General features: G+C 46.8%; 6 non-coding genes across 6 annotated transcripts; all 6 read right to left on the bottom strand.

Annotated features, from left to right (window-relative positions):
- Positions 1–12443: 12443 nt before the first annotated feature.
- TRNAV-AAC (transfer RNA valine (anticodon AAC)) lies at positions 12444–12516 on the bottom strand. The gene has a single exon. It is a non-coding gene; the product is annotated as a tRNA-Val (tRNA).
- A 7129-nt stretch (positions 12517–19645) lies between these two features.
- TRNAV-AAC (transfer RNA valine (anticodon AAC)) lies at positions 19646–19718 on the bottom strand. Its single transcript has one exon. It is a non-coding gene; the product is annotated as a tRNA-Val (tRNA).
- Positions 19719–26847: 7129 nt separating this feature from the next.
- Positions 26848–26920, bottom strand: TRNAV-AAC (transfer RNA valine (anticodon AAC)). The gene has a single exon. It is a non-coding gene; the product is annotated as a tRNA-Val (tRNA).
- A 7128-nt stretch (positions 26921–34048) lies between these two features.
- On the bottom strand, positions 34049–34121 carry TRNAV-AAC (transfer RNA valine (anticodon AAC)). The gene has a single exon. It is a non-coding gene; the product is annotated as a tRNA-Val (tRNA).
- A 7129-nt stretch (positions 34122–41250) lies between these two features.
- On the bottom strand, positions 41251–41323 carry TRNAV-AAC (transfer RNA valine (anticodon AAC)). Its single transcript has one exon. It is a non-coding gene; the product is annotated as a tRNA-Val (tRNA).
- A 21461-nt stretch (positions 41324–62784) lies between these two features.
- Positions 62785–62857, bottom strand: TRNAV-AAC (transfer RNA valine (anticodon AAC)). The gene has a single exon. It is a non-coding gene; the product is annotated as a tRNA-Val (tRNA).
- Between the last annotated feature and the right edge of the window lie 4430 nt (positions 62858–67287).

The following is a 67287-nucleotide window of genomic DNA, read 5'->3' as shown; positions in this document are numbered from 1 at the left end:
ACAGCATATGGCATTTCCCAAAAAGTGAAGACAGATAATGTATCTCCATACGCTGGCCAAGACTTTGAGCGCTTCAGTGAATACATGGGGTTTCATCACCAGAAGATCATGCTGTTATGGCCTCAAGCAAACGGCATGATTGAGCGTTTCATGGCAAACCTCAAACAAGTGCTACAGGTGGCCCAGTAAACTGGACAACCCTACGAGCATGTCTTCCATCAACTGCTCAGGGACTATTGGAGCACTGCACACAGATCCACAGGAAAAGCCCAGCAGAGGTCCTGTTTGGGAGAAATGTTCGGTCCCGGCTGCCACAGCATGGCCCCCAAGACACCATGCGACCTGAGGATAGTGAAATGAGAGATCACGACCAGAACGCCAAGCAGAGAATAAAGGACTATGCAGACATTCGCAGGAAAGCCAAGGACTGCATGCTAGAAGTTGAAGAGGTAGTGACGATGAAGCAGCCACAAACCCACAAACACATGGCAATGTTCAAGGATGATCTCCTAGTGATTACTGCACGAAAGGGTTCAATGGTTACGGCCCAGGGCGACCGTGGGTCCACCACCTGCAACTCCTCACATTTCAAACGGTTTCCACTAGCCACCCCACGGCGGGCAAGGGGAAGAGGGGACATGTCTGATGAACACCATGAGGACGATTCATATCATGGAGACCGAGAAGACTCTGACACCTCTGGTGTGGAATACACTGGGGAGCCGGCAGGAAGAATGGTGCGAGAGACAGAGAACTCGAGACCCCAAAGAGCAAGAAACAAACTGCAATGTCTCATTGAAGAAATGGTCTGAGGCGCACCATCCCAGGCACATGTTGCACCCCCTTTGGGGTAATTGTTTAATTTGCGGGGATGTCCCATTGACAGTTGGGTTCTGGGGCATGAGGCGGGGGTAACAGGGGAACTGATGAAGGCTAAGCATGGGCAAGGCAGTGGCATGTAGGAGGTGTATGAATAAAGATGTGTTGCGTTTGACACCTGCCTCCCGTGTCTTTGTACTGTGCAGTGCCGGCACCAGGGCAGGAGGTCCCTCACCCCGGGCCCAACACAATGGCCTGTATGTGATGATGCCATGAGCGAGGCAATGGACAAGTCAGCCTGCGCTGCACGACACACACCTGATCAACATTATGTATGGAAAATGGTGCAGACCATAACAACGTGTAAGAACGGGTTATTTTGTATAGTGCAGAATTATGTATTGTCAGCTGGAAAATGTCCCGACAGTTTTCAGATATAAGCCAGCCACATGGTGGTTGGTATATGTGAATTTAGTATGTAATACGTTTTCAGGAACTGCTAAGAACCAGCCTAAATACCAATACCAGTAATTGTCACATAGAACAGACTTCAGACACTTACGTGGGCAACTACCACCAAGTAGGTAAGATACCACCTGTCCAGTGACAGATGCACCCTGGTGGATCCACCCTGGTGCACAAGGCATCCTAGTTCGAGAGAAGTGTGAGAGAATTCCTAGACTTCACTGTGAATGATCCTATGGTTAAGAGACCATAGTAACTACATTGAAAAATGTAATCTCCATAAAAGAAGCACTTGACTTCTGAAGTGAATTCATTTTCATAATCAATGACTCAGGCCATGTTCTTTCACTTTAAGTATCCTGGTTCTTCCCTTATCTGCTCAAGGCTCACCCCCTTCACTCACCTGGTCTCTATCTCTTTCCCCTCCACCTGTCTTTCTAGTCTCTACTCATTGGCTCTCATTTCCTCACTACCGTAAATGCCTCTTTTTTGCAACTTTTCCAATACACCTCTAGCAACTCTGTCCTTGTCTCACCTCTAGCCCTTCCAATCTGCTGATTATCCCCTATTCCGCCCTATTGCATCTTTCCCTTTGAATTATCCCATTCACTCTCACCTTCATGGCTGTCCTACTCTCACTTTTATCTATCTCTATCTATGGTTCCACGCCACTCATAGCTCAGGGTCTTTCTCCCACTGCAACCTCAATCCTTGTTTTGTTATCAACTTTATCTTTACCAATTCCACTCTGGCACCAATGCCAGACTCGCGTCTATGTCCTTTCATCTAAATAAGTTTCCCCATGTTAATTTTCATCAATAAAATTACATTGTGGCCTTTCATCGTTTTGTTAATATATAGGGGGTGTCACCCCATAGTCCACAATACCCCCAGCCCTATGCTTCCTTTCTTAATACATATGCATGCCTTGTCATCACCACCATGCAATGCTGTCAAAGTCAATTTCCACAAGGTAATTTATTTTGATGAAAGATGGCATATGTCAGACTATCACCTACATTCCTCCCAGTATCACACCTCCAACTCTCCTTGTTTCTTCCCTTCTTCTATCCTCTCATTCTCTCATGATATTCTCTTATTATCCCTATAATCTCCATCAGTTTGGTTTCCTCTCAACTACATCAAGTCTTCTTCCTCTTTTTCCTTCTACTATTTTGCTCTCATCTGTCAACCCAGCTCTCTCAGAGTCCTGGTGGCCTCTGGGCTCTGTGGGTTTTCCGGCGTGTGCCTCTCTGCTCCAGGAGCCGCCGCCATAGGTTGTTACCGTGGCAAGACCCAGTGGTCGGGTCTCTCCTCCGTTCCGTTCTGCCCTCAGAAACACCACTCAGTTCCTCGGGTGTCCTGGCTGGTGTATGCTGATCTCCCCAGTAGTTGGGGGACTGGTTGCTCCGCCTTCGCCTCCCGGGAGTGACGGGCTGCGATCCTCCATGCCACACAGAGGAGGAGCCGTTATGCCCGGGGCTCCCCCGGTGTGGTGAGCCGATCCGCAGCCTCCCTGCTGGCTCCCTCGATGTCCGGGAGTCGGGTAAGGCTCTTGCCAATTCCGCTTTGATGTTGCCCGCAAGGCAGTCTAGGCCATCTGGGGTGCTAGGTGCAGCTGAAGTCCCTGTCACAGGATCAGAGGCGCCTCTCCCTGCACTCCGCGCTACTGCGCACACAAAGGTGTCCTCTGTCGTTCTCAGCCCAGTTTAGGTTTAGGAACCTCAAGTCTCGCCAACAGGTGCCCAGTGTCTCAAATTTTCATAATCTGCACTTTGAGGTTGGCTTCAGAGTTGATGTGCGGCCGGATCTTGTACGGATGTTTCGGCTCGCGGCCATGTTGATTGGGCTCTCTAGTACCACCTCCAGGGTGTATTTTATTAAAATTTGAAATTAACAAAGATCACTTCGCAGTGTGTGCTGAAAACTGTACTCTATAAATTAATTGGGTAATCCTTGTTGTCCAGCTGACCACGACTTCTTAAGGAAGAGGGGTGTCTTTGTTTTTTAATCAGTCCAACCTTTTTATCCAGCTTCCCCAAAACAGGTATTTCTGCAAGGGGAGTCTGAAATCCAAAATTCCCCAAAGCATTCTAAGTTTTCTGTCTGACTTCCCAACATAGACCAAAGCGGGGGGAATGGTGGGGGGGTCTGAAAAATTAACCGATAAATCACCCTGTGTTTATTTTAAATCATAAGTGTGTGCGAAATCATCATTACCAATCTTGAAATCCTACTTCTATCCTTTTAAGCCTGCAGGAAAATCAAAATCGCACAAAAGTGCCTCCATTATTAATCAATATAATTATTTTGTGAAGTTAAATTTACAGAAAGTGAATAATTGCGATTGTGTCTTTTTAACTCACTTTTGTGATATATTTATGCTGAGAAAAGTTGAGCCACGGATAAAGTGGTTTTTAACATTTTCGTGCTCATTTCTATTACTTTTAATTTAAATAAATACCAATATATTTCCCCTACACTGGCCTGGTTCTTGGCTCATTGTCAGCTCATGGTAGAGGGATCCAAGGGGCATGATATGTGTCTGAGATAGGGCAAAAAAAAAAAGAATCTGTTAAATAGTTTGTTGCATAACCACGTGAGTGGGGAGAGAAGGAACTCCCCGTTTTGAGGGTGGCTTATCGACACTGTTACAACCCTCAGGAAGAGTATGTTATCAAACAAATTTGGACTTTGGAAAATCGGTCTGAGATTAGGCGCAGAGCCTCTAGGCATCAAGAATTGGGACTCAATCTGAAAGGCATTTGAATTTTCTCAAATAGGACTATTACAGGAATTATGCAAGGTAGAAGAAGTACCTATGAAGTGATTAGAAATAAGCATCTCAAGAACCATTGGGAATTTGTATAGTGAAGACGTTCTAACGCCCTGGTGAAGACCAGTGAGTAAGAGGTTGAAACACTCATTGACGATATTTTCAGGCTGAATGGACATTAAAGAATATCTATATGCATGACATAAAACTATTGTTGTTCGAATTCAACTTTTTTTAGTGTTATAATTGTTCATGTAAAATAGATGAATAGGTACATGGCGCATATGCCAGATACTGTGAACTTTAGTATTATGTCAGAAGAAGCTTCAAAACTGCTAAATAATCTTAAACTGATCGCTACAAATGGATGCAAGTTGTCCCGACCCCTTACAGCTACCATATTCCGAAGGAACAGATAAATACAATTTTAAGGGAGCATTGGTAAAGTTCATAAAAATGTCCCTCTATATGGACTAACAGTATACCACAAAAGAAAGGGACAAGACTTGATATGATTTATCAAGTGCAACAAGTCACCAGTGTGATCCCTCTAGAAGAAGTACGCTATGCCTATTTAAGCTTCACAAAGGTGGTTTAAAAAAGGCCACCCCAGTGTGGGTCACATTGGTGCAGGCCTGTTTTGTAATTTTGTGTTTATTTTTTTTTGGTCAATTCACATAATTATCTATGGACTGTAACTTTACTGTTTCTACCCCTTTTAGATAGGTGGCACACCACCGCTATCTATGGACATGAGCCTTTATTAGGGATCGTGTAGTTCTTCCAGGGGTATATATAGGTCGTGAACATGATGCAGCAACTCTATATAGCAATCTACGTTTAAGGGTAGCCCAAACTCTGATATCTGGATCCTCCCAATCTATCTATGAGTGCAGCCACTCTGGTACTTAATGCATATTTCCAGTTTTGATTTGATCATCCCTTTTGCTGTATATTGTATAGGCGTTCATAAAACTGTCCCATACTTTGGTCTATAAAGTCTGGTACACCCCTAATGTCTATATGTGGCAGTGCAGAGTATGCACATGGCTAGTCAGAATGTGAGATTCCTTGCACAGCACTAACCATATGTTGCCGCTACCGACTTTTTTAGCATGTCATCCACAAATGTTTGCACGTATGTGCAGTTTTTAATTAACAGAGTTCTAATTCGGTATGTGCCAGGAAAAAAAAAAGTGTTTCCGCCCGGTCTCGCGTGTTAGGCGAACGTGATAACCACTACACTACGGAAACTGCCATGTTAGCACTGAACAGTTTGACTTACTCTTCACACTCCTCCTTCTGTGATGTATGTTTTGGCCTGTTTTCAGCACTCAAAGCCTCCTTGTATTTCAGTTTCTCTTACTGTTGTTGGATAATTGTGTTGTAGCTTCACCAAAATCCTACCCCCATCAGGATAGTTTCTAAGAAGTTTGTGAAATATGGTGCCAAAGGAAAACTGTTACATGCACCCCTGCCCCAAATGTGTGCACGGCTCCCTTCCATGCCCCAAACTTCTCCCTATGCATAACCACCACATGGCACCACCCAATATCAATGGCCCCTCTTGCTTCAGGCACAAACATGATAGCATGTGTAGCTTCCATATCCACAGGCCCAAAGACGTAGGGTTTGCAAAATCCCCACCCAGATAAATACCTTGTCCCAGCCAGATCTGCGTTTACCCACCATACCCTGCAGTATATTATTAACCTGACCCATACATCTCAACCTCTTCGAGTTGCCCTGGCAAATTAAATCAGATTTAGCCAGAGAGAGTCCACTGAAATCAATGGGCTGGTGGGCGGGCTAGCCATATTTATGAACTGACTCCATAGTAAGTGACACCCCACGAAATGTGTTAATTGAGTGGTAGGCCTCACTTTTCTGTTAGGAATGGATGATGGCCCTCACGTTGATAGTTGGGTTCCCGGGGCACGGAGCGGGATAGGGTGGGGGGCGGCGGGAAAAGGGGAAGTGACAAGGCTAAGCACGGGCAAGGCAGTTGCAGGTAGGAGGTGTATGAATAACAACATGTTGCGTGTGACACCTGCCTCCTGTGTCTTTGTACTGCCCAGTGCTGGCCCTGGGGTAGAAGGTCCCTCACCCCGGGTCCACCCAGTGGCAACGAAGGAGAGACATCCTATGCGTGGGAGGCTACAGCGCCGGGAAGGCGAAGCGCATGGCAACGGAGGCCCAGGAGAGGGAGAACTACTGGTGGCCGTGGCAGTGAGGGCGTTGCCCTGCCTATGTATCGGAAGATGCAGGAGGCTGGATTGTGCCCGGGGGTCCGCAGCAGTGATTGCCAGTAGCAGTGGTGAGTGAGGGAAGGGAGCAGGGAACCAACGGTGCTTGTGCCTCGCTGCAGCTGTTAGAAGAAGCCCCTCCCTCCCACATCTCATAACCCCACGGTGCTGGTACCTCACATAGGTTCCAAGGGTGAAAGTGAGTGTGAGTTCTGTCCCGTCATCCGAGAAGCGGAGACCGACCGGAACCTTCTGTAGTGAATCGCTACTTCTGATATCTTATTCAAGAAGCCATGCCCAAGGGCATCGACCCCGCTACCCTCGCACAGGAAACAAGAGATGGATCCAGCATGCCTCATCGTCAGTGAAGGACTCAGATCAGGGCGGTGGAGATGGGCCAAAGAAAGAGGTCGCCTTGAATCGGAAGACGTCCATAGAGAAATAGACAGGCTTTTACTGGTGAAGGAGGAACTGGCCTTGTCTGAGGACAACCTACTACTAAAAGGACACAATATGGTGATCCCAGCTTCACTCCGAAGGAAAGTAGTGGAACTAGCACATGAGGGGCACCGAGGAATAGTGTCTACGAAACACATGTTGAGACAGAAGGTCTGGTTCCCCCAACTAGATGCGCTTTTGGGGGAGGTCTTGAAAGAGTGTCCGACCTGTTGCCTCATTACACCCAACAGACATCCAGAGCGTTATCGGATGTCTGCGTTACCGGAGGGGGTGTGGGAAGCAGTGGCGGCTGACTTCTTTGGTCTCATCGAAGGGAGAAAATACATCCTAGCCATAATGGACAAGTACCCCAGCTATTTAGAGGCGCAGAGAGTCTCCACGGCAGCTCACTATGTCATCCGAGTCCTGGACCACATTTTCACAGCATATGGCATTTCCCAAAAAGTGAAGACAGATAATGTATCTCCATACGCTGGCCAAGACTTTGAGCGCTTCAGTGAATACATGGGGTTTCATCACCAGAAGATCATGCTGTTATGGCCTCAAGCAAACGGCATGATTGAGCGTTTCATGGCAAACCTCAAACAAGTGCTACAGGTGGCCCAGTAAACTGGACAACCCTACGAGCATGTCTTCCATCAACTGCTCAGGGACTATTGGAGCACTGCACACAGATCCACAGGAAAAGCCCAGCAGAGGTCCTGTTTGGGAGAAATGTTCGGTCCCGGCTGCCACAGCATGGCCCCCAAGACACCATGCGACCTGAGGATAGTGAAATGAGAGATCACGACCAGAACGCCAAGCAGAGAATAAAGGACTATGCAGACATTCGCAGGAAAGCCAAGGACTGCATGCTAGAAGTTGAAGAGGTAGTGACGATGAAGCAGCCACAAACCCACAAACACATGGCAATGTTCAAGGATGATCTCCTAGTGATTACTGCACGAAAGGGTTCAATGGTTACGGCCCAGGGCGACCGTGGGTCCACCACCTGCAACTCCTCACATTTCAAACGGTTTCCACTAGCCACCCCACGGCGGGCAAGGGGAAGAGGGGACATGTCTGATGAACACCATGAGGACGATTCATATCATGGAGACCGAGAAGACTCTGACACCTCTGGTGTGGAATACACTGGGGAGCCGGCAGGAAGAATGGTGCGAGAGACAGAGAACTCGAGACCCCAAAGAGCAAGAAACAAACTGCAATGTCTCATTGAAGAAATGGTCTGAGGCGCACCATCCCAGGCACATGTTGCACCCCCTTTGGGGTAATTGTTTAATTTGCGGGGATGTCCCATTGACAGTTGGGTTCTGGGGCATGAGGCGGGGGTAACAGGGGAACTGATGAAGGCTAAGCATGGGCAAGGCAGTGGCATGTAGGAGGTGTATGAATAAAGATGTGTTGCGTTTGACACCTGCCTCCCGTGTCTTTGTACTGTGCAGTGCCGGCACCAGGGCAGGAGGTCCCTCACCCCGGGCCCAACACAATGGCCTGTATGTGATGATGCCATGAGCGAGGCAATGGACAAGTCAGCCTGCGCTGCACGACACACACCTGATCAACATTATGTATGGAAAATGGTGCAGACCATAACAACGTGTAAGAACGGGTTATTTTGTATAGTGCAGAATTATGTATTGTCAGCTGGAAAATGTCCCGACAGTTTTCAGATATAAGCCAGCCACATGGTGGTTGGTATATGTGAATTTAGTATGTAATACGTTTTCAGGAACTGCTAAGAACCAGCCTAAATACCAATACCAGTAATTGTCACATAGAACAGACTTCAGACACTTACGTGGGCAACTACCACCAAGTAGGTAAGATACCACCTGTCCAGTGACAGATGCACCCTGGTGGATCCACCCTGGTGCACAAGGCATCCTAGTTCGAGAGAAGTGTGAGAGAATTCCTAGACTTCACTGTGAATGATCCTATGGTTAAGAGACCATAGTAACTACATTGAAAAATGTAATCTCCATAAAAGAAGCACTTGACTTCTGAAGTGAATTCATTTTCATAATCAATGACTCAGGCCATGTTCTTTCACTTTAAGTATCCTGGTTCTTCCCTTATCTGCTCAAGGCTCACCCCCTTCACTCACCTGGTCTCTATCTCTTTCCCCTCCACCTGTCTTTCTAGTCTCTACTCATTGGCTCTCATTTCCTCACTACCGTAAATGCCTCTTTTTTGCAACTTTTCCAATACACCTCTAGCAACTCTGTCCTTGTCTCACCTCTAGCCCTTCCAATCTGCTGATTATCCCCTATTCCGCCCTATTGCATCTTTCCCTTTGAATTATCCCATTCACTCTCACCTTCATGGCTGTCCTACTCTCACTTTTATCTATCTCTATCTATGGTTCCACGCCACTCATAGCTCAGGGTCTTTCTCCCACTGCAACCTCAATCCTTGTTTTGTTATCAACTTTATCTTTACCAATTCCACTCTGGCACCAATGCCAGACTCGCGTCTATGTCCTTTCATCTAAATAAGTTTCCCCATGTTAATTTTCATCAATAAAATTACATTGTGGCCTTTCATCGTTTTGTTAATATATAGGGGGTGTCACCCCATAGTCCACAATACCCCCAGCCCTATGCTTCCTTTCTTAATACATATGCATGCCTTGTCATCACCACCATGCAATGCTGTCAAAGTCAATTTCCACAAGGTAATTTATTTTGATGAAAGATGGCATATGTCAGACTATCACCTACATTCCTCCCAGTATCACACCTCCAACTCTCCTTGTTTCTTCCCTTCTTCTATCCTCTCATTCTCTCATGATATTCTCTTATTATCCCTATAATCTCCATCAGTTTGGTTTCCTCTCAACTACATCAAGTCTTCTTCCTCTTTTTCCTTCTACTATTTTGCTCTCATCTGTCAACCCAGCTCTCTCAGAGTCCTGGTGGCCTCTGGGCTCTGTGGGTTTTCCGGCGTGTGCCTCTCTGCTCCAGGAGCCGCCGCCATAGGTTGTTACCGTGGCAAGACCCAGTGGTCGGGTCTCTCCTCCGTTCCGTTCTGCCCTCAGAAACACCACTCAGTTCCTCGGGTGTCCTGGCTGGTGTATGCTGATCTCCCCAGTAGTTGGGGGACTGGTTGCTCCGCCTTCGCCTCCCGGGAGTGACGGGCTGCGATCCTCCATGCCACACAGAGGAGGAGCCGTTATGCCCGGGGCTCCCCCGGTGTGGTGAGCCGATCCGCAGCCTCCCTGCTGGCTCCCTCGATGTCCGGGAGTCGGGTAAGGCTCTTGCCAATTCCGCTTTGATGTTGCCCGCAAGGCAGTCTAGGCCATCTGGGGTGCTAGGTGCAGCTGAAGTCCCTGTCACAGGATCAGAGGCGCCTCTCCCTGCACTCCGCGCTACTGCGCACACAAAGGTGTCCTCTGTCGTTCTCAGCCCAGTTTAGGTTTAGGAACCTCAAGTCTCGCCAACAGGTGCCCAGTGTCTCAAATTTTCATAATCTGCACTTTGAGGTTGGCTTCAGAGTTGATGTGCGGCCGGATCTTGTACGGATGTTTCGGCTCGCGGCCATGTTGATTGGGCTCTCTAGTACCACCTCCAGGGTGTATTTTATTAAAATTTGAAATTAACAAAGATCACTTCGCAGTGTGTGCTGAAAACTGTACTCTATAAATTAATTGGGTAATCCTTGTTGTCCAGCTGACCACGACTTCTTAAGGAAGAGGGGTGTCTTTGTTTTTTAATCAGTCCAACCTTTTTATCCAGCTTCCCCAAAACAGGTATTTCTGCAAGGGGAGTCTGAAATCCAAAATTCCCCAAAGCATTCTAAGTTTTCTGTCTGACTTCCCAACATAGACCAAAGCGGGGGGAGTGGTGGGGGGGTCTGAAAAATTAACCGATAAATCACCCTGTGTTTATTTTAAATCATAAGTGTGTGCGAAATCATCATTACCAATCTTGAAATCCTACTTCTATCCTTTTAAGCCTGCAGGAAAATCAAAATCGCACAAAAGTGCCTCCATTATTAATCAATATAATTATTTTGTGAAGTTAAATTTACAGAAAGTGAATAATTGCGATTGTGTCTTTTTAACTCACTTTTGTGATATATTTATGCTGAGAAAAGTTGAGCCACGGATAAAGTGGTTTTTAACATTTTCGTGCTCATTTCTATTACTTTTAATTTAAATAAATACCAATATATTTCCCCTACACTGGCCTGGTTCTTGGCTCATTGTCAGCTCATGGTAGAGGGATCCAAGGGGCATGATATGTGTCTGAGATAGGGCAAAAAAAAAAAGAATCTGTTAAATAGTTTGTTGCATAACCACGTGAGTGGGGAGAGAAGGAACTCCCCGTTTTGAGGGTGGCTTATCGACACTGTTACAACCCTCAGGAAGAGTATGTTATCAAACAAATTTGGACTTTGGAAAATCGGTCTGAGATTAGGCGCAGAGCCTCTAGGCATCAAGAATTGGGACTCAATCTGAAAGGCATTTGAATTTTCTCAAATAGGACTATTACAGGAATTATGCAAGGTAGAAGAAGTACCTATGAAGTGATTAGAAATAAGCATCTCAAGAACCATTGGGAATTTGTATAGTGAAGACGTTCTAACGCCCTGGTGAAGACCAGTGAGTAAGAGGTTGAAACACTCATTGACGATATTTTCAGGCTGAATGGACATTAAAGAATATCTATATGCATGACATAAAACTATTGTTGTTCGAATTCAACTTTTTTTAGTGTTATAATTGTTCATGTAAAATAGATGAATAGGTACATGGCGCATATGCCAGATACTGTGAACTTTAGTATTATGTCAGAAGAAGCTTCAAAACTGCTAAATAATCTTAAACTGATCGCTACAAATGGATGCAAGTTGTCCCGACCCCTTACAGCTACCATATTCCGAAGGAACAGATAAATACAATTTTAAGGGAGCATTGGTAAAGTTCATAAAAATGTCCCTCTATTTGGACTAACAGTATACCACAAAAGAAAGGGACAAGACTTGATATGATTTATCAAGTGCAACAAGTCACCAGTGTGATCCCTCTAGAAGAAGTACGCTATGCCTATTTAAGCTTCACAAAGGTGGTTTAAAAAAGGCCACCCCAGTGTGGGTCACATTGGTGCAGGCCTGTTTTGTAATTTTGTGTTTATTTTTTTTTGGTCAATTCACATAATTATCTATGGACTGTAACTTTACTGTTTCTACCCCTTTTAGATAGGTGGCACACCACCGCTATCTATGGACATGAGCCTTTATTAGGGATCGTGTAGTTCTTCCAGGGGTATATATAGGTCGTGAACATGATGCAGCAACTCTATATAGCAATCTACGTTTAAGGGTAGCCCAAACTCTGATATCTGGATCCTCCCAATCTATCTATGAGTGCAGCCACTCTGGTACTTAATGCATATTTCCAGTTTTGATTTGATCATCCCTTTTGCTGTATATTGTATAGGCGTTCATAAAACTGTCCCATACTTTGGTCTATAAAGTCTGGTACACCCCTAATGTCTATATGTGGCAGTGCAGAGTATGCACATGGCTAGTCAGAATGTGAGATTCCTTGCACAGCACTAACCATATGTTGCCGCTACCGACTTTTTTAGCATGTCATCCACAAATGTTTGCACGTATGTGCAGTTTTTAATTAACAGAGTTCTAATTCGGTATGTGCCAGGAAAAAAAAAAAGTGTTTCCGCCCGGTCTCGAACCGGGGACCTTTCGCGTGTTAGGCGAACGTGATAACCACTACACTACGGAAACTGCCATGTTAGCACTGAACAGTTTGACTTACTCTTCACACTCCTCCTTCTGTGATGTATGTTTTGGCCTGTTTTCAGCACTCAAAGCCTCCTTGTATTTCAGTTTCTCTTACTGTTGTTGGATAATTGTGTTGTAGCTTCACCAAAATCCTACCCCCATCAGGATAGTTTCTAAGAAGTTTGTGAAATATGGTGCCAAAGGAAAACTGTTACATGCACCCCTGCCCCAAATGTGTGCACGGCTCCCTTCCATGCCCCAAACTTCTCCCTATGCATAACCACCACATGGCACCACCCAATATCAATGGCCCCTCTTGCTTCAGGCACAAACATGACAGCATGTGTAGCTTCCATATCCACAGGCCCAAAGACGTAGGGTTTGCAAAATCCCCACCCAGATAAATACCTTGTCCCAGCCAGATCTGCGTTTACCCACCATACCCTGCAGTATATTATTAACCTGACCCATACATCTCAACCTCTTCGAGTTGCCCTGGCAAATTAAATCAGATTTAGCCAGAGAGAGTCCACTGAAATCAATGGGCTGGTGGGCGGGCTAGCCATATTTATGAACTGACTCCATAGTAAGTGACACCCCACGAAATGTGTTAATTGAGTGGTAGGCCTCACTTTTCTGTTAGGAATGGATGATGGCCCTCACGTTGATAGTTGGGTTCCCGGGGCACGGAGCGGGATAGGGTGGGGGGCGGCGGGAAAAGGGGAAGTGACAAGGCTAAGCACGGGCAAGGCAGTTGCAGGTAGGAGGTGTATGAATAACAACATGTTGCGTGTGACACCTGCCTCCTGTGTCTTTGTACTGCCCAGTGCTGGCCCTGGGGTAGAAGGTCCCTCACCCCGGGTCCACCCAGTGGCAACGAAGGAGAGACATCCTATGCGTGGGAGGCTACAGCGCCGGGAAGGCGAAGCGCATGGCAACGGAGGCCCAGGAGAGGGAGAACTACTGGTGGCCGTGGCAGTGAGGGCGTTGCCCTGCCTATGTATCGGAAGATGCAGGAGGCTGGATTGTGCCCGGGGGTCCGCAGCAGTGATTGCCAGTAGCAGTGGTGAGTGAGGGAAGGGAGCAGGGAACCAACGGTGCTTGTGCCTCGCTGCAGCTGTTAGAAGAAGCCCCTCCCTCCCACATCTCATAACCCCACGGTGCTGGTACCTCACATAGGTTCCAAGGGTGAAAGTGAGTGTGAGTTCTGTCCCGTCATCCGAGAAGCGGAGACCGACCGGAACCTTCTGTAGTGAATCGCTACTTCTGATATCTTATTCAAGAAGCCATGCCCAAGGGCATCGACCCCGCTACCCTCGCACAGGAAACAAGAGATGGATCCAGCATGCCTCATCGTCAGTGAAGGACTCAGATCAGGGCGGTGGAGATGGGCCAAAGAAAGAGGTCGCCTTGAATCGGAAGACGTCCATAGAGAAATAGACAGGCTTTTACTGGTGAAGGAGGAACTGGCCTTGTCTGAGGACAACCTACTACTAAAAGGACACAATATGGTGATCCCAGCTTCACTCCGAAGGAAAGTAGTGGAACTAGCACATGAGGGGCACCGAGGAATAGTGTCTACGAAACACATGTTGAGACAGAAGGTCTGGTTCCCCCAACTAGATGCGCTTTTGGGGGAGGTCTTGAAAGAGTGTCCGACCTGTTGCCTCATTACACCCAACAGACATCCAGAGCGTTATCGGATGTCTGCGTTACCGGAGGGGGTGTGGGAAGCAGTGGCGGCTGACTTCTTTGGTCTCATCGAAGGGAGAAAATACATCCTAGCCATAATGGACAAGTACCCCAGCTATTTAGAGGCGCAGAGAGTCTCCACGGCAGCTCACTATGTCATCCGAGTCCTGGACCACATTTTCACAGCATATGGCATTTCCCAAAAAGTGAAGACAGATAATGTATCTCCATACGCTGGCCAAGACTTTGAGCGCTTCAGTGAATACATGGGGTTTCATCACCAGAAGATCATGCTGTTATGGCCTCAAGCAAACGGCATGATTGAGCGTTTCATGGCAAACCTCAAACAAGTGCTACAGGTGGCCCAGTAAACTGGACAACCCTGCGAGCATGTCTTCCATCAACTGCTCAGGGACTATTGGAGCACTGCACACAGCTCCACAGGAAAAGCCCAGCAGAGGTCCTGTTTGGGAGAAATGTTCGGTCCCGGCTGCCACAGCATGGCCCCCAAGACACCATGCGACCTGAGGATAGTGAAATGAGAGATCACGACCAGAACGCCAAGCAGAGAATAAAGGACTATGCAGACATTCGCAGGAAAGCCAAGGACTGCATGCTAGAAGTTGAAGAGGTAGTGACGATGAAGCAGCCACAAACCCACAAACACATGGCAATGTTCAAGGATGATCTCCTAGTGATTACTGCACGAAAGGGTTCAATGGTTACGGCCCAGGGCGACCGTGGGTCCACCACCTGCAACTCCTCACATTTCAAACGGTTTCCACTAGCCACCCCACGGCGGGCAAGGGGAAGAGGGGACATGTCTGATGAACACCATGAGGACGATTCATATCATGGAGACCGAGAAGACTCTGACACCTCTGGTGTGGAATACACTGGGGAGCCGGCAGGAAGAATGGTGCGAGAGACAGAGAACTCGAGACCCCAAAGAGCAAGAAACAAACTGCAATGTCTCATTGAAGAAATGGTCTGAGGCGCACCATCCCAGGCACATGTTGCACCCCCTTTGGGGTAATTGTTTAATTTGCGGGGATGTCCCATTGACAGTTGGGTTCTGGGGCATGGGGCGGGGGTAACAGGGGAACTGATGAAGGCTAAGCATGGGCAAGGCAGTGGCATGTAGGAGGTGTATGAATAAAGATGTGTTGCGTTTGACACCTGCCTCCCGTGTCTTTGTACTGTGCAGTGCCGGCACCAGGGCAGGAGGTCCCTCACCCCGGGCCCAACACAATGGCCTGTATGTGATGATGCCATGAGCGAGGCAATGGACAAGTCAGCCTGCGCTGCACGACACACACCTGATCAACATTATGTATGGAAAATGGTGCAGACCATAACAACGTGTAAGAACGGGTTATTTTGTATAGTGCAGAATTATGTATTGTCAGCTGGAAAATGTCCCGACAGTTTTCAGATATAAGCCAGCCACATGGTGGTTGGTATATGTGAATTTAGTATGTAATACGTTTTCAGGAACTGCTAAGAACCAGCCTAAATACCAATACCAGTAATTGTCACATAGAACAGACTTCAGACACTTACGTGGGCAACTACCACCAAGTAGGTAAGATACCACCTGTCCAGTGACAGATGCACCCTGGTGGATCCACCCTGGTGCACAAGGCATCCTAGTTCGAGAGAAGTGTGAGAGAATTCCTAGACTTCACTGTGAATGATCCTATGGTTAAGAGACCATAGTAACTACATTGAAAAATGTAATCTCCATAAAAGAAGCACTTGACTTCTGAAGTGAATTCATTTTCATAATCAATGACTCAGGCCATGTTCTTTCACTTTAAGTATCCTGGTTCTTCCCTTATCTGCTCAAGGCTCACCCCCTTCACTCACCTGGTCTCTATCTCTTTCCCCTCCACCTGTCTTTCTAGTCTCTACTCATTGGCTCTCATTTCCTCACTACCGTAAATGCCTCTTTTTTGCAACTTTTCCAATACACCTCTAGCAACTCTGTCCTTGTCTCACCTCTAGCCCTTCCAATCTGCTGATTATCCCCTATTCCGCCCTATTGCATCTTTCCCTTTGAATTATCCCATTCACTCTCACCTTCATGGCTGTCCTACTCTCACTTTTATCTATCTCTATCTATGGTTCCACGCCACTCATAGCTCAGGGTCTTTCTCCCACTGCAACCTCAATCCTTGTTTTGTTATCAACTTTATCTTTACCAATTCCACTCTGGCACCAATGCCAGACTCGCGTCTATGTCCTTTCATCTAAATAAGTTTCCCCATGTTAATTTTCATCAATAAAATTACATTGTGGCCTTTCATCGTTTTGTTAATATATAGGGGGTGTCACCCCATAGTCCACAATACCCCCAGCCCTATGCTTCCTTTCTTAATACATATGCATGCCTTGTCATCACCACCATGCAATGCTGTCAAAGTCAATTTCCACAAGGTAATTTATTTTGATGAAAGATGGCATATGTCAGACTATCACCTACATTCCTCCCAGTATCACACCTCCAACTCTCCTTGTTTCTTCCCTTCTTCTATCCTCTCATTCTCTCATGATATTCTCTTATTATCCCTATAATCTCCATCAGTTTGGTTTCCTCTCAACTACATCAAGTCTTCTTCCTCTTTTTCCTTCTACTATTTTGCTCTCATCTGTCAACCCAGCTCTCTCAGAGTCCTGGTGGCCTCTGGGCTCTGTGGGTTTTCCGGCGTGTGCCTCTCTGCTCCAGGAGCCGCCGCCATAGGTTGTTACCGTGGCAAGACCCAGTGGTCGGGTCTCTCCTCCGTTCCGTTCTGCCCTCAGAAACACCACTCAGTTCCTCGGGTGTCCTGGCTGGTGTATGCTGATCTCCCCAGTAGTTGGGGGACTGGTTGCTCCGCCTTCGCCTCCCGGGAGTGACGGGCTGCGATCCTCCATGCCACACAGAGGAGGAGCCGTTATGCCCGGGGCTCCCCCGGTGTGGTGAGCCGATCCGCAGCCTCCCTGCTGGCTCCCTCGATGTCCGGGAGTCGGGTAAGGCTCTTGCCAATTCCGCTTTGATGTTGCCCGCAAGGCAGTCTAGGCCATCTGGGGTGCTAGGTGCAGCTGAAGTCCCTGTCACAGGATCAGAGGCGCCTCTCCCTGCACTCCGCGCTACTGCGCACACAAAGGTGTCCTCTGTCGTTCTCAGCCCAGTTTAGGTTTAGGAACCTCAAGTCTCGCCAACAGGTGCCCAGTGTCTCAAATTTTCATAATCTGCACTTTGAGGTTGGCTTCAGAGTTGATGTGCGGCCGGATCTTGTACGGATGTTTCGGCTCGCGGCCATGTTGATTGGGCTCTCTAGTACCACCTCCAGGGTGTATTTTATTAAAATTTGAAATTAACAAAGATCACTTCGCAGTGTGTGCTGAAAACTGTACTCTATAAATTAATTGGGTAATCCTTGTTGTCCAGCTGACCACGACTTCTTAAGGAAGAGGGGTGTCTTTGTTTTTTAATCAGTCCAACCTTTTTATCCAGCTTCCCCAAAACAGGTATTTCTGCAAGGGGAGTCTGAAATCCAAAATTCCCCAAAGCATTCTAAGTTTTCTGTCTGACTTCCCAACATAGACCAAAGCGGGGGGAGTGGTGGGGGGGTCTGAAAAATTAACCGATAAATCACCCTGTGTTTATTTTAAATCATAAGTGTGTGCGAAATCATCATTACCAATCTTGAAATCCTACTTCTATCCTTTTAAGCCTGCAGGAAAATCAAAATCGCACAAAAGTGCCTCCATTATTAATCAATATAATTATTTTGTGAAGTTAAATTTACAGAAAGTGAATAATTGCGATTGTGTCTTTTTAACTCACTTTTGTGATATATTTATGCTGAGAAAAGTTGAGCCACGGATAAAGTGGTTTTTAACATTTTCGTGCTCATTTCTATTACTTTTAATTTAAATAAATACCAATATATTTCCCCTACACTGGCCTGGTTCTTGGCTCATTGTCAGCTCATGGTAGAGGGATCCAAGGGGCATGATATGTGTCTGAGATAGGGCAAAAAAAAAAAGAATCTGTTAAATAGTTTGTTGCATAACCACGTGAGTGGGGAGAGAAGGAACTCCCCGTTTTGAGGGTGGCTTATCGACACTGTTACAACCCTCAGGAAGAGTATGTTATCAAACAAATTTGGACTTTGGAAAATCGGTCTGAGATTAGGCGCAGAGCCTCTAGGCATCAAGAATTGGGACTCAATCTGAAAGGCATTTGAATTTTCTCAAATAGGACTATTACAGGAATTATGCAAGGTAGAAGAAGTACCTATGAAGTGATTAGAAATAAGCATCTCAAGAACCATTGGGAATTTGTATAGTGAAGACGTTCTAACGCCCTGGTGAAGACCAGTGAGTAAGAGGTTGAAACACTCATTGACGATATTTTCAGGCTGAATGGACATTAAAGAATATCTATATGCATGACATAAAACTATTGTTGTTCGAATTCAACTTTTTTTAGTGTTATAATTGTTCATGTAAAATAGATGAATAGGTACATGGCGCATATGCCAGATACTGTGAACTTTAGTATTATGTCAGAAGAAGCTTCAAAACTGCTAAATAATCTTAAACTGATCGCTACAAATGGATGCAAGTTGTCCCGACCCCTTACAGCTACCATATTCCGAAGGAACAGATAAATACAATTTTAAGGGAGCATTGGTAAAGTTCATAAAAATGTCCCTCTATTTGGACTAACAGTATACCACAAAAGAAAGGGACAAGACTTGATATGATTTATCAAGTGCAACAAGTCACCAGTGTGATCCCTCTAGAAGAAGTACGCTATGCCTATTTAAGCTTCACAAAGGTGGTTTAAAAAAGGCCACCCCAGTGTGGGTCACATTGGTGCAGGCCTGTTTTGTAATTTTGTGTTTATTTTTTTTTGGTCAATTCACATAATTATCTATGGACTGTAACTTTACTGTTTCTACCCCTTTTAGATAGGTGGCACACCACCGCTATCTATGGACATGAGCCTTTATTAGGGATCGTGTAGTTCTTCCAGGGGTATATATAGGTCGTGAACATGATGCAGCAACTCTATATAGCAATCTACGTTTAAGGGTAGCCCAAACTCTGATATCTGGATCCTCCCAATCTATCTATGAGTGCAGCCACTCTGGTACTTAATGCATATTTCCAGTTTTGATTTGATCATCCCTTTTGCTGTATATTGTATAGGCGTTCATAAAACTGTCCCATACTTTGGTCTATAAAGTCTGGTACACCCCTAATGTCTATATGTGGCAGTGCAGAGTATGCACATGGCTAGTCAGAATGTGAGATTCCTTGCACAGCACTAACCATATGTTGCCGCTACCGACTTTTTTAGCATGTCATCCACAAATGTTTGCACGTATGTGCAGTTTTTAATTAACAGAGTTCTAATTCGGTATGTGCCAGGAAAAAAAAAAAGTGTTTCCGCCCGGTCTCGAACCGGGGACCTTTCGCGTGTTAGGCGAACGTGATAACCACTACACTACGGAAACTGCCATGTTAGCACTGAACAGTTTGACTTACTCTTCACACTCCTCCTTCTGTGATGTATGTTTTGGCCTGTTTTCAGCACTCAAAGCCTCCTTGTATTTCAGTTTCTCTTACTGTTGTTGGATAATTGTGTTGTAGCTTCACCAAAATCCTACCCCCATCAGGATAGTTTCTAAGAAGTTTGTGAAATATGGTGCCAAAGGAAAACTGTTACATGCACCCCTGCCCCAAATGTGTGCACGGCTCCCTTCCATGCCCCAAACTTCTCCCTATGCATAACCACCACATGGCACCACCCAATATCAATGGCCCCTCTTGCTTCAGGCACAAACATGACAGCATGTGTAGCTTCCATATCCACAGGCCCAAAGACGTAGGGTTTGCAAAATCCCCACCCAGATAAATACCTTGTCCCAGCCAGATCTGCATTTACCCACCATACCCTGCAGTATATTATTAACCTGACCCATACATCTCAACCTCTTCGAGTTGCCCTGGCAAATTAAATCAGATTTAGCCAGAGAGAGTCCACTGAAATCAATGGGCTGGTGGGCGGGCTAGCCATATTTATGAACTGACTCCATAGTAAGTGACACCCCACGAAATGTGTTAATTGAGTGGTAGGCCTCACTTTTCTGTTAGGAATGGATGATGGCCCTCACGTTGATAGTTGGGTTCCCGGGGCACGGAGCGGGATAGGGTGGGGGGCGGCGGGAAAAGGGGAAGTGACAAGGCTAAGCACGGGCAAGGCAGTTGCAGGTAGGAGGTGTATGAATAACAACATGTTGCGTGTGACACCTGCCTCCTGTGTCTTTGTACTGCCCAGTGCTGGCCCTGGGGTAGAAGGTCCCTCACCCCGGGTCCACCCAGTGGCAACGAAGGAGAGACATCCTATGCGTGGGAGGCTACAGCGCCGGGAAGGCGAAGCGCATGGCAACGGAGGCCCAGGAGAGGGAGAACTACTGGTGGCCGTGGCAGTGAGGGCGTTGCCCTGCCTATGTATCGGAAGATGCAGGAGGCTGGATTGTGCCCGGGGGTCCGCAGCAGTGATTGCCAGTAGCAGTGGTGAGTGAGGGAAGGGAGCAGGGAACCAACGGTGCTTGTGCCTCGCTGCAGCTGTTAGAAGAAGCCCCTCCCTCCCACATCTCATAACCCCACGGTGCTGGTACCTCACATAGGTTCCAAGGGTGAAAGTGAGTGTGAGTTCTGTCCCGTCATCCGAGAAGCGGAGACCGACCGGAACCTTCTGTAGTGAATCGCTACTTCTGATATCTTATTCAAGAAGCCATGCCCAAGGGCATCGACCCCGCTACCCTCGCACAGGAAACAAGAGATGGATCCAGCATGCCTCATCGTCAGTGAAGGACTCAGATCAGGGCGGTGGAGATGGGCCAAAGAAAGAGGTCGCCTTGAATCGGAAGACGTCCATAGAGAAATAGACAGGCTTTTACTGGTGAAGGAGGAACTGGCCTTGTCTGAGGACAACCTACTACTAAAAGGACACAATATGGTGATCCCAGCTTCACTCCGAAGGAAAGTAGTGGAACTAGCACATGAGGGGCACCGAGGAATAGTGTCTACGAAACACATGTTGAGACAGAAGGTCTGGTTCCCCCAACTAGATGCGCTTTTGGGGGAGGTCTTGAAAGAGTGTCCGACCTGTTGCCTCATTACACCCAACAGACATCCAGAGCGTTATCGGATGTCTGCGTTACCGGAGGGGGTGTGGGAAGCAGTGGCGGCTGACTTCTTTGGTCTCATCGAAGGGAGAAAATACATCCTAGCCATAATGGACAAGTACCCCAGCTATTTAGAGGCGCAGAGAGTCTCCACGGCAGCTCACTATGTCATCCGAGTCCTGGACCACATTTTCACAGCATATGGCATTTCCCAAAAAGTGAAGACAGATAATGTATCTCCATACGCTGGCCAAGACTTTGAGCGCTTCAGTGAATACATGGGGTTTCATCACCAGAAGATCATGCTGTTATGGCCTCAAGCAAACGGCATGATTGAGCGTTTCATGGCAAACCTCAAACAAGTGCTACAGGTGGCCCAGTAAACTGGACAACCCTACGAGCATGTCTTCCATCAACTGCTCAGGGACTATTGGAGCACTGCACACAGCTCCACAGGAAAAGCCCAGCAGAGGTCCTGTTTGGGAGAAATGTTCGGTCCCGGCTGCCACAGCATGGCCCCCAAGACACCATGCGACCTGAGGATAGTGAAATGAGAGATCACGACCAGAACGCCAAGCAGAGAATAAAGGACTATGCAGACATTCGCAGGAAAGCCAAGGACTGCATGCTAGAAGTTGAAGAGGTAGTGACGATGAAGCAGCCACAAACCCACAAACACATGGCAATGTTCAAGGATGATCTCCTAGTGATTACTGCACGAAAGGGTTCAATGGTTACGGCCCAGGGCGACCGTGGGTCCACCACCTGCAACTCCTCACATTTCAAACGGTTTCCACTAGCCACCCCACGGCGGGCAAGGGGAAGAGGGGACATGTCTGATGAACACCATGAGGACGATTCATATCATGGAGACCGAGAAGACTCTGACACCTCTGGTGTGGAATACACTGGGGAGCCGGCAGGAAGAATGGTGCGAGAGACAGAGAACTCGAGACCCCAAAGAGCAAGAAACAAACTGCAATGTCTCATTGAAGAAATGGTCTGAGGCGCACCATCCCAGGCACATGTTGCACCCCCTTTGGGGTAATTGTTTAATTTGCGGGGATGTCCCATTGACAGTTGGGTTCTGGGGCATGGGGCGGGGGTAACAGGGGAACTGATGAAGGCTAAGCATGGGCAAGGCAGTGGCATGTAGGAGGTGTATGAATAAAGATGTGTTGCGTTTGACACCTGCCTCCCGTGTCTTTGTACTGTGCAGTGCCGGCACCAGGGCAGGAGGTCCCTCACCCCGGGCCCAACACAATGGCCTGTATGTGATGATGCCATGAGCGAGGCAATGGACAAGTCAGCCTGCGCTGCACGACACACACCTGATCAACATTATGTATGGAAAATGGTGCAGACCATAACAACGTGTAAGAACGGGTTATTTTGTATAGTGCAGAATTATGTATTGTCAGCTGGAAAATGTCCCGACAGTTTTCAGATATAAGCCAGCCACATGGTGGTTGGTATATGTGAATTTAGTATGTAATACGTTTTCAGGAACTGCTAAGAACCAGCCTAAATACCAATACCAGTAATTGTCACATAGAACAGACTTCAGACACTTACGTGGGCAACTACCACCAAGTAGGTAAGATACCACCTGTCCAGTGACAGATGCACCCTGGTGGATCCACCCTGGTGCACAAGGCATCCTAGTTCGAGAGAAGTGTGAGAGAATTCCTAGACTTCACTGTGAATGATCCTATGGTTAAGAGACCATAGTAACTACATTGAAAAATGTAATCTCCATAAAAGAAGCACTTGACTTCTGAAGTGAATTCATTTTCATAATCAATGACTCAGGCCATGTTCTTTCACTTTAAGTATCCTGGTTCTTCCCTTATCTGCTCAAGGCTCACCCCCTTCACTCACCTGGTCTCTATCTCTTTCCCCTCCACCTGTCTTTCTAGTCTCTACTCATTGGCTCTCATTTCCTCACTACCGTAAATGCCTCTTTTTTGCAACTTTTCCAATACACCTCTAGCAACTCTGTCCTTGTCTCACCTCTAGCCCTTCCAATCTGCTGATTATCCCCTATTCCGCCCTATTGCATCTTTCCCTTTGAATTATCCCATTCACTCTCACCTTCATGGCTGTCCTACTCTCACTTTTATCTATCTCTATCTATGGTTCCACGCCACTCATAGCTCAGGGTCTTTCTCCCACTGCAACCTCAATCCTTGTTTTGTTATCAACTTTATCTTTACCAATTCCACTCTGGCACCAATGCCAGACTCGCGTCTATGTCCTTTCATCTAAATAAGTTTCCCCATGTTAATTTTCATCAATAAAATTACATTGTGGCCTTTCATCGTTTTGTTAATATATAGGGGGTGTCACCCCATAGTCCACAATACCCCCAGCCCTATGCTTCCTTTCTTAATACATATGCATGCCTTGTCATCACCACCATGCAATGCTGTCAAAGTCAATTTCCACAAGGTAATTTATTTTGATGAAAGATGGCATATGTCAGACTATCACCTACATTCCTCCCAGTATCACACCTCCAACTCTCCTTGTTTCTTCCCTTCTTCTATCCTCTCATTCTCTCATGATATTCTCTTATTATCCCTATAATCTCCATCAGTTTGGTTTCCTCTCAACTACATCAAGTCTTCTTCCTCTTTTTCCTTCTACTATTTTGCTCTCATCTGTCAACCCAGCTCTCTCAGAGTCCTGGTGGCCTCTGGGCTCTGTGGGTTTTCCGGCGTGTGCCTCTCTGCTCCAGGAGCCGCCGCCATAGGTTGTTACCGTGGCAAGACCCAGTGGTCGGGTCTCTCCTCCGTTCCGTTCTGCCCTCAGAAACACCACTCAGTTCCTCGGGTGTCCTGGCTGGTGTATGCTGATCTCCCCAGTAGTTGGGGGACTGGTTGCTCCGCCTTCGCCTCCCGGGAGTGACGGGCTGCGATCCTCCATGCCACACAGAGGAGGAGCCGTTATGCCCGGGGCTCCCCCGGTGTGGTGAGCCGATCCGCAGCCTCCCTGCTGGCTCCCTCGATGTCCGGGAGTCGGGTAAGGCTCTTGCCAATTCCGCTTTGATGTTGCCTGCAAGGCAGTCTAGGCCATCTGGGGTGCTAGGTGCAGCTGAAGTCCCTGTCACAGGATCAGAGGCGCCTCTCCCTGCACTCCGCGCTACTGCGCACACAAAGGTGTCCTCTGTCGTTCTCAGCCCAGTTTAGGTTTAGGAACCTCAAGTCTCGCCAACAGGTGCCCAGTGTCTCAAATTTTCATAATCTGCACTTTGAGGTTGGCTTCAGAGTTGATGTGCGGCCGGATCTTGTACGGATGTTTCGGCTCGCGGCCATGTTGATTGGGCTCTCTAGTACCACCTCCAGGGTGTATTTTATTAAAATTTGAAATTAACAAAGATCACTTCGCAGTGTGTGCTGAAAACTGTACTCTATAAATTAATTGGGTAATCCTTGTTGTCCAGCTGACCACGACTTCTTAAGGAAGAGGGGTGTCTTTGTTTTTTAATCAGTCCAACCTTTTTATCCAGCTTCCCCAAAACAGGTATTTCTGCAAGGGGAGTCTGAAATCCAAAATTCCCCAAAGCATTCTAAGTTTTCTGTCTGACTTCCCAACATAGACCAAAGCGGGGGGAGTGGTGGGGGGGTCTGAAAAATTAACCGATAAATCACCCTGTGTTTATTTTAAATCATAAGTGTGTGCGAAATCATCATTACCAATCTTGAAATCCTACTTCTATCCTTTTAAGCCTGCAGGAAAATCAAAATCGCACAAAAGTGCCTCCATTATTAATCAATATAATTATTTTGTGAAGTTAAATTTACAGAAAGTGAATAATTGCGATTGTGTCTTTTTAACTCACTTTTGTGATATATTTATGCTGAGAAAAGTTGAGCCACGGATAAAGTGGTTTTTAACATTTTCGTGCTCATTTCTATTACTTTTAATTTAAATAAATACCAATATATTTCCCCTACACTGGCCTGGTTCTTGGCTCATTGTCAGCTCATGGTAGAGGGATCCAAGGGGCATGATATGTGTCTGAGATAGGGCAAAAAAAAAAAGAATCTGTTAAATAGTTTGTTGCATAACCACGTGAGTGGGGAGAGAAGGAACTCCCCGTTTTGAGGGTGGCTTATCGACACTGTTACAACCCTCAGGAAGAGTATGTTATCAAACAAATTTGGACTTTGGAAAATCGGTCTGAGATTAGGCGCAGAGCCTCTAGGCATCAAGAATTGGGACTCAATCTGAAAGGCATTTGAATTTTCTCAAATAGGACTATTACAGGAATTATGCAAGGTAGAAGAAGTACCTATGAAGTGATTAGAAATAAGCATCTCAAGAACCATTGGGAATTTGTATAGTGAAGACGTTCTAACGCCCTGGTGAAGACCAGTGAGTAAGAGGTTGAAACACTCATTGACGATATTTTCAGGCTGAATGGACATTAAAGAATATCTATATGCATGACATAAAACTATTGTTGTTCGAATTCAACTTTTTTTAGTGTTATAATTGTTCATGTAAAATAGATGAATAGGTACATGGCGCATATGCCAGATACTGTGAACTTTAGTATTATGTCAGAAGAAGCTTCAAAACTGCTAAATAATCTTAAACTGATCGCTACAAATGGATGCAAGTTGTCCCGACCCCTTACAGCTACCATATTCCGAAGGAACAGATAAATACAATTTTAAGGGAGCATTGGTAAAGTTCATAAAAATGTCCCTCTATTTGGACTAACAGTATACCACAAAAGAAAGGGACAAGACTTGATATGATTTATCAAGTGCAACAAGTCACCAGTGTGATCCCTCTAGAAGAAGTACGCTATGCCTATTTAAGCTTCACAAAGGTGGTTTAAAAAAGGCCACCCCAGTGTGGGTCACATTGGTGCAGGCCTGTTTTGTAATTTTGTGTTTATTTTTTTTTGGTCAATTCACATAATTATCTATGGACTGTAACTTTACTGTTTCTACCCCTTTTAGATAGGTGGCACACCACCGCTATCTATGGACATGAGCCTTTATTAGGGATCGTGTAGTTCTTCCAGGGGTATATATAGGTCGTGAACATGATGCAGCAACTCTATATAGCAATCTACGTTTAAGGGTAGCCCAAACTCTGATATCTGGATCCTCCCAATCTATCTATGAGTGCAGCCACTCTGGTACTTAATGCATATTTCCAGTTTTGATTTGATCATCCCTTTTGCTGTATATTGTATAGGCGTTCATAAAACTGTCCCATACTTTGGTCTATAAAGTCTGGTACACCCCTAATGTCTATATGTGGCAGTGCAGAGTATGCACATGGCTAGTCAGAATGTGAGATTCCTTGCACAGCACTAACCATATGTTGCCGCTACCGACTTTTTTAGCATGTCATCCACAAATGTTTGCACGTATGTGCAGTTTTTAATTAACAGAGTTCTAATTCGGTATGTGCCAGGAAAAAAAAAAAGTGTTTCCGCCCGGTCTCGAACCGGGGACCTTTCGCGTGTTAGGCGAACGTGATAACCACTACACTACGGAAACTGCCATGTTGGCACTGAACAGTTTGACTTACTCTTCACACTCCTCCTTCTGTGATGTATGTTTTGGCCTGTTTTCAGCACTCAAAGCCTCCTTGTATTTCAGTTTCTCTTACTGTTGTTGGATAATTGTGTTGTAGCTTCACCAAAATCCTACCCCCATCAGGATAGTTTCTAAGAAGTTTGTGAAATATGGTGCCAAAGGAAAACTGTTACATGCACCCCTGCCCCAAATGTGTGCACGGCTCCCTTCCATGCCCCAAACTTCTCCCTATGCATAACCACCACATGGCACCACCCAATATCAATGGCCCCTCTTGCTTCAGGCACAAACATGACAGCATGTGTAGCTTCCATATCCACAGGCCCAAAGACGTAGGGTTTGCAAAATCCCCACCCAGATAAATACCTTGTCCCAGCCAGATCTGCGTTTACCCACCATACCCTGCATTATATTATTAACCTGACCCATACATCTCAACCTCTTCGAGTTGCCCTGGCAAATTAAATCAGATTTAGCCAGAGAGAGTCCACTGAAATCAATGGGCTGGTGGGCGGGCTAGCCATATTTATGAACTGACTCCATAGTAAGTGACACCCCACGAAATGTGTTAATTGAGTGGTAGGCCTCACTTTTCTGTTAGGAATGGATGATGGCCCTCACGTTGATAGTTGGGTTCCCGGGGCACGGAGCGGGATAGGGTGGGGGGCGGCGGGAAAAGGGGAAGTGACAAGGCTAAGCACGGGCAAGGCAGTTGCAGGTAGGAGGTGTATGAATAACAACATGTTGCGTGTGACACCTGCCTCCTGTGTCTTTGTACTGCCCAGTGCTGGCCCTGGGGTAGAAGGTCCCTCACCCCGGGTCCACCCAGTGGCAACGAAGGAGAGACATCCTATGCGTGGGAGGCTACAGCGCCGGGAAGGCGAAGCGCATGGCAACGGAGGCCCAGGAGAGGGAGAACTACTGGTGGCCGTGGCAGTGAGGGCGTTGCCCTGCCTATGTATCGGAAGATGCAGGAGGCTGGATTGTGCCCGGGGGTCCGCAGCAGTGATTGCCAGTAGCAGTGGTGAGTGAGGGAAGGGAGCAGGGAACCAACAGTGCTTGTGCCTCGCTGCAGCTGTTAGAAGAAGCCCCTCCCTCCCACATCTCATAACCCCACGGTGCTGGTACCTCACATAGGTTCCAAGGGTGAAAGTGAGTGTGAGTTCTGTCCCGTCATCCGAGAAGCGGAGACCGACCGGAACCTTCTGTAGTGAATCGCTACTTCTGATATCTTATTCAAGAAGCCATGCCCAAGGGCATCGACCCCGCTACCCTCGCACAGGAAACAAGAGATGGATCCAGCATGCCTCATCGTCAGTGAAGGACTCAGATCAGGGCGGTGGAGATGGGCCAAAGAAAGAGGTCGCCTTGAATCGGAAGACGTCCATAGAGAAATAGACAGGCTTTTACTGGTGAAGGAGGAACTGGCCTTGTCTGAGGACAACCTACTACTAAAAGGACACAATATGGTGATCCCAGCTTCACTCCGAAGGAAAGTAGTGGAACTAGCACATGAGGGGCACCGAGGAATAGTGTCTACGAAACACATGTTGAGACAGAAGGTCTGGTTCCCCCAACTAGATGCGCTTTTGGGGGAGGTCTTGAAAGAGTGTCCGACCTGTTGCCTCATTACACCCAACAGACATCCAGAGCGTTATCGGATGTCTGCGTTACCGGAGGGGGTGTGGGAAGCAGTGGCGGCTGACTTCTTTGGTCTCATCGAAGGGAGAAAATACATCCTAGCCATAATGGACAAGTACCCCAGCTATTTAGAGGCGCAGAGAGTCTCCACGGCAGCTCACTATGTCATCCGAGTCCTGGACCACATTTTCACAGCATATGGCATTTCCCAAAAAGTGAAGACAGATAATGTATCTCCATACGCTGGCCAAGACTTTGAGCGCTTCAGTGAATACATGGGGTTTCATCACCAGAAGATCATGCTGTTATGGCCTCAAGCAAACGGCATGATTGAGCGTTTCATGGCAAACCTCAAACAAGTGCTACAGGTGGCCCAGTAAACTGGACAACCCTACGAGCATGTCTTCCATCAACTGCTCAGGGACTATTGGAGCACTGCACACAGATCCATAGGAAAAGCCCAGCAGAGGTCCTGTTTGGGAGAAATGTTCGGTCCCGGCTGCCACAGCATGGCCCCCAAGACACCATGCGACCTGAGGATAGTGAAATGAGAGATCACGACCAGAACGCCAAGCAGAGAATAAAGGACTATGCAGACATTCGCAGGAAAGCCAAGGACTGCATGCTAGAAGTTGAAGAGGTAGTGACGATGAAGCAACCACAAACCCACAAACACATGGCAATGTTCAAGGATGATCTCCTAGTGATTACTGCACGAAAGGGTTCAATGGTTACGGCCCAGGGCGACCGTGGGTCCACCACCTGCAACTCCTCACATTTCAAACGGTTTCCACTAGCCACCCCACGGCGGGCAAGGGGAAGAGGGGACATGTCTGATGAACACCATGAGGACGATTCATATCATGGAGACCGAGAAGACTCTGACACCTCTGGTGTGGAATACACTGGGGAGCCGGCAGGAAGAATGGTGCGAGAGACAGAGAACTCGAGACCCCAAAGAGCAAGAAACAAACTGCAATGTCTCATTGAAGAAATGGTCTGAGGCGCACCATCCCAGGCACATGTTGCACCCCCTTTGGGGTAATTGTTTAATTTGCGGGGATGTCCCATTGACAGTTGGGTTCTGGGGCATGGGGCGGGGGTAACAGGGGAACTGATGAAGGCTAAGCATGGGCAAGGCAGTGGCATGTAGGAGGTGTATGAATAAAGATGTGTTGCGTTTGACACCTGCCTCCCGTGTCTTTGTAGTGTGCAGTGCCGGCACCAGGGCAGGAGGTCCCTCACCCCGGGCCCAACACAATGGCCTGTATGTGATGATGCCATGAGCGAGGCAATGGACAAGTCAGCCTGCGCTGCACGACACACACCTGATCAACATTATGTATGGAAAATGGTGCAGACCATAACAACGTGTAAGAACGGGTTATTTTGTATAGTGCAGAATTATGTATTGTCAGCTGGAAAATGTCCCGACAGTTTTCAGATATAAGCCAGCCACATGGTGGTTGGTATATGTGAATTTAGTATGTAATACGTTTTCAGGAACTGCTAAGAACCAGCCTAAATACAAATACCAGTAATTGTCACATAGAACAGACTTCAGACACTTACGTGGGCAACTACCACCAAGTAGGTAAGATACCACCTGTCCAGTGACAGATGCACCCTGGTGGATCCACCCTGGTGCACAAGGCATCCTAGTTCGAGAGAAGTGTGAGAGAATTCCTAGACTTCACTGTGAATGATCCTATGGTTAAGAGACCATAGTAACTACATTGAAAAATGTAATCTCCATAAAAGAAGCACTTGACTTCTGAAGTGAATTCATTTTCATAATCAATGACTCAGGCCATGTTCTTTCACTTTAAGTATCCTGGTTCTTCCCTTATCTGCTCAAGGCTCACCCCCTTCACTCACCTGGTCTCTATCTCTTTCCCCTCCACCTGTCTTTCTAGTCTCTACTCATTGGCTCTCATTTCCTCACTACCGTAAATGCCTCTTTTTTGCAACTTTTCCAATACACCTCTAGCAACTCTGTCCTTGTCTCACCTCTAGCCCTTCCAATCTGCTGATTATCCCCTATTCCGCCCTATTGCATCTTTCCCTTTGAATTATCCCATTCACTCTCACCTTCATGGCTGTCCTACTCTCACTTTTATCTATCTCTATCTATGGTTCCACGCCACTCATAGCTCAGGGTCTTTCTCCCACTGCAACCTCAATCCTTGTTTTGTTATCAACTTTATCTTTACCAATTCCACTCTGGCACCAATGCCAGACTCGCGTCTATGTCCTTTCATCTAAATAAGTTTCCCCATGTTAATTTTCATCAATAAAATTACATTGTGGCCTTTCATCGTTTTGTTAATATATAGGGGGTGTCACCCCATAGTCCACAATACCCCCAGCCCTATGCTTCCTTTCTTAATACATATGCATGCCTTGTCATCACCACCATGCAATGCTGTCAAAGTCAATTTCCACAAGGTAATTTATTTTGATGAAAGATGGCATATGTCAGACTATCACCTACATTCCTCCCAGTATCACACCTCCAACTCTCCTTGTTTCTTCCCTTCTTCTATCCTCTCATTCTCTCATGATATTCTCTTATTATCCCTATAATCTCCATCAGTTTGGTTTCCTCTCAACTACATCAAGTCTTCTTCCTCTTTTTCCTTCTACTATTTTGCTCTCATCTGTCAACCCAGCTCTCTCAGAGTCCTGGTGGCCTCTGGGCTCTGTGGGTTTTCCGGCGTGTGCCTCTCTGCTCCAGGAGCCGCCGCCATAGGTTGTTACCGTGGCAAGACCCAGTGGTCGGGTCTCTCCTCCGTTCCGTTCTGCCCTCAGAAACACCACTCAGTTCCTCGGGTGTCCTGGCTGGTGTATGCTGATCTCCCCAGTAGTTGGGGGACTGGTTGCTCCGCCTTCGCCTCCCGGGAGTGACGGGCTGCGATCCTCCATGCCACACAGAGGAGGAGCCGTTATGCCCGGGGCTCCCCCGGTGTGGTGAGCCGATCCGCAGCCTCCCTGCTGGCTCCCTCGATGTCCGGGAGTCGGGTAAGGCTCTTGCCAATTCCGCTTTGATGTTGCCCGCAAGGCAGTCTAGGCCATCTGGGGTGCTAGGTGCAGCTGAAGTCCCTGTCACAGGATCAGAGGCGCCTCTCCCTGCACTCCGCGCTACTGCGCACACAAAGGTGTCCTCTGTCGTTCTCAGCCCAGTTTAGGTTTAGGAACCTCAAGTCTCGCCAACAGGTGCCCAGTGTCTCAAATTTTCATAATCTGCACTTTGAGGTTGGCTTCAGAGTTGATGTGCGGCCGGATCTTGTACGGATGTTTCGGCTCGCGGCCATGTTGATTGGGCTCTCTAGTACCACCTCCAGGGTGTATTTTATTAAAATTTGAAATTAACAAAGATCACTTCGCAGTGTGTGCTGAAAACTGTACTCTATAAATTAATTGGGTAATCCTTGTTGTCCAGCTGACCACGACTTCTTAAGGAAGAGGGGTGTCTTTGTTTTTTAATCAGTCCAACCTTTTTATCCAGCTTCCCCAAAACAGGTATTTCTGCAAGGGGAGTCTGAAATCCAAAATTCCCCAAAGCATTCTAAGTTTTCTGTCTGACTTCCCAACATAGACCAAAGCGGGGGGAGTGGTGGGGGGGTCTGAAAAATTAACCGATAAATCACCCTGTGTTTATTTTAAATCATAAGTGTGTGCGAAATCATCATTACCAATCTTGAAATCCTACTTCTATCCTTTTAAGCCTGCAGGAAAATCAAAATCGCACAAAAGTGCCTCCATTATTAATCAATATAATTATTTTGTGAAGTTAAATTTACAGAAAGTGAATAATTGCGATTGTGTCTTTTTAACTCACTTTTGTGATATATTTATGCTGAGAAAAGTTGAGCCACGGATAAAGTGGTTTTTAACATTTTCGTGCTCATTTCTATTACTTTTAATTTAAATAAATACCAATATATTTCCCCTACACTGGCCTGGTTCTTGGCTCATTGTCAGCTCATGGTAGAGGGATCCAAGGGGCATGATATGTGTCTGAGATAGGGCAAAAAAAAAAAGAATCTGTTAAATAGTTTGTTGCATAACCACGTGAGTGGGGAGAGAAGGAACTCCCCGTTTTGAGGGTGGCTTATCGACACTGTTACAACCCTCAGGAAGAGTATGTTATCAAACAAATTTGGACTTTGGAAAATCGGTCTGAGATTAGGCGCAGAGCCTCTAGGCATCAAGAATTGGGACTCAATCTGAAAGGCATTTGAATTTTCTCAAATAGGACTATTACAGGAATTATGCAAGGTAGAAGAAGTACCTATGAAGTGATTAGAAATAAGCATCTCAAGAACCATTGGGAATTTGTATAGTGAAGACGTTCTAACGCCCTGGTGAAGACCAGTGAGTAAGAGGTTGAAACACTCATTGACGATATTTTCAGGCTGAATGGACATTAAAGAATATCTATATGCATGACATAAAACTATTGTTGTTCGAATTCAACTTTTTTTAGTGTTATAATTGTTCATGTAAAATAGATGAATAGGTACATGGCGCATATGCCAGATACTGTGAACTTTAGTATTATGTCAGAAGAAGCTTCAAAACTGCTAAATAATCTTAAACTGATCGCTACAAATGGATGCAAGTTGTCCCGACCCCTTACAGCTACCATATTCCGAAGGAACAGATAAATACAATTTTAAGGGAGCATTGGTAAAGTTCATAAAAATGTCACTCTATTTGGACTAACAGTATACCACAAAAGAAAGGGACAAGACTTGATATGATTTATCAAGTGCAACAAGTCACCAGTGTGATCCCTCTAGAAGAAGTACGCTATGCCTATTTAAGCTTCACAAAGGTGGTTTAAAAAAGGCCACCCCAGTGTGGGTCACATTGGTGCAGGCCTGTTTTGTAATTTTGTGTTTATTTTTTTTTGGTCAATTCACATAATTATCTATGGACTGTAACTTTACTGTTTCTACCCCTTTTAGATAGGTGGCACACCACCGCTATCTATGGACATGAGCCTTTATTAGGGATCGTGTAGTTCTTCCAGGGGTATATATAGGTCGTGAACATGATGCAGCAACTCTATATAGCAATCTACGTTTAAGGGTAGCCCAAACTCTGATATCTGGATCCTCCCAATCTATCTATGAGTGCAGCCACTCTGGTACTTAATGCATATTTCCAGTTTTGATTTGATCATCCCTTTTGCTGCATATTGTATAGGCGTTCATAAAACTGTCCCATACTTTGGTCTATAAAGTCTGGTACACCCCTAATTTCTATATGTGGCAGTGCAGAGTATGCACATGGCTAGTCAGAATGTGAGATTCCTTGCACAGCACTAACCATATGTTGCCGCTACCGACTTTTTTAGCATGTCATCCACAAATGTTTGCACGTATGTGCAGTTTTTAATTAACAGAGTTCTAATTCGGTATGTGCCAGGAAAAAAAAAAGTGTTTCCGCCCGGTCTCGAACCGGGGACCTTTCGCGTGTTAGGCGAACGTGATAACCACTACACTACGGAAACTGCCATGTTAGCACTGAACAGTTTGACTTACTCTTCACACTCCTCCTTCTGTGATGTATGTTTTGGCCTGTTTTCAGCACTCAAAGCCTCCTTGTATTTCAGTTTCTCTTACTGTTGTTGGATAATTGTGTTGTAGCTTCACCAAAATCCTACCCCCATCAGGATAGTTTCTAAGAAGTTTGTGAAATATGGTGCCAAAGGAAAACTGTTACATGCACCCCTGCCCCAAATGTGTGCACGGCTCCCTTCCATGCCCCAAACTTCTCCCTATGCATAACCACCACATGGCACCACCCAATATCAATGGCCCCTCTTGCTTCAGGCACAAACATGACAGCATGTGTAGCTTCCATATCCACAGGCCCAAAGACGTAGGGTTTGCAAAATCCCCACCCAGATAAATACCTTGTCCCAGCCAGATCTGCGTTTACCCACCATACCCTGCAGTATATTATTAACCTGACCCATACATCTCAACCTCTTCGAGTTGCCCTGGCAAATTAAATCAGATTTAGCCAGAGAGAGTCCACTGAAATCAATGGGCTGGTGGGCGGGCTAGCCATATTTATGAACTGACTCCATAGTAAGTGACACCCCACGAAATGTGTTAATTGAGTGGTAGGCCTCACTTTTCTGTTAGGAATGGATGATGGCCCTCACGTTGATAGTTGGGTTCCCGGGGCACGGAGCGGGATAGGGTGGGGGGCGGCGGGAAAAGGGGAAGTGACAAGGCTAAGCACGGGCAAGGCAGTTGCAGGTAGGAGGTGTATGAATAACAACATGTTGCGTGTGACACCTGCCTCCTGTGTCTTTGTACTGCCCAGTGCTGGCCCTGGGGTAGAAGGTCCCTCACCCAGGGTCCACCCAGTGGCAACGAAGGAGAGACATCCTATGCGTGGGAGGCTACAGCGCCGGGAAGGCGAAGCGCATGGCAACGGAGGCCCAGGAGAGGGAGAACTACTGGTGGCCGTGGCAGTGAGGGCGTTGCCCTGCCTATGTATCGGAAGATGCAGGAGGCTGGATTGTGCCCGGGGGTCCGCAGCAGTGATTGCCAGTAGCAGTGGTGAGTGAGGGAAGGGAGCAGGGAACCAACAGTGCTTGTGCCTCGCTGCAGCTGTTAGAAGAAGCCCCTCCCTCCCACATCTCATAACCCCACGGTGCTGGTACCTCACATAGGTTCCAAGGGTGAAAGTGAGTGTGAGTTCTGTCCCGTCATCCGAGAAGCGGAGACCGACCGGAACCTTCTGTAGTGAATCGCTACTTCTGATATCTTATTCAAGAAGCCATGCCCAAGGGCATCGACCCCGCTACCCTCGCACAGGAAACAAGAGATGGATCCAGCATGCCTCATCGTCAGTGAAGGACTCAGATCAGGGCGGTGGAGATGGGCCAAAGAAAGAGGTCGCCTTGAATCGGAAGACGTCCATAGAGAAATAGACAGGCTTTTACTGGTGAAGGAGGAACTGGCCTTGTCTGAGGACAACCTACTACTAAAAGGACACAATATGGTGATCCCAGCTTCACTCCGAAGGAAAGTAGTGGAACTAGCACATGAGGGGCACCGAGGAATAGTGTCTACGAAACACATGTTGAGACAGAAGGTCTGGTTCCCCCAACTAGATGCGCTTTTGGGGGAGGTCTTGAAAGAGTGTCCGACCTGTTGCCTCATTACACCCAACAGACATCCAGAGCGTTATCGGATGTCTGCGTTACCGGAGGGGGTGTGGGAAGCAGTGGCGGCTGACTTCTTTGGTCTCATCGAAGGGAGAAAATACATCCTAGCCATAATGGACAAGTACCCCAGGTATTTAGAGGCGCAGAGAGTCTCCACGGCAGCTCACTATGTCATCCGAGTCCTGGACCACATTTTCACAGCATATGGCATTTCCCAAAAAGTGAAGACAGATAATGTATCTCCATACGCTGGCCAAGACTTTGAGCGCTTCAGTGAATACATGGGGTTTCATCACCAGAAGATCATGCTGTTATGGCCTCAAGCAAACGGCATGATTGAGCGTTTCATGGCAAACCTCAAACAAGTGCTACAGGTGGCCCAGTAAACTGGACAACCCTACGAGCATGTCTTCCATCAACTGCTCAGGGACTATTGGAGCACTGCACACAGCTCCACAGGAAAAGCCCAGCAGAGGTCCTGTTTGGGAGAAATGTTCGGTCCCGGCTGCCACAGCATGGCCCCCAAGACACCATGCGACCTGAGGATAGTGAAATGAGAGATCACGACCAGAACGCCAAGCAGAGAATAAAGGACTATGCAGACATTCGCAGGAAAGCCAAGGACTGCATGCTAGAAGTTGAAGAGGTAGTGACGATGAAGCAGCCACAAACCCACAAACACATGGCAATGTTCAAGGATGATCTCCTAGTGATTACTGCACGAAAGGGTTCAATGGTTACGGCCCAGGGCGACCGTGGGTCCACCACCTGCAACTCCTCACATTTCAAACGGTTTCCACTAGCCACCCCACGGCGGGCAAGGGGAAGAGGGGACATGTCTGATGAACACCATGAGGACGATTCATATCATGGAGACCGAGAAGACTCTGACACCTCTGGTGTGGAATACACTGGGGAGCCGGCAGGAAGAATGGTGCGAGAGACAGAGAACTCGAGACCCCAAAGAGCAAGAAACAAACTGCAATGTCTCATTGAAGAAATGGTCTGAGGCGCACCATCCCAGGCACATGTTGCACCCCCTTTGGGGTAATTGTTTAATTTGCGGGGATGTCCCATTGACAGTTGGGTTCTGGGGCATGGGGCGGGGGTAACAGGGGAACTGATGAAGGCTAAGCATGGGCAAGGCAGTGGCATGTAGGAGGTGTATGAATAAAGATGTGTTGCGTTTGACACCTGCCTCCCGTGTCTTTGTACTGTGCAGTGCCGGCACCAGGGCAGGAGGTCCCTCACCCCGGGCCCAACACAATGGCCTGTATGTGATGATGCCATGAGCGAGGCAATGGACAAGTCAGCCTGCGCTGCACGACACACACCTGATCAACATTATGTATGGAAAATGGTGCAGACCATAACAACGTGTAAGAACGGGTTATTTTGTATAGTGCAGAATTATGTATTGTCAGCTGGAAAATGTCCCGACAGTTTTCAGATATAAGCCAGCCACATGGTGGTTGGTATATGTGAATTTAGTATGTAATACGTTTTCAGGAACTGCTAAGAACCAGCCTAAATACCAATACCAGTAATTGTCACATAGAACAGACTTCAGACACTTACGTGGGCAACTACCACCAAGTAGGTAAGATACCACCTGTCCAGTGACAGATGCACCCTGGTGGATCCACCCTGGTGCACAAGGCATCCTAGTTCGAGAGAAGTGTGAGAGAATTCCTAGACTTCACTGTGAATGATCCTATGGTTAAGAGACCATAGTAACTACATTGAAAAATGTAATCTCCATAAAAGAAGCACTTGACTTCTGAAGTGAATTCATTTTCATAATCAATGACTCAGGCCATGTTCTTTCACTTTAAGTATCCTGGTTCTTCCCTTATCTGCTCAAGGCTCACCCCCTTCACTCACCTGGTCTCTATCTCTTTCCCCTCCACCTGTCTTTCTAGTCTCTACTCGTTGGCTCTCATTTCCTCACTACCGTAAATGCCTCTTTTTTGCAACTTTTCCAATACACCTCTAGCAACTCTGTCCTTGTCTCACCTCTAGCCCTTCCAATCTGCTGATTATCCCCTATTCCGCCCTATTGCATCTTTCCCTTTGAATTATCCCATTCACTCTCACCTTCATGGCTGTCCTACTCTCACTTTTATCTATCTCTATCTATGGTTCCACGCCACTCATAGCTCAGGGTCTTTCTCCCACTGCAACCTCAATCCTTGTTTTGTTATCAACTTTATCTTTACCAATTCCACTCTGGCACCAATGCCAGACTCGCGTCTATGTCCTTTCATCTAAATAAGTTTCCCCATGTTAATTTTCATCAATAAAATTACATTGTGGCCTTTCATCGTTTTGTTAATATATAGGGGGTGTCACCCCATAGTCCACAATACCCCCAGCCCTATGCTTCCTTTCTTAATACATATGCATGCCTTGTCATCACCACCATGCAATGCTGTCAAAGTCAATTTCCACAAGGTAATTTATTTTGATGAAAGATGGCATATGTCAGACTATCACCTACATTCCTCCCAGTATCACACCTCCAACTCTCCTTGTTTCTTCCCTTCTTCTATCCTCTCATTCTCTCATGATATTCTCTTATTATCCCTATAATCTCCATCAGTTTGGTTTCCTCTCAACTACATCAAGTCTTCTTCCTCTTTTTCCTTCTACTATTTTGCTCTCATCTGTCAACCCAGCTCTCTCAGAGTCCTGGTGGCCTCTGGGCTCTGTGGGTTTTCCGGCGTGTGCCTCTCTGCTCCAGGAGCCGCCGCCATAGGTTGTTACCGTGGCAAGACCCAGTGGTCGGGTCTCTCCTCCGTTCCGTTCTGCCCTCAGAAACACCACTCAGTTCCTCGGGTGTCCTGGCTGGTGTATGCTGATCTCCCCAGTAGTTGGGGGACTGGTTGCTCCGCCTTCGCCTCCCGGGAGTGACGGGCTGCGATCCTCCATGCCACACAGAGGAGGAGCCGTTATGCCCGGGGCTCCCCCGGTGTGGTGAGCCGATCCGCAGCCTCCCTGCTGGCTCCCTCGATGTCCGGGAGTCGGGTAAGGCTCTTGCCAATTCCGCTTTGATGTTGCCCGCAAGGCAGTCTAGGCCATCTGGGGTGCTAGGTGCAGCTGAAGTCCCTGTCACAGGATCAGAGGCGCCTCTCCCTGCACTCCGCGCTACTGCGCACACAAAGGTGTCCTCTGTCGTTCTCAGCCCAGTTTAGGTTTAGGAACCTCAAGTCTCGCCAACAGGTGCCCAGTGTCTCAAATTTTCATAATCTGCACTTTGAGGTTGGCTTCAGAGTTGATGTGCGGCCGGATCTTGTACGGATGTTTCGGCTCGCGGCCATGTTGATTGGGCTCTCTAGTACCACCTCCAGGGTGTATTTTATTAAAATTTGAAATTAACAAAGATCACTTCGCAGTGTGTGCTGAAAACTGTACTCTATAAATTAATTGGGTAATCCTTGTTGTCCAGCTGACCACGACTTCTTAAGGAAGAGGGGTGTCTTTGTTTTTTAATCAGTCCAACCTTTTTATCCAGCTTCCCCAAAACAGGTATTTCTGCAAGGGGAGTCTGAAATCCAAAATTCCCCAAAGCATTCTAAGTTTTCTGTCTGACTTCCCAACATAGACCAAAGCGGGGGGAGTGGTGGGGGGGTCTGAAAAATTAACCGATAAATCACCCTGTGTTTATTTTAAATCATAAGTGTGTGCGAAATCATCATTACCAATCTTGAAATCCTACTTCTATCCTTTTAAGCCTGCAGGAAAATCAAAATCGCACAAAAGTGCCTCCATTATTAATCAATATAATTATTTTGTGAAGTTAAATTTACAGAAAGTGAATAATTGCGATTGTGTCTTTTTAACTCACTTTTGTGATATATTTATGCTGAGAAAAGTTGAGCCACGGATAAAGTGGTTTTTAACATTTTCGTGCTCATTTCTATTACTTTTAATTTAAATAAATACCAATATATTTCCCCTACACTGGCCTGGTTCTTGGCTCATTGTCAGCTCATGGTAGAGGGATCCAAGGGGCATGATATGTGTCTGAGATAGGGCAAAAAAAAAAAGAATCTGTTAAATATTTTGTTGCATAACCACGTGAGTGGGGAGAGAAGGAACTCCCCGTTTTGAGGGTGGCTTATCGACACTGTTACAACCCTCAGGAAGAGTATGTTATCAAACAAATTTGGACTTTGGAAAATCGGTCTGAGATTAGGCGCAGAGCCTCTAGGCATCAAGAATTGGGACTCAATCTGAAAGGCATTTGAATTTTCTCAAATAGGACTATTACAGGAATTATGCAAGGTAGAAGAAGTACCTATGAAGTGATTAGAAATAAGCATCTCAAGAACCATTGGGAATTTGTATAGTGAAGACGTTCTAACGCCCTGGTGAAGACCAGTGAGTAAGAGGTTGAAACACTCATTGACGATATTTTCAGGCTGAATGGACATTAAAGAATATCTATATGCATGACATAAAACTATTGTTGTTCGAATTCAACTTTTTTTAGTGTTATAATTGTTCATGTAAAATAGATGAATAGGTACATGGCGCATATGCCAGATACTGTGAACTTTAGTATTATGTCAGAAGAAGCTTCAAAACTGCTAAATAATCTTAAACTGATCGCTACAAATGGATGCAAGTTGTCCCGACCCCTTACAGCTACCATATTCCGAAGGAACAGATAAATACAATTTTAAGGGAGCATTGGTAAAGTTCATAAAAATGTCCCTCTATTTGGACTAACAGTATACCACAAAAGAAAGGGACAAGACTTGATATGATTTATCAAGTGCAACAAGTCACCAGTGTGATCCCTCTAGAAGAAGTACGCTATGCCTATTTAAGCTTCACAAAGGTGGTTTAAAAAAGGCCACCCCAGTGTGGGTCACATTGGTGCAGGCCTGTTTTGTAATTTTGTGTTTATTTTTTTTTGGTCAATTCACATAATTATCTATGGACTGTAACTTTACTGTTTCTACCCCTTTTAGATAGGTGGCACACCACCGCTATCTATGGACATGAGCCTTTATTAGGGATCGTGTAGTTCTTCCAGGGGTATATATAGGTCGTGAACATGATGCAGCAACTCTATATAGCAATCTACGTTTAAGGGTAGCCCAAACTCTGATATCTGGATCCTCCCAATCTATCTATGAGTGCAGCCACTCTGGTACTTAATGCATATTTCCAGTTTTGATTTGATCATCCCTTTTGCTGTATATTGTATAGGCGTTCATAAAACTGTCCCATACTTTGGTCTATAAAGTCTGGTACACCCCTAATTTCTATATGTGGCAGTGCAGAGTATGCACATGGCTAGTCAGAATGTGAGATTCCTTGCACAGCACTAACCATATGTTGCCGCTACCGACTTTTTTAGCATGTCATCCACAAATGTTTGCACGTATGTGCAGTTTTTAATTAACAGAGTTCTAATTCGGTATGTGCCAGGAAAAAAAAAAAGTGTTTCCGCCCGGTCTCGAACCGGGGACCTTTCGCGTGTTAGGCGAACGTGATAACCACTACACTACGGAAACTGCCATGTTGGCACCGAACAGTTTGACTTACTCTTCACACTCCTCCTTCTGTGATGTATGTTTTGGCCTGTTTTCAGCACTCAAAGCCTCCTTGTATTTCAGTTTCTCTTACTGTTGTTGGATAATTGTGTTGTAGCTTCACCAAAATCCTACCCCCATCAGGATAGTTTCTAAGAAGTTTGTGAAATATGGTGCCAAAGGAAAACTGTTACATGCACCCCTGCCCCAAATGTGTGCACGGCTCCCTTCCATGCCCCAAACTTCTCCCTATGCATAACCACCACATGGCACCACCCAATATCAATGGCCCCTCTTGCTTCAGGCACAAACATGACAGCATGTGTAGCTTCCATATCCACAGGCCCAAAGACGTAGGGTTTGCAAAATCCCCACCCAGATAAATACCTTGTCCCAGCCAGATCTGCGTTTACCCACCATACCCTGCAGTATATTATTAACCTGACCCATACATCTCAACCTCTTCGAGTTGCCCTGGCAAATTAAATCAGATTTAGCCAGAGAGAGTCCACTGAAATCAATGGGCTGGTGGGCGGGCTAGCCATATTTATGAACTGACTCCATAGTAAGTGACACCCCACGAAATGTGTTAATTGAGTGGTAGGCCTCACTTTTCTGTTAGGAATGGATGATGGCCCTCACGTTGATAGTTGGGTTCCCGGGGCACGGAGCGGGATAGGGTGGGGGGCGGCGGGAAAAGGGGAAGTGACAAGGCTAAGCACGGGCAAGGCAGTTGCAGGTAGGAGGTGTATGAATAACAACATGTTGCGTGTGACACCTGCCTCCTGTGTCTTTGTACTGCCCAGTGCTGGCCCTGGGGTAGAAGGTCCCTCACCCCGGGTCCACCCAGTGGCAACGAAGGAGAGACATCCTATGCGTGGGAGGCTACAGCGCCGGGAAGGCGAAGCGCATGGCAACGGAGGCCCAGGAGAGGGAGAACTACTGGTGGCCGTGGCAGTGAGGGCGTTGCCCTGCCTATGTATCGGAAGATGCAGGAGGCTGGATTGTGCCCGGGGGTCCGCAGCAGTGATTGCCAGTAGCAGTGGTGAGTGAGGGAAGGGAGCAGGGAACCAACGGTGCTTGTGCCTCGCTGCAGCTGTTAGAAGAAGCCCCTCCCTCCCACATCTCATAACCCCACGGTGCTGGTACCTCACATAGGTTCCAAGGGTGAAAGTGAGTGTGAGTTCTGTCCCGTCATCCGAGAAGCGGAGACCGACCGGAACCTTCTGTAGTGAATCGCTACTTCTGATATCTTATTCAAGAAGCCATGCCCAAGGGCATCGACCCCGCTACCCTCGCACAGGAAACAAGAGATGGATCCAGCATGCCTCATCGTCAGTGAAGGACTCAGATCAGGGCGGTGGAGATGGGCCAAAGAAAGAGGTCGCCTTGAATCGGAAGACGTCCATAGAGAAATAGACAGGCTTTTACTGGTGAAGGAGGAACTGGCCTTGTCTGAGGACAACCTACTACTAAAAGGACACAATATGGTGATCCCAGCTTCACTCCGAAGGAAAGTAGTGGAACTAGCACATGAGGGGCACCGAGGAATAGTGTCTACGAAACACATGTTGAGACAGAAGGTCTGGTTCCCCCAACTAGATGCGCTTTTGGGGGAGGTCTTGAAAGAGTGTCCGACCTGTTGCCTCATTACACCCAACAGACATCCAGAGCGTTATCGGATGTCTGCGTTACCGGAGGGGGTGTGGGAAGCAGTGGCGGCTGACTTCTTTGGTCTCATCGAAGGGAGAAAATACATCCTAGCCATAATGGACAAGTACCCCAGGTATTTAGAGGCGCAGAGAGTCTCCACGGCAGCTCACTATGTCATCTGAGTCCTGGACCACATTTTCACAGCATATGGCATTTCCCAAAAAGTGAAGACAGGTAATGTATCTCCATACGCTGGCCAAGACTTTGAGCGCTTCAGTGAATACATGGGGTTTCATCACCAGAAGATCATGCTGTTATGGCCTCAAGCAAACGGCATGATTGAGAGTTTCATGGCAAACCTCAAACAAGTGCTACAGGTGGCCCAGTAAACTGGACAACCCTACGAGCATGTCTTCCATCAACTGCTCAGGGACTATTGGAGCACTGCACACAGCTCCACAGGAAAAGCCCAGCAGAGGTCCTGTTTGGGAGAAATGTTCGGTCCCGGCTGCCACAGCATGGCCCCCAAGACACCATGCGACCTGAGGATAGTGAAATGAGAGATCACGACCAGAACGCCAAGCAGAGAATAAAGGACTATGCAGACATTCGCAGGAAAGCCAAGGACTGCATGCTAGAAGTTGAAGAGGTAGTGACGATGAAGCAGCCACAAACCCACAAACACATGGCAATGTTCAAGGATGATCTCTTAGTGATTACTGCATGAAAGGGTTCAATGGTTACGGCCCAGGGCGACCGTGGGTCCACCACCTGCAACTCCTCACATTTCAAACGGTTTCCACTAGCCACCCCACGGCGGGCAAGGGGAAGAGGGGACATGTCTGATGAACACCATGAGGACGATTCATATCATGGAGACCGAGAAGACTCTGACACCTCTGGTGTGGAATACACTGGGGAGCCGGCAGGAAGAATGGTGCGAGAGACAGAGAACTCGAGACCCCAAAGAGCAAGAAACAAACTGCAATGTCTCATTGAAGAAATGGTCTGAGGCGCACCATCCCAGGCACATGTTGCACCCCCTTTGGGGTAATTGTTTAATTTGCGGGGATGTCCCATTGACAGTTGGGTTCTGGGGCATGGGGCGGGGGTAACAGGGGAACTGATGAAGGCTAAGCATGGGCAAGGCAGTGGCATGTAGGAGGTGTATGAATAAAGATGTGTTGCGTTTGACACCTGCCTCCCGTGTCTTTGTACTGTGCAGTGCCGGCACCAGGGCAGGAGGTCCCTCACCCCGGGCCCAACACAATGGCCTGCATGTGATGATGCCATGAGCGAGGCAATGGACAAGTCAGCCTGCGCTGCACGACACACACCTGATCAACATTATGTATGGAAAATGGTGCAGACCATAACAACGTGTAAGAACGGGTTATTTTGTATAGTGCAGAATTATGTATTGTCAGCTGGAAAATGTCCCGACAGTTTTCAGATATAAGCCAGCCACATGGTGGTTGGTATATGTGAATTTAGTATGTAATACGTTTTCAGGAACTGCTAAGAACCAGCCTAAATACCAATACCAGTAATTGTCACATAGAACAGACTTCAGACACTTACGTGGGCAACTACCACCAAGTAGGTAAGATACCACCTGTCCAGTGACAGATGCACCCTGGTGGATCCACCCTGGTGCACAAGGCATCCTAGTTCGAGAGAAGTGTGAGAGCATTCCTAGACTTCACTGTGAATGATCCTATGGTTAAGAGACCATAGTAACTACATTGAAAAATGTAATCTCCATAAAAGAAGCACTTGACTTCTGAAGTGAATTCATTTTCATAATCAATGACTCAGGCCATGTTCTTTCACTTTAAGTATCCTGGTTCTTCCCTTATCTGCTCAAGGCTCACCCCCTTCACTCACCTGGTCTCTATCTCTTTCCCCTCCACCTGTCTTTCTAGTCTCTACTCATTGGCTCTCATTTCCTCACTACCGTAAATGCCTCTTTTTTGCAACTTTTCCAATACACCTCTAGCAACTCTGTCCTTGTCTCACCTCTAGCCCTTCCAATCTGCTGATTATCCCCTATTCCGCCCTATTGCATCTTTCCCTTTGAATTATCCCATTCACTCTCACCTTCATGGCTGTCCTACTCTCACTTTTATCTATCTCTATCTATGGTTCCACGCCACTCATAGCTCAGGGTCTTTCTCCCACTGCAACCTCAATCCTTGTTTTGTTATCAACTTTATCTTTACCAATTCCACTCTGGCACCAATGCCAGACTCGCGTCTATGTCCTTTCATCTAAATAAGTTTCCCCATGTTAATTTTCATCAATAAAATTACATTGTGGCCTTTCATCGTTTTGTTAATATATAGGGGGTGTCACCCCATAGTCCACAATACCCCCAGCCCTATGCTGCCTTTCTTAATACATATGCATGCCTTGTCATCACCACCATGCAATGCTGTCAAAGTCAATTTCCACAAGGTAATTTATTTTGATGAAAGATGGCATATGTCAGACTATCACCTACATTCCTCCCAGTATCACACCTCCAACTCTCCTTGTTTCTTCCCTTCTTCTATCCTCTCATTCTCTCATGATATTCTCTTATTATCCCTATAATCTCCATCAGTTTGGTTTCCTCTCAACTACATCAAGTCTTCTTCCTCTTTTTCCTTCTGCTATTTTGCTCTCATCTGTCAACCCAGCTCTCTCAGAGTCCTGGTGGCCTCTGGGCTCTGTGGGTTTTCCGGCGTGTGCCTCTCTGCTCCAGGAGCCGCCGCCATAGGTTGTTACCGTGGCAAGACCCAGTGGTCGGGTCTCTCCTCCGTTCCGTTCTGCCCTCAGAAACACCACTCAGTTCCTCGGGTGTCCTGGCTGGTGTATGCTGATCTCCCCAGTAGTTGGGGGACTGGTTGCTCCGCCTTCGCCTCCTGGGAGTGACGGGCTGCGATCCTCCATGCCACACAGAGGAGGAGCCGTTATGCCCGGGGCTCCCCCGGTGTGGTGAGCCGATCCGCAGCCTCCCTGCTGGCTCCCTCGATGTCCGGGAGTCGGGTAAGGCTCTTGCCAATTCCGCTTTGATGTTGCCCGCAAGGCAGTCTAGGCCATCTGGGGTGCTAGGTGCAGCTGAAGTCCCTGTCACAGGATCAGAGGCGCCTCTCCCTGCACTCTGCGCTAATGCGCACACAAAGGTGTCCTCTGTCGTTCTCAGCCCAGTTTAGGTTTAGGAACCTCAAGTCTCGCCAGCAGGTGCCCAGTGTCTCAAATTTTCATAATCTGCACTTTGAGGTTGGCTTCAGGGTTGATGTGCGGCCGGATCTTGTACGGATGTTTCCGCTCGCGGCCATGTTGATTGGGCTCTCTAGTACCACCTCCAGGGTGTATTTTATTAAAATTTGAAATTAACAAAGATCACTTCGCAGTGTGTGCTGAAAACTGTACTCTATAAATTAATTGGGTAATCCTTGTTGTCCAGCTGACCACGACTTCTTAAGGAAGAGGGGTGTCTTTGTTCTTTAATCAGTCCAACCTTTTTATCCAGCTTCCCCAAAACAGGTATTTCTGCAAGGGGAGTCTGAAATCCAAAATTCCCCAAAGCATTCTAAGTTTTCTGTCTGACTTCCCAACATAGACCAAAGCGGGGGGAGTGGTGGGGGGTCTGAAAAATTAACCGATAAATCACCCTGTGTTTATTTTAAACCATAAGTGTGTGCAAAATCATCATTACCAATCTTGAAATCCTACTTCTATCCTTTTAAGCCTGCAGGAAAATCAAAATCGCACAAAAGTGCCTCCATTATTAATCAATATAATTATTTTGTGAAGTTAAATTTACAGAAAGTGAATAATTGCGATTGTGTCTTTTTAACTCACTTTTGTGATATATTTATGCTGAGAAAAGTTGAGCCACGGATAAAGTGGTTTTTAACATTTTCGTGCTCATTTCTATTACTTTTAATTTAAATAAATACCAATATATTTCCCCTACACTGGCCTGGTTCTTGGCTCATTGTCAGCTCATGGTAGAGGGATCCAAGGGGCATGATATGTGTCTGAGATAGGGCAAAAAAAAAAAGAATCTGTTAAATAGTTTGTTGCATAACCACGTGAGTGGGGAGAGAAGGAACTCCCCGTTTTGAGGGTGGCTTATCGACACTGTTACAACCCTCAGGAAGAGTATGTTATCAAACAAATTTGGACTTTGGAAAATCGGTCTGAGATTAGGCGCAGAGCCTCTAGGCATCAAGAATTGGGACTCAATCTGAAAGGCATTTGAATTTTCTCAAATAGGACTATTACAGGAATTATGCAAGGAAGAAGAAGTACCTATGAAGTGATTAGAAATAAGCATCTCAAGAACCATTGGGAATTTGTATAGTGAAGACGTTCTAACGCCCTGGTGAAGACCAGTGAGTAAGAGGTTGAAACACTCATTGACGATATTTTCAGGCTGAATGGACATTAAAGAATATCTATATGCATGACATAAAACTATTGTTGTTCGAATTCAACTTTTTTTAGTGTTATAATTGTTCATGTAAAATAGATGAATAGGTACATGGCGCATATGCCAGATACTGTGAACTTTAGTATTATGTCAGAAGAAGCTTCAAAACTGCTAAAGAATCTTAAACTGATTGCTACAAATGGATGCAAGTTGTCCCGACCCCTTACAGCTACCATATTCCGAAGGAACAGATAAATACAATTTTAAGGGAGCATTGGTAAAGTTCATAAAAATGTCCCTCTATTTGGACTAACAGTATATCACAAAAGAAAGGGACAAGACTTGATATGATTTATCAAGTGCAACAAGTCACCAGTGTGATCCCTCTAGAAGAAGTACGCTATGCCTATTTAAGCTTCACAAAGGTGGTTTAAAAAAGGCCACCCCAGTGTGGGTCACATTGGTGCAGGCCTGTTTTGTAATTTTGCGTTTATTTTTTTTTGGTCAATTCACATAATTATCTATGGACTGTAACTTTACTGTTTCTACCCCTTTTAGATAGGTGGCACACCACCGCTATCTATGGACATGAGTCTTTATTAGGGATCGTGTAGTTCTTCCAGGGGTATATATAGGTCGTGAACATGATGCAGCAACTCTGTATAGCAATCTACGTTTAAGGGTAGCCCAAACTCTGATATCTGGATCCTCCCAATCTATCTATGAGTGCAGCCACTCTGGTACTTAATGCATATTTCCAGTTTTGATTTGATCATCCCTTTTGCTGTATATTGTATAGGCGTTCATAAAACTGTCCCATACTTTGGTCTATAAAGTCTGGTACACCCCTAATTTCTATATGTGGCAGTGCAGAGTATGCACATGGCTAGTCAGAATGTGAGATTCCTTGCACAGCACTAACCATATGTTGCCGCTACCGACTTTTTTAGCATGTCATCCACAAATGTTTGCACGTATGTGCAGTTTTTAATTAACAGAGTTCTAATTCGGTATGTGCCAGGAAAAAAAAAAAGTGTTTCCCGGGGACCTTTCGCGTGTTAGGCGAACGTGATAACCACTACACTACGGAAACTGCCATGTTAGCACTGAACAGTTTGACTTACTCTTCACACTCCTCCTTCTGTGATGTATGTTTTGGCCTGTTTTCAGCACTCAAAGCCTCCTTGTATTTCAGTTTCTCTTACTGTTGTTGGATAATTGTGTTGTAGCTTCACCAAAATCCTACCCCCATCAGGATAGTTTCTAAGAAGTTTGTGAAATATGGTGCCAAAGGAAAACTGTTACATGCACCCCTGCCCCAAATGTGTGCACGGCTCCCTTCCATGCCCCAAACTTCTCCCTATGCATAACCACCACATGGCACCACCCAATATCAATGGCCCCTCTTGCTTCAGGCACAAACATGACAGCATGTGTAGCTTCCATATCCACAGGCCCAAAGACGTAGGGTTTGCAAAATCCCCACCCAGATAAATACCTTGCCCCAGCCAGATCTGCGTTTACCCACCATACCCTGCAGTATATTATTAACCTGACCCATACATCTCAACCTCTTCGAGTTGCCCTGGCAAATTAAATCAGATTTAGCCAGAGAGAGTCCACTGAAATCAATGGGCTGGTGGGCGGGCTAGCCATATTTATGAACTGACTCCATAGTAAGTGACACCCCACGAAATGTGTTAATTGAGTGGTAGGCCTCACTTTTCTGTTAGGAATGGATGATGGCCCTCTCGTTGATAGTTGGGTTCCCGGGGCACGGAGCGGGATAGGGTGGGGGGCGGCGGGAAAAGGGGAAGTGACAAGGCTAAGCACGGGCAAGGCAGTTGCAGGTAGGAGGTGTATGAATAACAACATGTTGCGTGTGACACCTGCCTCCTGTGTCTTTGTACTGCCCAGTGCTGGCCCTGGGGTAGAAGGTCCCTCACCCCGGGTCGACCACAGTGGCAACGAAGGAGAGACATCCTATGCGTGGGAGGCTACAGCGCCGGGAAGGCGAAGCGCATGGCAACGGAGGCCCAGGAGAGGGAGAACTACTGGTGGCCGTGGGAGTGAGGGCGTTGCCCTGCCTATGTATCGGAAGATGCAGGAGGCTGGATTGTGCCCGGGGGTCCGCAGCAGTGATTGCCAGTAGCAGTGGTGAGTGAGGGAAGGGAGCAGGGAACCAACGGTGCTTGTGCCTCGCTGCAGCTGTTAGAAGAAGCCCCTCCCTCCCACATCTCATAACCCCACGGTGCTGGTACCTCACATAGGTTCCAAGGGTGAAAGTGAGTGTGAGTTCTGTCCCGTCATCCGAGAAGCGGAGACCGACCGGAACCTTCTGTAGTGAATCGCTACTTCTGATATCTTATTCAAGAAGCCATGCCCAAGGGCATCGACCCCGCTACCCTCGCACAGGAAACAAGAGATGGATCCAGCATGCCTCATCGTCAGTGAAGGACTCAGATCAGGGCGGTGGAGATGGGCCAAAGAAAGAGGTCGCCTTGAATCGGAAGACGTCCGTAGAGAAATAGACAGGCTTTTACTGGTGAAGGAGGAACTGGCCTTGTCTGAGGACAACCTACTACTAAAAGGACAAAATATGGTGATCCCAGCTTCACTCCGAAGGAAAGTAGTGGAACTAGCACATGAGGGGCACCGAGGAATAGTGTCTACGAAACACATGTTGAGACAGAAGGTCTGGTTCCCCCAACTAGATGCGCTTTTGGGGGAGGTCTTGAAAGAGTGTCCGACCTGTTGCCTCATTACACCCAACAGACATCCAGAGCGTTATCGGATGTCTGCGTTACCGGAGGGGGTGTGGGAAGCAGTGGCGGCTGACTTCTTTGGTCTCATCGAAGGAAGAAAATACATCCTAGCCATAATGGACAAGTACCCCAGCTATTTAGAGGCGCAGAGAGTCTCCACGGCAGCTCACTATGTCATCCGAGTCCTGGACCACATTTTCACAGCATATGGCATTTCCCAAAAAGTGAAGACAGATAATGTATCTCCATACGCTGGCCAAGACTTTGAGCGCTTCAGTGAATACATGGGCTTTCATCACCAGAAGATCATGCTGTTATGGCCTCAAGCAAACGGCATGATTGAGCGTTTCATGGCAAACCTCAAACAAGTGCTACAGGTGGCCCAGTAAACTGGACAACCCTACGAGCATGCCTTCCATCAACTGCTCAGGGACTATTGGAGCACTGCACACAGCTCCACAGGAAAAGCCCAGCAGAGTTCCTGTTTGGGAGAAATGTTCGGTCCCGGCTGCCACAGCATGGCCCCCAAGACACCATGCGACCTGAGGATAGTGAAATGAGAGATCACGACCAGAACGCCAAGCAGAGAATAAAGGACTACGCAGACATTCGCAGGAAAGCCAAGGACTGCATGCTAGAAGTTGAAGAGATAGTGACGATGAAGCAGCCACAAACCCACAAACACATGGCAATGTTCAAGGATGATCTCCTAGTGATTACTGCACGAAAGGGTTCAATGGTTACGGCCCAGGGCGACCGTGGGTCCACCACCTGCAACTCCTCACATTTCAAACGGTTTCCACTAGCCACCCCACGGCGGGCAAGGGGAAGAGGGGACATGTCTGATGAACACCATGAGGACGATTCATATCATGGAGACCGAGAAGACTCTGACACCTCTGGTGTGGAATACACTGGGGAGCCGGCAGGAAGAATGGTGCGAGAGACAGAGAACTCGAGACCCCAAAGAGCAAGAAACAAACTGCAATGTCTCATTGAAGAAATGGTCTGAGGCGCACCATCCCAGGCACATGTTGCACCCCCTTTGGGGTAATTGTTTAATTTGCGGGGATGTCCCATTGACAGTTGGGTTCTGGGGCATGGGGCGGGGGTAACAGGGGAACTGATGAAGGCTAAGCATGGGCAAGGCAGTGGCATGTAGGAGGTGTATGAATAAAGATGTGTTGCGTTTGACACCTGCCTCCCGTGTCTTTGTACTGTGCAGTGCCGGCACCAGGGCAGGAGGTCCCTCACCCCGGGCCCAACACAATGGCCTGCATGTGATGATGCCATGAGCGAGGCAATGGACAAGTCAGCCTGCGCTGCACGACACACACCTGATCAACATTATGTATGGAAAATGGTGCAGACCATAACAACGTGTAAGAACGGGTTATTTTGTATAGTGCAGAATTATGTATTGTCAGCTGGAAAATGTCCCGACAGTTTTCAGATATAAGCCAGCCACATGGTGGTTGGTATATGTGAATTTAGTATGTAATACGTTTTCAGGAACTGCTAAGAACCAGCCTAAATACCAATACCAGTAATTGTCACATAGAACAGACTTCAGACACTTACGTGGGCAACTACCACCAAGTAGGTAAGATACCACCTGTCCAGTGACAGATGCACCCTGGTGGATCCACCCTGGTGCACAAGGCATCCCAGTTCGAGAGAAGTGTGAGAGAATTCCTAGACTTCACTGTGAATGATCCGATGGTTAAGAGACCATAGTAACTACATTGAAAAATGTAATCTCCATAAAAGAAGCACTTGACTTCTGAAGTGAATTCATTTTCATAATCAATGACTCAGGCCATGTTCTTTCACTTTAAGTATCCTGGTTCTTCCCTTATATGCTCAAGGCTCACCCCCTTCACTCACCTGGTCTCTATCTCTTTCCCCTCCACCTGTCTTTCTAGTCTCTACTCATTGGCTCTCATTTCCTCACTACCGTAAATGCCTCTTTTTTGCAACTTTTCCAATACACCTCTAGCAACTCTGTCCTTGTCTCACCTCTAGCCCTTCCAATCTGCTGATTATCCCCTATTCCGCCCTATTGCATCTTTCCCTTTGAATTATCCCATTCACTCTCACCTTCATGGCTGTCCTACTCTCACTTTTATCTATCTCTATCTATGGTTCCACGCCACTCATAGCTCAGGGTCTTCCTCCCACTGCAACCTCAATCCTTGTTTTGTTATCAACTTTATCTTTACCAATTCCACTCTGGCACCAATGCCAGACTCGCGTCTATATCCTTTCATCTAAATAAGTTTCCCCATGTTAATTTTCATCAATAAAATTACATTGTGGCCTTTCATCGTTTTGTTAATATATAGGGGGTGTCACCCCATAGTCCACAATACCCCCAGCCCTATGCTTCCTTTCTTAATACATATGCATGCCTTGTCATCACCACCATGCAATGCTGTCAAAGTCAATTTCCACAAGGTAATTTATTTTGATGAAAGATGGCATATGTCAGACTATCACCTACATTCCTCCCAGTATCACACCTCCAACTCTCCTTGTTTCTTCCCTTCTTCTATCCTCTCATTCTCTCATGATGTTCTCTTATTATCCCTATAATCTCCATCAGTTTGGTTTCCTCTCAACTACATCAAGTCTTCTTCCTCTTTTTCCTTCTACTATTTTGCTCTCATCTGTCAACCCAGCTCTCTCAGAGTCCTGGTGGCCTCTGGGCTCTGTGGGTTTTCCGGCGTGTGCCTCTCTGCTCCAGGAGCCGCCGCCATAGGTTGTTACCGTGGCAAGACCCAGTGGTCGGGTCTCTCCTCCGTTCCGTTCTGCCCTCAGAAACACCACTCAGTTCCTCGGGTGTCCTGGCTGGTGTATGCTGATCTCCCCAGTAGTTGGGGGACTGGTTGCTCCGCCTTCGCCTCCCGGGAGTGACGGGCTGCAATCCTCCATGCCACACAGAGGAGGAGCCGTTATGCCCGGGGCTCCCCCGGCGTGGTGAGCCGATCCGCAGCCTCCCTGCTGGCTCCCTCGATGTCCGGGAGTCGGGTAAGGCTCTTGCCAATTCCGCTTTGATGTTGCCCGCAAGGCAGTGTAGGCCGTCTGGGGTGCTAGGTGCAGCTGAAGTCCCTGTCACAGGATCAGAGGCGCCTCTCCCTGCACTCCGCGCTACTGCGCACACAAAGGTGTCCTCTGTCGTTCTCAGCCCAGTTTAGGTTTAGGAACCTCAAGTCTCGCCAACAGGTGCCCAGTGTCTCAAATTTTCATAATCTGCACTTTGAGGTTGGCTTCAGAGTTGATGTGCGGCCGGATCTTGTACGGATGTTTCGGCTCGCGGCCATGTTGATTGGGCTCTCTAGTACCACCTCCAGGGTGTATTTTATTAAAATTTGAAATTAACAAAGATCACTTTGCAGTGTGTGCTGAAAACTGTACTCTATAAATTAATTGGGTAATCCTTGTTGTCCAGCTGACCACGACTTCTTAAGGAAGAGGGGTGTCTTTGTTCTTTAATCAGTCCAACCTTTTTATCCAGCTTCCCCAAAACAGGTATTTCTGCAAGGGGAGTCTGAAATCCAAAATTCCCCAAAGCATTCTAAGTTTTCTGTCTGACTTCCCAACATAGACCAAAGCGGGGGGAGTGGTGGGGGGTCTGAAAAATTAACCGATAAATCACCCTGTGTTTATTTTAAACCATAAGTGTGTGCGAAATCATCATTACCAATCTTGAAATCCTACTTCTAGCCTTTTAAGCCTGCAGGAAAATCAAAATCGCACAAAAGTGCCTTCATTATTGATCAATGTAATTATTTTGTGAAGTTAAATTTACAGAAAGTGAATAATTGCGATTGTGTCTTTTTAACTCACTTTTGTGATATATTTATGCTGAGAGAAGTTGAGCTACGGATAAAGTGGTTTTTAACATTTTCGTGCTCATTTCTATTACTTTTAATTTAAATAAATACCAATATATTTCCCCTACACTGGCCTGGTTCTTGGCTCATTGTCAGCTCAGGGTAGAGGGATCCAAGGGGCATGATATGTGTCTGAGATAGGGCAAAAAAAAAAAAGAATCTGTTAAATAGTTTGTTGCATAACCACGTGAGTGGGGAGAGAAGGAACTCCCCGTTTTGAGGGTGGCTTATCGACACTGTTACAACCCTCAGGAAGAGTATGTTATCAAACAAATTTGGACTTTGGAAAATCGGTCTGAGATTAGGCGCAGAGCCTCTAGGCATCAAGAATTGGGACTCAATCTGAAAGGCATTTGAATTTTCTCAAATAGGACTATTACAGGAATTATGCAAGGTAGAAGAAGTACCTATGAAGTGATTAGAAATAAGCATCTCAAGAACCATTGGGAATTTGTATAGTGAAGACGTTCTAACGCCCTGGTGAAGACCAGTGAGTAAGAGGTTGAAACACTCATTGACGATATTTTCAGGCTGAATGGACATTAAAGAATATCTATATGCATGACATAAAACTATTGTTGTTCGAATTCAACTTTTTTTAGTGTTATAATTGTTCATGTAAAATAGATGAATAGGTACATGGCGCATAGGCCAGATACTGTGAACTTTAGTATTATGTCAGAAGAAGCTTCAAAACTGCTAAATAATCTTAAACTGATCGCTACAAATGGATGCAAGTTGTCCCGACCCCTTACAGCTACCATATTCCGAAGGAACAGATAAATACAATTTTAAGGGAGCATTGGTAAAGTTCATAAAAATGTCCCTCTATTTGGACTAACAGTATACCACAAAAGAAAGGGACAAGACTTGATATGATTTATCAAGTGCAACAAGTCACCAGTGTGATCCCTCTAGAAGAAGTACGCTATGCCTATTTAAGCTTCACAAAGGTGGTTTAAAAAAGGCCACCCCAGTGTGGGTCACATTGGTGCAGGCCTGTTTTGTAATTTTGTGTTTATTTTTTTTTGGTCAATTCACATAATTATCTATGGACTGTAACTTTACTGTTTCTACCCCTTTTAGATAGGTGGCACACCACCGCTATCTATGGACATGAGCCTTTATTAGGGGTCGTGTAGTTCTTCCAGGGGTATATACAGGTCGTGAACATGATGCAGCAACTCTATATAGCAATCTACGTTTAAGGGTAGCCCAAACTCTGATATCTGGATCCTCCCAATCTATCTATGAGTGCAGCCACTCTGGTACTTAATGCATATTTCCAGTTTTGATTTGATCATCCCTTTTGCTGTATATTGTATAGGCGTTCATAAAACTGTCCCATACTTTGGTCTATAAAGTCTGGTACACCCCTAATTTCTATATGTGGCAGTGCAGAGTATGCACATGGCTAGTCAGAATGTGAGATTCCTTGCACAGCATTAACCATATGTTGCCGCTACCGACTTTTTTAGCATGTCATCCACAAATGTTTGCACGTATGTGCAGTTTTTAATTAACAGAGTTCTAATTCGGTATGGGGCCTTTCGCATGTTAGGCGAACGTGATAACCACAATACTACGGAAACTGCGATGTTAGCACTGAACAGTTTGACTTACTCTTCACACTCCTCCTTCTGTGATGTATGTTTTGGCCTGTTTTCAGCACTCAAAGCCTCCTTGTATTTGAGTTTCTCTTACTGTTGTTGGATAATTGTGTTGTAGCTTCACCAAAATCCTACCCCCATCAGGATAGTTTCTAAGAAGTTTGTGAAATATGGTGCCAAAGGAAAACTGTTACATGCACCCCTGCCCCAAATGTGTGCACGGCTCCCTTCCATGCCCCAAACTTCTCCCTATGCATAACCACCACATGGCACCACCCAATATCAATGGCCCCTCTTGCTTCAGGCACAAACATGACAGCATGTGCAGCGTCCATATCCACAGGCCCAAAGACGTAGGGTTTGGAAAATCCCCACCCAGATAAATACCTTGTCCCAGCCAGATCTGCGTTTACCCACCATACCCTGCAGTATATTATTAACCTGACCCATACATCTCAACCTCTTCGAGTTGCCCTGTCAAATGAAATCAGATTTAGCCAGAGAGAGTCCACTGAAATCAATGGGCTGGTGGGCGGGCTAGCCATATTTATGAACTGACTCCATAGTAAGTGACACCCCACGAAATGTGTTAATTGAGTGGTAGGCCTCACTTTTCTGTTAGGAAAGGATGATGGCCCTCACGTTGATAGTTGGGTTCCCGGGGCACGGAGCGGGATAGGGTGGGGGGCGGCGGGAAAAGGGGAAGTGACGAGGCTAAGCACGGGCAAGGCAGTTGCAGGTAGGAGGTGTATGAATAACAACATGTTGCGTGTGACACCTGCCTCCTGTGTCTTTGTACTGCCCAGTGCTGGCCCTGGGGTAGAAGGTCCCTCACCCCGGGTCCACCACAGTGGCAACGAAGGAGAGACATCCTATGCGTGGGAGGCTACAGCGCCGGGAAGGCGAAGCGCATGGCAACAGAGGCCCACGAGAGGGAGAACTACTGGTGGCCGTGGCAGTGAGGGCGTTGCCCTGCCTATGTATCGGAAGATGCAGGAGGGTGGATTGTGCCCGGGGGTCCGCAGCAGTGATTGCCAGTAGCAGTGGTGAGTGAGGGAAGGGAGCAGGGAACCAACGGTGCTTGTGCCTCGCTGCAGCTGTTAGAAGAAGCCCCTCCCTCCCACATCTCATAACCCCACGGTGCTGGTACCTCACATAGGTTCCAAGGGTGAAAGTGAGTTCTGTCCCGTCATCCGAGAAGCGGAGACCGACCGGAACCTTCTGTAGTGGATCGCTACTTCTGATATCTTATTCAAGAAGCCATGCCCAAGGGCATCGACCCCGCTACCCTCGCACAGGAAACAAGAGATGGATCCAGCATGCCTCATCGCCAGTGAAGGACTCAGATCAGGGCGGTGGAGATGGGCCAAAGAAAGAGGTCGCCTTGAATCGGAAGACGTCCGTAGAGAAATAGACAGGCTTTTACTGGTGAAGGAGGAACTGGCCTTGTCTGAGGACAACCTACTACTAAAAGGACACAATATGGTGATCCCAGCTTCACTCCGAAGGAAAGTAGTGGAACTAGCACATGAGGGGCACCGAGGAATAGTGTCTACGAAACACATGTTGAGACAGAAGGTATGGTTCCCCCAACTAGATGCGCTTTTGGGGGAGGTCTTGAAAGAGTGTCCGACCTGTTGCCTCATTACACCCAACAGACATCCAGAGCGTTATCGGATGTCTGCGTTACCGGAGGGGGTGTGGGAAGCAGTGGCGGCTGACTTCTTTGGTCTCATCGAAGGGAGAAAATACATCCTAGCCATAATGGACAAGTACCCCAGCTATTTAGAGGCGCAGAGAGTCTCCACGGCAGCTCACTATGTCATCCGAGTCCTGGACCACATTTTCACAGCATATGGCATTCCCCAAAAAGTGAAGACAGATAATGTATCTCCATACGCTGGCCAAGACTTTGAGCGCTTCAGTGAATACATGGGGTTTCATCACCAGAAGATCATACTGTTATGGCCTCAAGCAAACGGCATGAACGAGCGTTTCATGGCAAACCTCAAACAAGTGCTACAGGTGGCCCAGTAAACTGGACAACCCTACGAGCATGTCTTCCATCAACTGCTCAGGGACTATTGGAGCACTGCACACATCTCCACAGGAAAAGCCCAGCAGAGGTCCTGTTTGGGAGAAATGTTCGGTCCCGGCTGCCACAGCATGGCCCCCAAGACACCATGCGACCTGAGGATAGTGAAATGAGAGATCACGACCAGAACGCCAAGCAGAGAATAAAGGACTACGCAGACATTCGCAGGAAAGCCAAGGACTGCATGCTAGAAGTTGAAGAGGTAGTGACGATGAAGCAGCCACAAACCCACAAACACATGGCAATGTTCAAGGATGATCTCCTAGTGATTACTGCACGAAAGGGTTCAATGGTTATGGCCCAGGGCGACCGTGGGTCCACCACCTGCAACTCCTCACATTTCAAACGGTTTCCACTAGCCACTCCACGGCGGGCAAGGGGAAGAGGGGACATGTCTGATGAACACCATGAGGACGATTCATATCATGGAGACCGAGAAGACTCTGACACCTCTGGTGTGGAATACACTGGGGGCCGGCAGGAAGAATGGTGCGAGAGACAGAGAACTCGAGACCCCAAAGAGCAAGAAACAAACTGCAATGTCTCATTGAAGAAATGGGCTGAGGCGCACCATCCCAGTCATATGTTGCTCCCCCGTTGGGGTAATTGTTTAATTTGCGGGGATGTCCCATTGACAGTTGGGTTCTGGGGCATGGGGCGGGGGTAACGGGGGAACTGATGAAGGCTAAGCAGGGGCAAGGCAGTGGCATGTAGGAGGTGTATGAATAAAGATGTGTTGCGTTTGACACCTGCCTCCTGTGTCTTTGTACTGTGCAGTGCCGGCACCAGGGCAGGAGGTCCCTCACCCCGGGCCAAACACAATGGCCTGCATATGATGATGCCATGAGCGAGACAATGGACAAGTCAGCCTGCGCTGCACGAGACACACCTGATCAACATTATGTATGGAAAATGGTGCAGACCATAACAACGTGTAAGAACGGGTTATTTTGTATAGTGCAGAATTATGTATTGTCAGCTGGAAAATGTCCCGACAGTTTTCAGATATAAGCCAGCCACATGGTGGTTGGTATATGTGAATTTAGTATGTAATACGTTTTCAGGAACTGCTAAGAACCAGCCTAAATACCAATACCAGTAATTGTCACATAGAACAGACTTCAGACACTTACGTGGGAAACTACCACCAAGTAGGTAAGATACCACCTGTCCAGTGACAGATGCACCCTGGTGGATCCACCCTGGTGCACAAGGCATCCCAGTTCGAGAGAAGTGTGAAAGAATTCCTAGACTTCACTGTGAATGATCCTATGGTTAAGAGACCATAGTAACTACATTGAAAAATGTAATCTCCATAAAAGAACCACTTGACTTCTGAAGTGAATTAATTTTCATAATCAATGACTCGGGCCATGTTCTTTCACTTTAGGTATCCTGGTTCTTCCCTTATCTGCTAAAGGCTCACCCCTTCACTCACCTGGTCTCTATCTCTTTCCCCTCCACCTGTCTTTCTAGTCTCTACCCATTGGCTCTCATTTGCTCACTACCGTAAATGCCTCTTTTTTGCAACTTTTCCAATACACCTCTAGCAACTCTGTCCTTGTCTCACCTCTAGCCCTTCCAATCTGCTGATTATCCCCTATTCCGCCCTATTGCATATTTCCCTTTGATTTATCCCATTCACTCTCACCTTCATGGCTGTTCTACTCTCACTTTTATCTATCTCTATCTATGGTTCCACGCCACTCATAGCTCAGGGTCTTTCTCCCACTGCAACCTCAATCCTTGTTTTGTTATCAACTTTATCTTTACCAATTCCACTCTGGCACCAATGCCAGACTCGCGTCTATGTCCTTTCATCTAAATAAGTTTCCCCATGTTAATTTTCATCAATAAAATTACATTGTGGAGTTTCATCGTTTTGTTAATATATAGGGGGTGTCACCCCAAAGTCCACAATACCCCCAGCCCTATGCTTCCTTTCTTAATACATATGCATGCCTTGTCATCACCACCATGCAATGCTGTCAAAGTCAATTTCCACAAGGTAATTTATTTTGATGAAAGATGGCATATGTCAGACTATCACCTACATTCCTCCCAGTATCACACCTCCAACTCTCCTTGTTTCTTCCCTTCTTCTATCCTCTCATTCTCTCATGATATTCTCTTATTATCCCTATAATCTCCATCAGTTTGGTTTCCTCTCAACTACATCAAGTCTTCTTCCTCTTTTTCCTTCTACTATTTTGCTCTCATCTGTCAACCCAGCTCTCTCAGAGTCCTGGTGGCCTCTGGGCTCTGTGGGTTTTCCGGCGTGTGCCTCTCTGCTCCAGGAGCCGCCGCCATAGGTTGTTACCGTGGCAAGACCCAGTGGTCGGGTCTCTCCTCCGTTCCGTTCTGCCCTCAGAAACACCACTCAGTTCCTCGGGTGTCCTGGCTGGTGTATGCTGATCTCCCCAGTAGTTGGGGGACTGGTTGCTCCGCCTTCGCCTCCCGGGAGTGACGGGCTGCGATCCTCCATGCCACACAGAGGAGGAGCCGTTATGCCCGGGGCTCCCCCGGCGTGGTGAGCCGATCCGCGGCCTCCCTGCTGGCTCCCTCGATGTCCGGGAGTCGGGTAAGGCTCTTGCCAATTCCGCTTTGATGTTGCCCGCAAGGCAGTCTAGGCCGTCTGGGGTGCTAGGTGCAGCTGAAGTCCCTGTCACAGGATCAGAGGCGCCTCTCCCTGCACTCTGCGCTAATGCGCACACAAAGGTGTCCTCTGTCGTTCTCAGCCCAGTTTAGGTTTAGGAACCTCAAGTCTCGCCAGCAGGTGCCCAGTGTCTCAAATTTTCATAATCTGCACTTTGAGGTTGGCTTCAGGGTTGATGTGCGGCCGGATCTTGTACGGATGTTTCGGCTCGCGGCCATGTTGATTAGGCTCTCTAGTACCACCTCCAGGGTGTATTTTATTAAAATTTGAAATTAACAAAGATCACTTCGCAGTGTGTGCTGAAAACTGTACTCTATAAATTAATTGGGTAATCCTTGTTGTCCAGCTGACCACGACTTCTTAAGGTAGAGGGGTGTCTTTGTTCTTTAATCAGTCCAACCTTTTTATCCATCTTCCCCAAAACAGGTATTTCTGCAAGGGGAGTCTGAAATCCAAAATTCCCCAAAGCATTCTAAGTTTTCTGTGTGACTACCCAACATAGACTAAAGCGGGGGGGGGGTCTGAAAAATTAACCGATAAATCACCCTGTGTTTATTTTAAACCATAAGTGTGTGCGAAATCATCATTACCAATCTTGAAATCCTACTTCTAGCCTTTTAAGCCTGCAGGAAAATCAAAATCGCACAAAAGTGCCTTCATTATTGATCAATGTAATTATTTTGTGAAGTTAAATTTACAGAAAGTGAATAATTGCGATTGTGTCTTTTTAACTCACTTTTGTGATATATTTATGCTGAGAGAAGTTGAGCTACGGATAAAGTGGTTTTTAACATTTTCGTGCTCATTTCTATTACTTTTAATTTAAATAAATACCAATATATTTCCCCTACACTGGCCTGGTTCTTGGCTCATTGTCAGCTCAGGGTAGAGGGATCCAAGGGGCATGATATGTGTCTGAGATAGGGCAAAAAAAAAAAAGAATCTGTTAAATAGTTTGTTGCATAACCACGTGAGTGGGGAGAGAAGGAACTCCCCGTTTTGAGGGTGGCTTATCGACACTGTTACAACCCTCAGGAAGAGTATGTTATCAAACAAATTTGGACTTTGGAAAATCGGTCTGAGATTAGGCGCAGAGCCTCTAGGCATCAAGAATTGGGACTCAATCTGAAAGGCATTTGAATTTTCTCAAATAGGACTATTACAGGAATTATGCAAGGTAGAAGAAGTACCTATGAAGTGATTAGAAATAAGCATCTCAAGAACCATTGGGAATTTGTATAGTGAAGACGTTCTAACGCCCTGGTGAAGACCAGTGAGTAAGAGGTTGAAACACTCATTGACGATATTTTCAGGCTGAATGGACATTAAAGAATATCTATATGCATGACATAAAACTATTGTTGTTCGAATTCAACTTTTTTTAGTGTTATAATTGTTCATGTAAAATAGATGAATAGGTACATGGCGCATATGCCAGATACTGTGAACTTTAGTATTATGTCAGAAGAAGCTTCAAAACTGCTAAATAATCTTAAACTGATCGCTACAAATGGATGCAAGTTGTCCCGACCCCTTACAGCTACCATATTCCGAAGGAACAGATAAATACAATTTTAAGGGAGCATTGGTAAAGTTCATAAAAATGTCCCTCTATTTGGACTAACAGTATACCACAAAAGAAAGGGACAAGACTTGATATGATTTATCAAGTGCAACAAGTCACCAGTGTGATCCCTCTAGAAGAAGTACGCTATGCCTATTTAAGCTTCACAAAGGTGGTTTAAAAAAGGCCACCCCAGTGTGGGTCACATTGGTGCAGGCCTGTTTTGTAATTTTGTGTTTATTTTTTTTTGGTCAATTCACATAATTATCTATGGACTGTAACTTTACTGTTTCTACCCCTTTTAGATAGGTGGCACACCACCGCTATCTATGGACATGAGCCTTTATTAGGGATCGTGTAGTTCTTCCAGGGGTATATATAGATCGTGAACATGATGCAGCAACTCTATATAGCAATCTACGTTTAAGGGTAGCCCAAACTCTGATATCTGGATCCTCCCAATCTATCTATGAGTGCAGCCACTCTGGTACTTAATGCATATTTCCAGTTTTGATTTGATCATCCCTTTTGCTGTATATTGTATAGGCGTTCATAAAACTGTCCCATACTTTGGTCTATAAAGTCTGGTACACCCCTAATTTCTATATGTGGCAGTGCAGAGTATGCACATGGCTAGTCAGAATGTGAGATTCCTTGCACAGCACTAACCATATGTTGCCGCTACCGACTTTTTTAGCATGTCATCCACAAATGTTTGCACGTATGTGCAGTTTTTAATTAACAGAGTTCTAATTCGGTATGTGCCAGGAAAAAAAAAAAGTGTTTCCGCCCGGTCTCGAACCGGGGACCTTTCGCGTGTTAGGCGAACGTGACAACCACTACACTACGGAAACTGCCATGTTAGCACTGAACAGTTTGACTTACTCTTCACACTCCTCCTCCTGTGATGTATGTTTTGGCCTGTTTTCAGCACTCAAAGCCTCCTTGTATTTCAGTTTCTCTTACTGTTGTTGGATAATTGTGTTGTAGCTTCACCAAAATCCTACCCCCATCAGGATAGTTTCTAAGAAGTTTGTGAAATATGGTGCCAAAGGAAAACTGTTACATGCACCCCTGCCCCAAATGTGTGCACGGCTCCCTTCCATGCCCCAAACTTCTCCCTATGCATAACCACCACATGGCACCACCCTCTTGCTTCAGGCACAAACATGACAGCATGTGTAGCTTCCATATCCACAGGCCCAAAGACGTAGGGTTTGCAAAATCCCCACCCAGATAAATACCTTGTCCCAGCCAGATCTGCGTTTACCCACCATACCCTGCAGTATATTATTAACCTGACCCATACATCTCAACCTCTTCGAGTTGCCCTGGCAAATTAAATCAGATTAAGCCAGAGAGAGTCCACTGAAATCAATGGGCTGGTGGGCGGGCTTGCCATATTTATGAACTGACTCCATAGTAAGTGACACCCCACGAAATGTGTTAATTGAGTGGTAGGCCTCACTTTTCTGTTAGGAATGGATGATGGCCCTCACGTTGATAGTTGGGTTCCCGGGGCACGGAGCGGGATAGGGTGGGGGGCGGCGGGAAAAGGGGAAGTGACAAGGCTAAGCACGGGAAAGGCAGTTGCAGGTAGGAGGTGTATGAATAACAACATGTTGCGTGTGACACCTGCCTCCTGTGTCTTTGTACTGCCCAGTGCTGGCCCTGGGGTAGAAGGTCCCTCACCCCGGGTCCACCCAGTGGCAACGAAGGAGAGACATCCTATGCGTGGGAGGCTACAGCGCTGGGAAGGCGAAGCGCATGGCAACGGAGGCCCAGGAGAGGGAGAACTACTGGTGGCCGTGGCAGTGAGGGCGTTGCCCTGCCTATGTATCGGAAGATGCAGGAGGCTGGATTGTGCCCGGGGGTCCGCAGCAGTGATTGCCAGTAGCAGTGGTGAGTGAGGGAAGGGAGCAGGGAACCAACGGTGCTTGTGCCTCGCTGCAGCTGTTAGAAGAAGCCCCTCCCTCCCACATCTCATAACCCCACGGTGCTGGTACCTCACATAGGTTCCAAGGGTGAAAGTGAGTTCTGTCCCGTCATCCGAGAAGCGGAGACCGACCGGAACCTTCTGTAGTGGATCGCTACTTCTGATATCTTATTCAAGAAGCCATGCCCAAGGGCATCGACCCCGCTACCCTCGCACAGGAAACAAGAGATGGATCCAGCATGCCTCATCGCCAGTGAAGGACTCAGATCAGGGCGGTGGAGATGGGCCAAAGAAAGAGGTCGCCTTGAATCGGAAGACGTCCGTAGAGAAATAGACAGGCCTTTACTGGTGAAGGAGGAACTGGCCTTGTCTGAGGACAACCTACTACTAAAAGGACACAATATGTTGATCCCAGCTTCACTCCGAAGGAAAGTAGTGGAATTAGCACATGAGGGGCACCGAGGATTAGTGTCTACGAAACGCATGTTGAGACAGAAGGTCTGGTTCCCCCAACTAGATGCGCTTTTGGGGGAGGTCTTGAAAGAGTGTCCGACCTGTTGCCTCATTACACCCAACAGACATCCAGAGCGTTATCGGATGTCTGCGTTACCGGAGGGGGTGTGGGAAGCAGTGGCGGCTGACTTCTTTGGTCTCATCGAAGGGAGAAAATACATCCTAGCTATAATGGACAAGTACCCCAGCTATTTAGAGGCGCAGAGAGTCTCCACGGCAGCTCACTATGTCATCCGAGTCCTGGACCACATTTTCACAGCATATGGCATTCCCCAAAAAGTGAAGACAGATAGTGTATCTCCATACGCTGGCCAAGACTTTGAGCGCTTCAGTGAATACATGGGGTTTCATTACCAGAAGATCATGCTGTTATGGGCTCAAGCAAACGGCATGATTGAGCGTTTCATGGCAAACCTCAAACAAGTGCTACAGGTGGCCCAGTAAACTGGACAACCCTACGAGCATGTCTTCCATCAACTGCTCAGGGACTATTGGAGCACTGCACACAGCTCCACAGGAAAAGCCCAGCAGAGGTCCTGTTTGGGAGAAATGTTCGGTCCCGGCTGCCACAGCATGGCCCCCAAGACACCATGCGACCTGAGGATAGTGAAATGAGAGATCACGACCAGAACGCCAAGCAGAGAATAAAGGACTATGCAGACATTCGCAGGAAAGCCAAGGACTGCATGCTAGAAGTTGAAGAGGTAGTGACGATGAAGCAGCCACAAACCCACAAACACATGGCAATGTTCAAAGATGATCTCCTAGTGATTACTGCACGAAAGGGTTCAATGGTTATGGCCCAGGGCGACCGTGGGTCCACCACCTGCAACTCCTCACATTTCAAACGGTTTCCACTAGCCACCCCACGGCGGGCAAGGGGAAGAGGGGACATGTCTGATGAACACCATGAGGACGATTCATATCATGGAGACCGAGAAGACTCTGACACCTCTGGTGTGGAATACACTGGGGAGCCGGCAGGAAGAATGGTGCGAGAGACAGAGAACTCGAGACCCCAAAGAGCAAGAAACAAACTGCAATGTCTCATTGAAGAAATGGGCTGAGGCGCACCATCCCAGGCACATGTTGCACCCCCGTTGGGGTAATTGTTTAATATGCGGGGATGTCCCATTGACAGTTGGGTTCTGGGGCATGGGGCGGGGGTAACGGGGAAACTGATGAAGGCTAAGCAGGAGCAAGGCAGTGGCATGTAGGAGGTGTATGAATAAAGATGTGTTGCGTTTGACACCTGTCTCCCGTGTCTTTGTACTGTGCAGTGCCGGCACCAGGGCAGGAGGTCCCTCACCCCGGGCCCAACACAATGGCCTGCATGTGATGATGCCATGAGCGAGACAATGGACAAGTCAGCCTGCGCTGCACGACACACACCTGATCAACATTATGTATGGAAAATGGTGCAGACCATAACAACGTGTAAGAACGGGTTATTTTGTATAGTGCAGAATTATGTATTGTCAGCTGGAAAATGTCCCGACAGTTTTCAGATATAAGCCAGCCACATGGTGGTTGGCATATGTGAATTTAGTATGTAATATGTTTTCAGGAACTGCTAAGAACCAGCCTAAATACCAATACCAGTAATTGTCACATAGAACAGACTTCAGAGACTTACGTGGGCAACTACCACCAAGTAGGTAAGATACCACCTGTCCAGTGACAGATGCACCCTGGTGGATCCACCCTGGTGCACAAGGCATCCCAGTTCGAGAGAAGTGTGAGAGAATTCCTAGACTTCACTGTGAATGATCCTATGGTTAAGAGACCATAGTAACTACATTGAAAAATGTAATCTCCATAAAAGAAGCACTTGACTTCTGAAGTGAATTCATTTTCATAATCAATGACTCAGGCCATGTTCTTTCACTTTAAGTATCCTGGTTCTTCCCTTATCTGCTCAAGGCTCACCCCCTTCACTCACCTGGTCTCTATCTCTTTCCCCTCCACCTGTCTTTCTAGTCTCTACTCATTGGCTCTCATTTCCTCACTACCGTAAATGCCTCTTTTTTGCAACTTTTCCAATACACCTCTAGCAACTCTGTCCTTGTCTCACCTCTAGCCCTTCCAATCTGCTGATTATCCCCTATTCTGCCCTATTGCATCTTTCCCTTTGAATTATCCCATTCACTCTCACCTTCATGGCTGTCCTACTCTCACTTTTATCTATCTCTATCTATGGTTCCACGCCACTCATAGCTCAGGGTCTTTCTCCCACTGCAACCTCAAACCTTGTTTTGTTATCAACTTTATCTTTACCAATTCCACTCTGGCACCAATGCCAGACTCGCGTCTATGTCCTTTCATCTAAATAAGTTTCCCCATGTTAATTTTCATCAATAAAATTACATTGTGGCCTTTCATCGTTTTGTTAATATATAGGGGGTGTCACCCCATAGTCCACAATACCCCCAGCCCTATGCTTCCTTTCTTAATACATATGCATGCCTTGTCATCACCACCATGTAATGCTGTCAAAGTCAATTTCCACAAGGTAATTTATTTTGATGAAAAATGGCATATGTCAGACTATCACCTACATTCCTCCCAGTATCACACCTCCAACTCTCCTTGTTTCTTCCCTTCTTCTATCCTCTCATGATATTCTCTTAGTATCCCTATAATCTCCATCAGTTTGGTTTCCTCTCAACTACATCAAGTCTTCTTCCTCTTTTTCCTTCTACTATTTTGCTCTCATCTGTCAACCCAGCTCTCTCAGAGTCCTGGTGGCCTCTGGGCTCTGTGGGTTTTCCGGCGTGTGTCTCTCTGCTCCAGGAGCCGCCGCCATAGGTTGTTACCGTGGCAAGACCCAGTGGT

The sequence above is a fragment of the Ambystoma mexicanum genome, assembly GCF_040938575.1.
Source record: "Ambystoma mexicanum isolate Mex_15411 chromosome 12 unlocalized genomic scaffold, UKY_AmexF1_1 Mex_chr12_unloc.2, whole genome shotgun sequence".
In the NCBI taxonomy this organism is placed as follows: Eukaryota; Metazoa; Chordata; class Amphibia; order Caudata; family Ambystomatidae; genus Ambystoma; species Ambystoma mexicanum.
The sequence above is the reverse complement of the archived record's forward strand: the minus strand, read 5'-3'. Positions and strand labels throughout refer to the sequence as shown.